The sequence below is a fragment of the Quercus robur genome, chromosome 8 (assembly GCF_932294415.1).
Source record: "Quercus robur chromosome 8, dhQueRobu3.1, whole genome shotgun sequence".
NCBI classification, from domain to species: domain Eukaryota; kingdom Viridiplantae; phylum Streptophyta; class Magnoliopsida; order Fagales; family Fagaceae; genus Quercus; species Quercus robur.
Window position 1 is genome coordinate 65,601,623 of NC_065541.1, and position 72,089 is coordinate 65,673,711.

General features: G+C 34.8%; 4 protein-coding genes across 5 annotated transcripts; 2 read left to right on the forward strand and 2 right to left on the reverse strand.

Annotated features, from left to right (window-relative positions):
* Window positions 1–9,737: 9,737 nt before the first annotated feature.
* LOC126697745 (xylan O-acetyltransferase 1) lies at window positions 9,738–14,019 on the forward strand. 2 transcript variants are annotated; one of them, XM_050394841.1, is made up of 6 exons: window positions 9,738–10,187; window positions 10,392–10,981; window positions 11,123–11,294; window positions 11,928–12,127; window positions 12,228–12,386; window positions 13,258–14,019. In XM_050394841.1, exons 2-6 carry the CDS (start codon window positions 10,422–10,424, stop codon window positions 13,604–13,606), a joined length of 1,440 nt encoding a protein of 479 aa, XP_050250798.1. In that variant the 5' UTR covers window positions 9,738–10,187; window positions 10,392–10,421; the 3' UTR covers window positions 13,607–14,019. The 2 variants fall into 2 exon arrangements, with proteins under 2 accessions (XP_050250798.1, XP_050250797.1); XM_050394840.1 differs by lacking the exon at window positions 9,738–10,187 and having other exon boundaries at window positions 10,248–10,981.
* A 1,124-nt stretch (window positions 14,020–15,143) lies between these two features.
* LOC126697747 (anaphase-promoting complex subunit 1) lies at window positions 15,144–40,482 on the reverse strand. Its single transcript, XM_050394842.1, has 37 exons — window positions 40,133–40,482; window positions 39,772–39,835; window positions 38,568–38,652; window positions 37,466–37,752; window positions 37,174–37,279; window positions 36,899–37,059; window positions 34,792–34,979; window positions 34,627–34,696; window positions 33,690–33,860; window positions 32,951–33,432; window positions 32,020–32,479; window positions 31,276–31,614; window positions 30,427–30,510; window positions 28,926–29,018; window positions 28,749–28,808; window positions 28,173–28,271; window positions 27,696–27,836; window positions 26,424–26,504; window positions 26,278–26,349; window positions 25,846–25,917; window positions 24,736–24,829; window positions 24,569–24,651; window positions 24,348–24,404; window positions 24,132–24,209; window positions 23,877–23,998; window positions 23,627–23,787; window positions 23,021–23,097; window positions 22,823–22,936; window positions 22,575–22,676; window positions 20,995–21,135; window positions 20,481–20,654; window positions 19,998–20,061; window positions 19,773–19,912; window positions 19,536–19,693; window positions 17,177–17,255; window positions 16,738–16,836; window positions 15,144–15,927 (listed from the first exon to the last, which is right to left on the reverse strand). Exons 1-37 carry the CDS (start codon window positions 40,357–40,359, stop codon window positions 15,544–15,546), a joined length of 5,469 nt encoding a protein of 1,822 aa, XP_050250799.1. The 5' UTR covers window positions 40,360–40,482; the 3' UTR covers window positions 15,144–15,543.
* Window positions 40,483–56,477: 15,995 nt separating this feature from the next.
* Window positions 56,478–57,522, reverse strand: LOC126694225 (protein EMB-1). The gene is made up of 2 exons (XM_050390311.1): window positions 57,293–57,522; window positions 56,478–57,014 (listed from the first exon to the last, which is right to left on the reverse strand). Exons 1-2 carry the CDS (start codon window positions 57,405–57,407, stop codon window positions 56,851–56,853), a joined length of 279 nt encoding a protein of 92 aa, XP_050246268.1. The 5' UTR covers window positions 57,408–57,522; the 3' UTR covers window positions 56,478–56,850.
* Window positions 57,523–60,364: 2,842 nt separating this feature from the next.
* Window positions 60,365–63,558, forward strand: LOC126697748 (probable protein phosphatase 2C 25). The gene is made up of 4 exons (XM_050394843.1): window positions 60,365–60,918; window positions 62,302–62,640; window positions 62,817–62,996; window positions 63,133–63,558. The coding sequence occupies exons 1-4, from the start codon at window positions 60,472–60,474 to the stop codon at window positions 63,295–63,297; spliced, it is 1,131 nt and encodes a 376-aa protein (XP_050250800.1). The 5' UTR covers window positions 60,365–60,471; the 3' UTR covers window positions 63,298–63,558.
* Window positions 63,559–72,089: the final 8,531 nt, after the last annotated feature.

Here is a 72,089-nt window from a genome sequence, read left to right on the forward strand (position 1 = left end):
AAGAAACATTTGAGCCATGAAAATTGAAACCTTCGTCAACCCTCAAAAGGTTGAAGGGCTCTCACATACATTTTTAGATGGGCCATCATATTTTTTTAAGCGGCATCTTCAAAATTTGGGTGGCCCTTGGGCCTCAGGAAGTAACTGTCTCTCCTTACCAATTGTTCCATTTTGTCAAGCCTGTCCTTTAATTTCTTCCCACTATCAGACAATATCGGCTTTGTTCCTCGCCCCCTAGTCTTTTGGGCCTTCCATCTGGGATCCTCATGCTTGTTCAAAGTCTTTGCCTTGTATATAAGTGTTGGCATAAGGCATTCGTTTCTAGATTATGACTATAGTATTTAGGGGCTCCTTGAGCTTAGTCATGGGCTTGGTTGCAATCCCTAGTTGTGTTGGATTTGTATAATGGAAAAATAGGTTGGAGTATTAGAGCAATTGTATCAGTCTGTGCAAAATTTTCTGTCTATTTTAGCATAAGAACCCACTTTTTCTATTTTACATAACCACTTATCCAAAACTCTCACATCAGTTCAGTGGCAACTCCAGAAAATTTTATCAGGGTATTCCTCAACAAGCATGAATTGCACAATTTAATAAAAAGAAAATTTTATATATTGACAACAACAACAATAAAAAAAAACACGCAAATACATAAAATTTACAATTGTCTTCTATGAGTTTTCATATTTCGAAATCGTTGCATGATAGTCTCATTATCAATGCTACAAGCTACATCTTTTTCAATATACACAATCAAGCAATCATTCATCCACTGATCTCCCATTCGATTGCGCAGTTCATTTTTTATATATTTCATTACTGAAAAACTTCTTTCTGCTGTTGCAATAGAAATTGGAAGGGTCAAAGCTAATTTCACAAGCAAATAGACTAAGGGATAAGTCTCATGCTTCCTTGTGCTCACTAACTTTTTAGCAAGTTCACTAACTCCTTGAAACTCTAAAAAGAAGTCGTTGCTACGCATATCAAAAATGTAATTCTACAATTGAGAGTCAAGTGCCAAAATATCTGTCCCAAGAAAATCAGAGGGATAGAACTTAGCTAGACGTATCAATTTTTCCTTATCGAAAGCCACAAATGAATTACTTGGATTCAAGCAAGCCAAACAAAGTAGCAAATCGGTATTCGCCTAAAAAAAACAGTTGTTAAGCTCTTGAAGTTGCATATCTATGGCTAAGTAAAATAGCTCAACACGATAATGGTGTAAATTTGCATTTTGTTGAGTGTTGCGTCGCGGCCTCCCACTAACTACAAATATTTCATCCATATTCAAGATAAAAATATCATGTGTGATACAAAATGAAGACACTTCAATTAATAAAGATTTCCATTCATTATCTCTCATTACTTGCAATCGTTACTTAAACACTTTAACAAGATCCATAGCATTTACTATATCCTGATTTTTTTTTTTTTTTTTTGCAATGCTATTAACAATTCATTTGTGATCCCTAAAATGTTTTTCATCAAGTGTAGAGCAAAGACAAATTCAAAAGATAGAATTGACCTCATAATAGAGCGAGCTTCAACTTTTTGGTCGGAGAGACCATCTTCTTCAATAATCTCAAGTACATCAATAACAGCAGAGAATATCAAAATCAAGTTGAAAATAATCCCATAATATGATCCCCAACGTGTATCACCAAGGCGTTTAAGATTTGTCTTTTGATTCAAACATTGCCCACTTCTACGTACACCATTCTTTAAATATTCTTTAATTTTGCCAAATTGTGCATCTCGAAGAGCATCACGTCTCTTACAAGAGCCTCTAACAATAGTTACTAAATTACTAACCACATAAAAAAATTCAGCAATGTTAATGTGATTTTTAGCAACGGCAACAAGTGTCAATTGAAGTTGATGAGCAAAACAATAAACATAAAATGTTGATTTATTCTCTTTCATAATTAAAGTTTTGAGATCATTGATATCACCTTGCATATTACTAGCCTCGTCATAACCTTGCCCACGTAGGTTCAACAAACTCAAATTATGTTCACAAAGTAAACATTCAATAGCACATTTGAGTGACAAAGCGGTGGTACTTGCAACATGTACAATACTAAGGAACCGCTCTATAATAATTCATTTTTTGTTCACATAACGAAGAACGATGGACATTTGTTCTTTCACTGAGATATCATGTGACTCATCAATTAATATTGAAAAGAACCCATTGTCAAGATCCTTGATGATGGCTTTGGATATTTCATGTGCAATTGCATTCATAATGTCTTTTTGAATATCCGAGTGGGTAAGCTTGCAATTTTTCGGAGCTATTTGCAACACTTCATTGATAGATTCATTGTGATCCCCCCAAAATTGTAGAAGCTCATGAAAATTTCCTTTATCACTTGAACCTTGAGATTCATTGTGACCACGAAAAGCTAATTCCCGGCATAAAAGGAATCTTATGCAATCAACTATTGCATTTAATTGAACCTGATAATCAAGTTTATCTTTATTTGATTGCTTAACCAAAACACTTTGAATGTGTTGCTTTTCCTTCAGTAGATCTTCACTCTTCTTGACAGCTTAGTTATAAGCACTATTAACTCCTCTAACATGGAAATCTAACTTCACAAGCTGATTCCAAAGTTTGAATCCCTTCGTTACAAAAGTCTCATCTCCTCCTTGTTTACCAACATCTTGCCGCCCAAATAGGTAGCAATAAAAACAAAATGTCGCATCCTTGTCTATACTATATTCCAACCACTTTCTATTTACATTCCATTCGGATCTAAATCGACGGGGCTTTCCAGAAAAATATGATACAGGGTAATCATGAACAACAGGTTGACAAGGGTCTTCTGTTAAATAATATCTTCTTATTTCATCATGATTATTAGGATGATAAGATGATATCTTTTGTCGTAGCCCAGGATCTGAAGGAATATTTTCTAAGTTAAAGTCAACACGAATTCGCTTAGAAGATGAAGATGAATCTTGCACAAGAAATGAATCTTGCACAGGAGATGAATCTTGCATAGGAGATGAATCTTGGGTACGTGGTTTTCTTATCAAATATTTGTCCATAATTCTAGCAAAAGAATAAATAATAAACTATAAGTTCATTTGAAATATTAATAAAATTATTAATTATTGTTGTTTAATTGTTTCATTAATTTGTTTTTCTTTTATAGACTATAATTTGTTATATTGTTGTTTCATTAATTATAAAATTATTAATTATTACTTAGCCAAACATAATTTAATTTATTTGTCTTTTATAATGTATTGGTTAATTATACAGCTTTAATTATTATTGTTTAGCGTAACAATAAACTATATTACTTTAATTTGTTTGTCACTAATTATACTGTTTTAATTTTATATTGTTTAGCCCCTTGTGCACATTACACTAAAAGAGCCGGACATTACACATCCCATGTGCAGCACAATAATTAAAGCAGTGTAATGTGCAGCACATTACACTGCTTTAATTATTTTTTACTCTGCCCCATGTGCCCATCAACCCATCTACCCCCACCCCACTCAATAAACAAGCACAAGCCTCATGCCTCATGCCCTAATCACAATAACCAGCTACCAATCAGAAAATTTCACAATACTCATTACACTAAAAGACAATTAATATCTCACTAACACCAACATCAACACCAACACACACTAACCAACACCAACGGATAAGATAAAGCCAAATTCAAAAAGACAAAAAACAAGCAAAAAGCAAAATATAAATAAAGCTCATTCATTCGGCCAGCCAATCATAGAGAGAGAGAGAGAGAGAGAGAGAGTTACTGAGTTAGACTCCTAAAGAATAAAGAGAGAGAGACATTCATTAATTTAGTTTTCATTTCAGTGAGATAAAGAGAGAGAGACTGAGAGACTAAGAGAGAGTTAGAGAGAAAAAGAGAGAGAAATACCTTGAAGGAGGGAGCACCGAGCACCGAAGCAGAGTGATCTGCAATGAGGGGCGAGCGACAAGCGACGACGATGAGGGGCGAGCGAGCGAGCGACGACAACAACGAGGAGCAAGGTACGGCGACGACAAGCGAGTATTAGGGTTTTTTTGGTTTGCTCTGTATTGGGTTTTTTTTTTTTTTTTTTTTTTTTTTGATAAACACCTCTGTATTGGAGTTTGTTTTGCTTTTACTCTGTATAGACTGTATTGGGGTTTGGTTTTCTCTGCTTTCTCTACCAACAACGTGACCGTGGGTTTGAGTTCTGATTCTCTGTGTTGGTTTTTTTTTTTTTTTTTTTTTTTTTTTTTGAGAATCCGTGGGTGGGTTTGCTACCTCTGAAATCTATTAGACTCGTCATAGGCTTGGCTCTGTTACAATTTTTTTTCCTTCAAATTTTAGTTCAATTTTTTTTTTTTTTTTTTTTGCTTGAAAGTTGAACAGATATATATATATATATATATATATTTTTTTTTTTTTTTTTTAATTTGAGGGTGTTCCTAATACAGATTAAATATAATTTTTTTTTAAAAAAAATTCAGGTCAGGGTATTCCTGGGAACACCCTGAGCTATACGTGGCATCGCCACTGCATCAGTTTGTCTATTCTACCATCTATTTTACTTAAATAATCATTTTCCTCACTTTTTTTATTATTTCTCTTAACTCCCTTTTAACCAATCTGAAAACACTCTTTCTCCATTCTTGAAGACACTGCCGCCTCCATGGACGAAAACTCACCTCTCCTTCTCCCCCTCTTGGTTGAAATCACCTCTCACTCTCTCCCTCATGGTCAGACATCTTTCCCTCTACTTAAATCCTTAAGCCACCACAAGCATCCTTCTCCGCCACAAGCACCGATCCACAGGCATAGAGATTTGTCCCAGTCGACCCAAAAACTCCGATCTCCTCCACAAGCATTGAGACTCGTTCCAGTTGACTTCCAAGCACCAACCCAAAGCCACAAGTTCGCAACAATGCTCTCTCTGTCTCTATTCGTGTGTCCGTGTGTGGGTGTGTTTGATTTTTGGTTGATTTTGTGGTCAAATTGTTATGTATTGTAATGTTGTGGTAGTGGTGGTTGGCAGTGCTGGCTTGCGTTAATCAATTGTAGAGATTATGGGTTGAAGAGAGAGAGTCAAGGGAAGAGAGAGAATGTGAGGGGAGAGAAAAAAATATTAAAACAATATATAGAAAGCTACAGTAACCATGCAGATATGCACGATTACTGTAGCACTTTTGGATATATACAAAGTTATGCAAGCACTAATGTGGGTGTTTTTTGGGGGTAAAATGTGTAAAACTAACCCCTTTTTCTATTTTGGAATGACTAATGCGGTTGCTCTTATATAGTGGAAAAGTGTTTGGGCTTGTGTTTGATTCAAGACTTCAAGGACTATGTTCAAATTTAGAACCTTGTAATGATCCTTGACATGTTGGACATGAGCTTCTAGGAGTTTGACTGTCTTCAAGATACCGACATATCTAAAAGATTACATCTATTTATTAATATTATTTTATTTTATTTCTTTGTTACTCCTATTTGACTTGGATTGAGTAGAGAGTATGAGGGGAAAGTAGAGGAGATAGGAGACGGATGGTTTCACCAGGGGCGGCTTAATATATTTGGGGGCTTAAGGCAAAAACTGAAATTGAGGCCTTTTATTTATTTAAATATGATTTTTAAAAATTTAAATTCAACTATCTTATTTTAGATGCAAAATTACTACTAAGTAACATAAACCATGTAGATTTTTTTTTGAAAGTCTATAGACAAAAAATTTGACAAAACTTTTCACACCTATTAATGTGACAGATTGATAATTTGATAGTGATAAGTAAAAAAGTAATGTTAGTGGTGAACTTAGATAAAAACTAGTAAAAGTTTGTCAACTCAATTTGTGAAAAATGTTGTATTTTTTTTTTTTTTGTATTGCTTTTTTTTTTAGAAGTGCTATATTCATAATATTTTCATAACAAATCTTAGGTGTTAATTTGTTATTGGTTCTAATTTGAACTCATCACTGAAATTAATTTTTTATCATTCATAATACCCTGTAACAACCTGTCTCTTAGGATTTATTTTGAAAGTGTTGTGAAAAATGATGTGAACGTAACATTTTTTTTCTTTTTTTTTTCATTTGATAAAAAAATATTATTTTATTCATTGGTTAATACTTGGACTTAATTAATACTATTATAATATTTTTTTTTAAACCCTAATGATTAAAATTTGGGGGCCTTTTTTCTATTTGGGGCCTTAGGCGACCGCATCAATTGCTTTATATATAGAGCCGACACTGGGTTTCACCTTATTTGGATGTTTTAAAAAACAAGTAGGGGAAGGAAATAGATATCCTTCTACCTTTTATTTGAATATTTTATAAACTAAGTAGGGGAAAGAAATGAGAGGGGAGTGATCATATAAATTGATAATTATGACCCTCATTTGTTAATTTTAAAGAAATAGATATAAATTGACATCATAAAAGCAAAATTAACAATTTTTTCTTTTCTTTTTTAAGATAAGTGGAATCCCTCCCCTTCCATTTTTCTCCAATTCTCCTTTTAAAAAAACATCAAATAAGTTTTATTAATTAACCATTCCCCTCTCTTTCCTCTACTCTCATCCTTTCCCTCTATCCAAACTTTTTTTTTTCTATGAAACAGAAGAAATGGCATTGCAAATAGAAAAGATAGGGTAACCAATGGCAAATCACCACCACAAATAACTCACATCATCCTAATCAGAATCCAATTGCAAAAGTTGTAAAAAAAATATATAAATCCCAATACAAATTTAAATAACCAACTGATATTTGTAGTCCTAACAAAAATGCCTCATTACTCTCAAAACTGTCATAGCAAGGAAGGACAGAGTCACTTTGCTCAAGACACTGGATACAAAGTTATATCTTAGATGATGCCAATCTTGGTTGCCACGTCCAAGGCATCATAGTCTGGTGTCAACCTAACATACGCCTTCTTAGTTCCATCGGGACTGATCAAAGTGTTCACTCTAGGCTAATAAAGAAATCGAAGAAATCGAAGAACTAACTCTTGCACATAAAATTGTTCAATTTGGGTTTGTTTCACAAAAGTGGAATGCAATAAGGGCTAAACTCTTGTTGTCCAATGTAGAGAGAGAGGGGAATATAAAAACAGAATCCTTAATGATAAGTAAAAATTAATGAAATTTAATGAAAGGTATTGAGTAAAAATTAATTTCTTTTTTGAAGCTCTCACTCTCTTTCTCTAGGCTTTTTCCGTTGTTGCCTTAACTTGGAAAAAAAGCGATGTTCCAACCAATAATCTAACTCACAACAAAAGAGAGCGAAGCCAGCAAGTACACACAAACAAAGATGTTGGTGTACTCACTACAGAAAGAGAGAGGTTTTCCTTAGTCTTTACTTTTCTCCAACATAAAGTTACTGGTTATAACTTATTTCAGGTTTGTTTTGGGTCTCAAACAAATCATTTTTGCTAATTCGGAGCCTCAATGATGCATAAACAGCGGTTGGGATAGTTGTTGGGACAGAGATATGTCACATGGGTCTGATTAAAGAGTAAAAAGATGGTTTGGCCATTTAATATTTATGATAAAACAATTAATTTAGCACCATATAGAACATTGACATACAAAAAATATTAGGTGGGTTTGACAAAACTGATTTGTACTTCTTCTCAAAAACAAAAAGATAAGATTTGTACTATAATCTACCTTCTGGATGGGGCCTACCTAGTGATAAAATCAAGAAGAAAAACTTACATATTGATCGCCCACAATATATTAATCTTTTCAACTCAGGAATAAAATAATTAATAAAGGGGGAAGAGAGTAAGGCTTACGATCTCAAGTTTGCTTCGGTTAAGTTTTTTGCTAGGCAGATGGTGTGATATCAGAAAAAATTAATTTTCTATGCACACGTGATATGAATTTTATTCATTTTGTTTCAACGTTAATATTTTCTGATAATAAATTATTTTTCAAAAAATAATTAAAATTTTCTTTTTTTTTAATGTTTGAAAGTAACCTTAAAATGATTAAAAAAAAAAGAACTCTATTTTGACTATTTTTATTTAGCTTAGCCTGTGAGATAAAGTTTTTTTTTCCTTTGATCAATTTTTTTCTTCCAATATAAATTAATACAAGAAAACGCAAAAAACTATTTTCACATAAAGTTTTTCATTGAAACAAATGAAACATAGACTAATAAAGAAATCGAAGAAAAAAAAGTGTGTTAGTCAAGATTCTAAAGTCCAAATCCCATTCTCATTGTAACTAGTATATATTCAATTTTATAGAATCTACTTTTATTGCAAATAAAGTAATCATAATCCAATAATTCCTAGTTATAATCAATTTAATTATAGTGCAAATAAATTAATAATAGGGTAAATTTATGGTTAGCATAGCCTAATCTACTCGTTGGACTTTTTGGGCTTTGGCTATAAACGTAAACTATAAGATCGAATCATTATTGATTCTAAAAAAAAAGAAAAGGAAAAAGAAAAAGAGAAGAAGATCGAATCATTATTAATTTTATGTGTATTAATTCTGTGTACTTATGATTTCCCTTTCTGTCACTTTTAAGTGCCAACATATATTATAATATATTAGCAGAGTTCTATGTTCCAATTTCAATGATAAGATAGTGGAAATATATACATCCCTTGTTTGAACCAAACAAGATAAAATAGATGCTTATTTTGGGGGGAAAAAAAGATTTAACTAATTCGATTATATGGTCACAGCAAATTACCTAATATTTCTCTGCATATAATCTTTACTTAGCATCCATTTGAGAATAGCTTATTTAGCCGAAACTGAAAACTTTTTGTTGAAAGTGTAGAAAATAAGTTAAAAAAATAAGTTAAATAGTACAGTAAAACTCATTAATAGTATCAAAAAGTGCAGTGGGATCCATTAATAGATGCTTATTTTGGGGAAAAAAAATTTAACTCATTCGATTATATGGTCACAACAAATTACCTGATATTTTTCTGCATTTAATCTTTACTTAGCGTCTATTTAGAAACAGCTTATTTAGTTGAAATTGAAAAGTTTTTGTTGAAAGTATAAAAAATAAGTTAAAAAATAAGCTGAATAGTATAGTAGAAATCATAAATAGTATCAAAAAGTATTGTGAAATCAATCAATAGTAGCAAAAATAAGCTAAAAATATAGATAGTTGAATTTTTTAGCTCATCCAAACGGATGCTTAATGATAGTTTTTGGTTTGGTTGACACATACAATTGTTTTCTATATCTTATCTACGTGTTAATCTAGTGGTGGTTCTGTCTCATGGGATTCTAAATATTTTTTAGAATTTTCTTTCCTAGGAATCTATTGAGCAACCCCACCCGATAACTAATTAGTATGAAATGTATCTGCAAACTTATGTCATAAGGTCTGTTTTGCAGAGATGCGTCAATTTGAACAGTAAAGTCTCAATGAAAAGATTCTCCCAAAAAAAAAAAATGAAAAGATTCTCCAAAAAAAAAGTCTCAATGAAATGAAATTAGGTATAAGTACTAGTCACAAGATTATAAAAGAAAATCATTTACAAATTTATTTTATTTAAAATTTTTAATGAAGTGGAAGCATAAAATGGATTCATTTTAAATTTTAAATAAAATATAATTTTTTTTCTCCAAAAAAAAATGTATTCCTTGTTTCGATTACTCCATATAAAAAAAAATAATAAAAAAAAAAAAAAAACTTGATACATAAATTCATAAAAAGAGAAAACAGGAAAGGTATCTGTGTTTTTTATTTGGTTTTTCCTTTTTGATAAACACAAGAAAGGTATCTGCTAACACATCTGGAACCCCTATATTATGATGATGATGATTCATTCACATACCATAAGGTATTAAAGGGAAACTCTCAAATGAGTTTGACTGTTTGTCTCCATAGACATCTGCTCTGCAGAAATCTCAAAATCCATCACTGTTCGATCTTCCACTTCCAGTTTCATAGATAGTAACACACTGGCTAACATTTGAGCCATAACACCGACATGCCCTTCATCTGACTGAGATTGGGACCAACTTCCAAAAGCTTGGAACTCACTCTTCTCTCTCTCTCTCTCTCTCTCTCCAAGAAGATGAAAGTAGTTAGTAAAGGATTATAAGATAACTGAGAAAGACAACTCTCCCTCCACCTAAAGCCAAACCAGTTTCTTGAAGACAAAAACATCTCACCAAACCCCAACTAAACAAAGCAAGCTCAGCACAACTACTGTAAGTTTTCTCTTTGTCTTCTACGTTTGATTATTTTTATTTCTTTCTTTCTCTATATTTCCATCTATCTCTCTCTCTCTCTCTCTATTCATCTCTCAGTCTCTCACCAATCTCTCTCTCTCTGTCTCTCTCTCTCTCTCTCTCTCTCTCTCTCTCTCTCTCTCTCTTAAATTCTTTCTTTCTTTCTTTCTTTCTCTCATGCAGCCATCAAGAAGGAAAGGATTCTCGTCGGAAATGGGAGCAATGAAAGGCCGAAAAAACAACAACCTTTCAATATTCGTGGTGGTTTTTTCGGTATTCCTTTTTGGGGTCTTCATGTACAATGAAGATGTGAAGTCTATAGCCGAGTTTCCATTCTCAAGGTCCAAAGCGCAAGAAATCCAAGAAGAATCATCATCTACGCCAATTATTACCAAGACCAACCCTCTTCAAGAAACTAGCGAAAAGGACGTTGAGAATAAGAATAATGTAGTTTCGGTTTCGGTTTCGGTTAAATCAAGAACTCAATTGGGAGCAGAATCCCATGTAGAAAATTCCGAGGAAAAACAAGAAAAGGAAGAGGAACCAAAGATCGAATTGCCGGTTGAGGAAGAAGATGATGAAGACGTTGAATTGCCACCAGAAGACTGTGATTTGTTCACAGGGGACTGGGTTTTTGATAACGAGACACACCCTTTGTATAAAGAAGATGAGTGTGAGTTTTTGACAGCGCAAGTGACTTGCTTGAGGAATGGGAGAAAGGATTCTTTGTACCAGAATTGGAAGTGGCAGCCCAGAGATTGTTCTTTGCCAAAGTAAGAATTAGATTTTTTTTTTTTTTTTTTTTTTTTTTTCATTTTAGTTGTTTGATGTTCTTTCTTGTTTTGGCATATAAATTCATATATTCATTTATATGTTAGTACTTATATGGTTTTTGTATGTATGTTTGTTCAAAGATTCAAAGCCAGGCTGTTGCTTGAGAAGCTTAGAAATAAGAGGCTTATGTTTGTTGGAGACTCATTGAATAGGAATCAGTGGGAGTCCATGGTTTGTTTGGTTCAATCTGTTGTTCCTCCAGGCAGGAAGAGCTTGAACAAAACTGGCTCTCTTTCTGTTTTCAGAATTGAGGTACCTTCTCTCTCTCTCTCTCTCTCTCTCTCTCTCTAGGGAAGATGTTTAGTCATTTTCTTCTTTACCTTTTTTTGCTAAACTTTTCTTCTTTACCTTCTCTAATCTTTATCAAAAAAAATTTATTGAATGACTTTTCCTCTATCTTAAGAGTTCTTATCAATTTATTTCAAAATAAATTGATAAAATTTTAGAAATTTTATTGTAAAATTATTCTAATGAACATTAGAGGATCCTAATTCAGCCAAAATTTTAGAGCTACAACTTGATTATTATTATTTCTGCTATATAATGGAGCATAAATGCACCTTCGTCCTTAGAGAAAAACCTTTTATTCCTTTTGTCTATACTATATAGTTGATAAATATTATTTTTTGTTTCCTAATTGACGTAAGACTTACTTTATGCATGGGCCACCTTGTTGGTTTAGCCATGTCAACAGTACACTATGGCATTTTCAAATCATTATGAGGTTAGGAACAATACACTATGGCATTTTCAATCATTATGAGGTTAGGAGGGGGGTCTCATTCTCATTATTCAAGGAGAAAATATAAAAATGAGTTGAGACTTTGCTTTCGAATTTCGCTATGAATAATTAGTACCTAACTCAATTTTATGCGCATTTTGTAGGATTATAATGCTACGGTGGAGTTTTATTGGGCCCCGTTTATAGTTGAGTCAAATTCAGATGATCCAAATATGCACAGCATATTAAATCGTATTATCATGCCTGAATCAATCAAGAAGCATGGAAAAAACTGGAAGAGTGTAGACTACCTCATCTTTAACACCTACATTTGGTGGATGAACACTTTCAGCATGAAAGTTCTGTAAGTACTTAATTGACCAATTGCTTTCTCTTCTTCTACATGATGTATTTTAAATAAAATCATGAGGTTGATTTCTTTTATTTGTGACTTGATGTAATAGACGAGGATCATTCGATAAGGGGGACACTGAGTACGAGGAGATCTCACGGCCAATAGCATACGGGAGAGTTTTGAAAACATGGTCTAAGTGGGTGAATCGTAATATAGATCCTAAACGAACCACTGTCTTCTTTAGTAGCATGTCTCCTCTACATATCAAGTAATATTCCAGTCTTTTAATATTTCCTAATGAACTTGTTTTTATAGAATTTACATAATGCTTACAATTAAATTAAATAATTTGTTATGGTCATACCATGTAGATATAAAAATTAATTGTTTATTAGAATTTTCAAATTTGTTACCATCATACCATGTAGATGATACTTTTCCATTCAAAATTTTCAAATTAATGTAGATGATACTTTTCCATTTAGAATTTTCAAATTCAAAGCACACATATATCCCATATGGACTAATTCTGCGCCTAGAAGATTTGTAAAGAATTTGAAGCAAACCTCAGCTTGTTTTACCTTCTCTAATTTTCTTATTAGGTGACCTTTGGTAGTTTTTACTGTGGGCCCTTGACCTCTAGTCATGATTTTGACCTAGGTGTTCTTTACTCTTTAACCTTAACAATTATACATTGGTTTCTAAAAAAAAAAAACCAAAAACAAAACAAAACAATTATACATTAAGAAATCATGAATACCTTGTAGATATATAAAATTAATTAGAACCCATATAGATTAATTCTAGGGCTAGTAGACGTAGAGAAATTGAATTTTTTTTTTTTTTTTTTTTTTTTTGAGATAGAATCGAAGTAAAGCTCAGCTGCTTTATCTTTTCTATTTATACAATTAGGTGTTTGTCATTAATTATACCATTAGGTGAGCCTCAATAGTTGATACTGTGGACCCTTGACCTCTAGGCATGATGTGACATAGGTGTTCATTTAATTTTTGGTTGGCTAACCACTATATTCCTTAACAATCATATTATATTTGTTTTCAAAAAAAAAAATCACATTGTGTTTGAAATTGTGTCTTTGGGACCTCCATTATATTCCTTAACGTATGCAATTGTTATAGGAGTGAGGATTGGAACAACCCAGATGGTATAAAGTGTGCTAAGGAAACCACCCCAATTCTAAACATGTCCACCCCATTGGAAGTAGGCACAGACCGAAGGCTTTTTGTTATTGCAAGCAATGTGACAAAATCAATGAAAGTACCTGTTCACTTCATAAACATCACTACTCTCTCTGAGTTACGGAAAGATGCACATACCTCAGTCTACACCATCCGTCAAGGCAAAATGCTGACACCGGAACAAAAGGCTGATCCGGCCACCTATGCCGATTGTATCCATTGGTGTCTTCCCGGGTTGCCCGACACGTGGAATGAGTTCCTCTACACGCGTATCATAGCAAAATCTTGACAAGTGGAAGTTCACAATTGTTACCAATTTCATTCGTGATTTGTTAGTGTCACTTTTTTTGTTCTTTCTTGGAGGGGGGTGGTATGCTTTACCACCTCAGTTATTTGTTTCTCTTGTAACTTCATGTAATTTTCCTTTGATTTCCTCCTTTAGCTTTTCCTTATAGCTTCTATTCTAGGTTGAACCGCTGAAATTTTTTGGGTTCTGCCTATTTGAGGGAGGTGAGACTTAAGCATGCCAAATTTCTGTCAAGTAGGCAAAACTTGCCTAAGCCAAAAAAAAAAAAGGAGGCAGGTATAGATTTATCGGAATTGTCAATGGATACTTTGAAAAGAGAATAAAATAACCATAAATTGTATGTAAAACACAATTGCCTTTCATTGGCAAATGACCCCGTGCTTTTTAAGTGATTATCAGTTGTTTTTAATTTTTCTCCAAGATTATAGCCATCCTTCTTCACTATAAGTAATCACGAAACTAGTAAAAATATTTATTGAATTATTAAGAGGGTGTTTGGTTCGTTGTGTTATATTACATTGTAATATTACATTAATATAATCTCAATACAAGAATACAACATTACATAATTATGGAAGGTAATGCGATTAAGGTGATATGATATATTTTGTAATCTTAATGTCACATCATCATAGTGTGCATCACATCAATAGTACATCACAACATACCAAACGCCCCCTAAGAGTGTTGAGTTGAAAGGAGAGGAGAATAAAGGGCACTAGTAATTGAGAGGATTTAATGAGTCCAGTTCGAATTTGTTTGAATATTTTTTTAGGGGGAAGGGAGTAGAGTTTGGGATAATCTGGAGGGAGATAATAAAAAATTCAAATTATCAATTTTGTCATTACAATATCAATTTTATATCTGTCAAAAAAAATAAATATATATATCAATTTTATATTTACAAATCGATCCCATATGATACACACTGCGTTTTGAAACATATGGTAAGAAATAATATTATGTCCCATATATGATACTTATTTATATAATATAATATTAGGGAATAGAATTCAATTGTATCAATGTAAAGCTGAAATTGCCGAACCAAATTAACTCACACTAGCATGATATTGTTACGAACTAACTCGTGGAATTCCATCCAGAACCACATGAAATTTGCCTCCCCCTATCTTGTAGCATGATCATGCTTTCAACCACCCAATTTTGGCTACCACACTTCTCTTTAACTAGGGTAGTTGAATTCTAGAAAAGACTTTAATATTTTACAGCACGACTTTGAGAGCCCTGATGTAATCAGATTACGGCAATGATTCATGTGCACCGCACAGCAAGACTTGGGAAATCGAATTCTAGGAAAGATATTACACAACAAGACTTTAGACCCAAGAGTCATGATGTAATCAAATTAGAAAGATGATTCACGTACACTGCAAAGCTTCCTTGAGCTCTTCAACAGTTCCTTTCTGCTTTTTTGTTTTTTAAAAATAATGATAATAATAATTTTCCTAGTTCCTCAATGTGAAGTATTCCGTTCCATCTCACACACACACACATATCTATAAAACTGAGATAAATTAAGTACTCATTTTCATGGTAATACAAAATTTAACCGGGCCTTAACACATATATATATATACCTTTTACACTAAACGTCTACACTTGGGTGCCATTGCCATAGCTTTTAAATAAATCTTCTGCAGCCTGCGGGTTGTAGTTTGTTCACCAATCCTTCACTTCATCCGAGGAAAATCAAAATGTACAGTTCCATCCCATGCAGACACAATTTGCTGGTAACATACCGATACACTGCCTGTTTTTCCCCTTTCTTCCTTTTTGTAAAACCCAACTTGCAAAATTCTTAAAAGAACTATTATAACTCACCAAGATATCAATAGAGTCCAAATACAGCAATGCCCTTTCTTCAATGAAACATAATGTAAGACTCATGCAACCGACTAACAAGACAAGAACTTATCTATCTCACCAATAGCATTGATGTGAGTGCTTGGAAATAACAAACGCAAGAAGGGAGTTAAAGATGATGACATGAGCTTAGGTTTGATTCTCTCCGCTGCTGTCTTAATCACAAATGGAGCCGGTACTCCAAACCACTGAAGGTACCATGAAAGAAGTATTGCACTTTTCTCTCTCTCAAATTCCATAATAGGCCATTTCCCAGAGTTCAAATAATTACAAAAATCATCCTTCAATCCTGGCGAAAAATTTAGGAGCTCATCCACCCTCTTCCTAAGAGACCCTATAAATTTAGATTGAACAATGCCACCTCTAGAAGTGGTCAATCTTCCACTCAACAGAGCCTCAGTGTAGGTTAGTGCAAGCTACAAGCAAAAATGGGTAGTACAAAAATTATTCTCCCAAAAACATTGCGAATAAAACTAAACATAATAAAGACTGGGCAAACTGTGGATAGTAATTGAGGTTTTGGATCTGGTCATGACTGATTTCTAATTATTGGGTAGTTGTGAGTGACTTCTGTAATAGAGGAAAGGGAGACCTTTTTTTTGTGACTGTTAAGTTAAACAAAGCACCCATTGGGTTATGAACCCACAACCTAACCCTTCACCTTATTATTATGGGGGAGAGATGTCATGACAAAGTAATTGTGTGTGTGTGTGTGTGTGTATGCAGATATGGTAGAGTCCAAATTGTAATCATAAACAGTATTATTATCTGCACTGATCCAAACATTTAGGTTCAATTTGAATCCAAGTATTAATTTTACATGCAAGAGTTGCTTAAAAATTTAAAGTTTCAAAAGGATAATTAATATAAGATCTTACATATAGCAGAAGTTTTCTATATTTATTATTTTCAATTGGATTAGGATATTAATTGGGATTAATCACCTAAATGCTAAATCTGAATCCAGTCTGATTATGACCAAATCTTAAGAATTTGATTAAAATTTGAATCTTCTAAACTGGTTCCATGTGATAAATAGAATCTTAGATGATCCAATTTAGTTGGAGCCTCCCAACAGCTAGTCCAAAATTAGTTGCACATCAACTTAAAGCAGAAATCCAGTTGTTTCAGCACATAATCAGTGGAATGATCTACAAAATCATGATTCCAGTAGAAATGACTTGGTACAATTAATAGATCAAAGAGCTAGAATTTCAGTAACTTACCTTTAGACTAGAGATAAAGATTGAGTCACTTAAAACAACAGTACCACTCATAACCTGATCAGCCATAGACGCAATTGTTGTATAAAGTGACAAATACACCTGCACAATATCAAAAAATAAAAAACTGAGAAGTTCCCACTAAATAAGAATGCAACATTGGAGCATTGAATATTTGAAGTTTATCATGAGAGGATTCCAAAAAGTAAGGAATGCAACATCAGATAAGCATTCAGTAGAGCAAAGCAATCATAAAACAGCTGCCAGTGTTCCATCAGGGAAAACTTGTATAAGACATGTAAATTCACACACTTCAACACACATAATTATATGATAACAAAAGTATTGATGCTACCATTATCAGGAAACCTAACTTAGGTTGTTCATGTTACACTGCATTAAAAAGCACAGAAAAGCCAGTCCTTGCCAAATTTATAGTTACCTGTAGAAGAGCTGGTCTGTCCTTACTCACACACTCAAATAATACTTGCAAGCAAAATTCCTGGAAATCAACATCGGATCTGCAGAGATGTTTAATGAGTAGAGTATAATAAAGAATAAAAGAATTGAATCCCCTGCTAAGGGTAACAAAAAGCAAAAGTAGCCGCATCATAGGTAATTGATTTAACACTATTCTTATGATTCTTCATGTGTTCAATTAGGTCACTAACGCAAGCACAAATTTTAGCAATACCTTTGGTAACAAATTGACCATATTTAAGAAAACTTAAGTGTGGTGTATCTATCAAAAAAAAAAACCTTAAGTGTAGTGTTGCAAACATGAACCCTTTTGCACCAATCCACTCTATCATGAGCAAATATACTCCACTGAGTCCTTAGACATTGATGCTGAATTGTTCATAGTAAGTATTTATTTAGCCATCTGCCCTGCAATTGCTTTAAATTTCATGTAGGTATTTATGTACATCTGGACATGTTTCATATAACCACCAAAGGACTACAACTTACAGCAATCTCTGTTTGTTTTTATGCATTGTTGGACACCAATATCCATCTGCTTTATAGGTTTCCAGTTGAAAAACAGGCTGAATTGATTATTTTGGGGGCTTACATTTGTATCAAATAAGTTATTATCTCGAATGATCCTCTCATTCTAAGCCAATTAAAATGCAGCCCCAAATGTTCTCACTAGGAATAAACAATTACCAATAAAATGCAGTTTTAAACCACTGTATAGCAATTTTTTTTTTTTTATATAAGTGATGCAATTTTATTAGACAAAAGAAAAAAGAGGCAATGAGTTCATGATAATGAACACAAAGGATCAAAAAATACAAAAGATACAAAGAAATCAAGAGGGAGGTCTAAGGGAAATTAGAAAATCAAAAGTGGAAGAACAATCTGTGAAACCCCAACCTAGACCAATCAAAGAGAGTGCAGTTAAACACAGATTTTAATTGATCCAAGGAGCTCTCAGAGTTATCGAACGAGCGGTGATTCTGTTCCTTCCAAACAATCCACATCAAGCATCCCGGAATTAAGTTCCAACTTCCAAGTATCCGAACCATGCTTCCCAAGCCAATTTCTCCAGCAAAATAATGAATTCATAATCAATTCTAGCATGACCCAATGAATCCCAAATAACGGAAGCACATCACCCGCCCCCCAACCCCCTCCCCCCCCCCCACAGCACATGGGCAACAACACTGCAGAAAGAGATGATCTACTGATTCTCCCTCCCTTCAGCACATACAGCACTGCTTTGCTAATAGCAATCCCAAATCCGATTCCAAGCTGCTGTCCACAAAAAGAACACAACCCCCCTAGGAATCTTAGGACTCCAAATACCCTTCCAAGGAAATGGGAAGCTGTTAACACCCCTAATTGCATGATAGAAAGATCGAGTATCAATTTTATCGCTTCCTTTAAGACACCAGTGCAGCTTGTCATTCCCCTCACCCGTTGGAGTCTTGAGTATAAATATAATCAAGAAAAGAGCCTATCGCCTCTATTTCCCAATCATGAAAGGTTCAGTGAAACCTCAAATTCTAACTTCTACCCTCCCAAACCGCCTAAAGGCCTAAGACGTCAGAGATAAAAACCTCCTTATCAGCTGAGCAAGCGCAAAGATCAGGGTAAAGGAGCCTAAGAGGAGTGTCCTCTGCCCACTGATCATGCCAAAAAAGAATATGATTGCCTAAAACTTCAAAAGCTACATGAGGAGAAAAAGTATCCCAGCCATCTCGAATACTATGCCATAGATCACACCCATGACCATGAGCTCCCCTACTAACTTTAGTACTCCATCCCCCCGTCCTCCCCATATTTGGTGGCAATAACCTGTCTCCAAATCCAAAGGTGAGAGACTTTGTCATCAAACCTCCAAAGCCATTTCCCCAACAAAGCTTGATTGAAATGCACAATCCTCCCGATCCCCAGTCCACCCACCTCAATAGGTGAACAAACTTTATCCCATGCCACCAAAGGGTATTTAAACCACCCATCTAACATCCCCCACAAGAAATTTATTTGAATTCTAAACCACTGTATAGCATTAAATATTCTTTAAAATAAGGCTATGCTCAAACACAGTACCTAAACAAAATCCATTGCCTAGAAATCCATACAGCTTTATATTTATATAGTTGATCATCACATAAGGAAAAAGGAAAATATACAAGTAACCTTAACCCTAAAAGCAGCTAAAGTATGACAGGATCACAAATTTAAAAATCAGGAATGAGAGTGAATTACACACAACACCAAAACTATATGGTTCTTAAATCTGAGAAATCAAAAGCAACAAGGCAAGTCAAGAAAAAGAATACATAGATACTTGCCTGCTATTCCAGGAAGGGTCACAGCAGAGCTGTGCAAAAGCAATTAAGCTAGGATCAGATGAGAAGGTACTGACCAACTGATCAACTGTAATGGAACCAGGTCCACTGCCACTGCTAATACTTGGATCAAATGCTGTTGAACTTGTCAAGCCAAATACCTGGATCAAAGAAAAATTGATATTGAATTAGTGATCTTAGATAAAGCAACACAGTCTCAATATATGATAAAATACTAACCTTGTGCATTGCTCGTGACAGAAGAGACTGACAGCCTACAGGATCATCAACATATGAACAAGCTCCAACCTTTCGTTTGATATACAGAACACCAGAATTGAATGGGTTATTCTTGTCCCTGAAAGTCCACCAAGGTTTATCTGTTGAAAGAATAAAATCTTAATTTTATCTCAAGCTGCTTGAATTAAAACAAAAAATGGAAGCATAATAGTGCTTTATCTGTACCTTCAGGGCAAAGATCTATTACTTGAGACCAGTACCGAGGGCCACAAACACGTATTGTCTTCAGCTGCAAGCAACATATCAAATAATTTATTATCCACAAACTAAATGTCTCAAGTACAGTGAATCTAAGCTGAGCAGACAGATTCTATCCAAATCCAAGGTCAATTAACCATGGGTAATGCAAGGAAATTAGTAGACAAACAACCGCACTTGCATTAAAGTAGCAACAAGAAGTGTTTGGAAACCAGCAAGTTTATGGCTTCCAGATAAGAAGAGATTATCATATTGAAAGCTCATTATAATAGCTCCAGTAAATGTAAATATGCCTTGCGACAGAAACTGTGCTCCATATAGTGGCTCAGTCATGCAAGCCCATAGACTTGCCACATAAGATTTCAATTTTATTTTGAGAGAGAGTGCAATGGAGGAAGATGAGGAATTATGTATATCCGACAGATTTCATTATGAGGATAGGAAACTTACAACAGCACGTTCTGGCAGAAGGCAAGGGGTAACCTCACAAAAACTTGTTTCTGCATAAAGTTCGGTTTCCCTAGTTGTAACTTCAAGAGGAGCATACACTGGTAGACCAGTATCAACATCAACTGTCTGGATCCAGCGAGCCTCCGTTGCAAGGACATACAAATGCCGGAATGCCTGAAAACAAACTTCCTTCAGAAAAACAAAAAACAGTGACAATTGAACACAGGAGGAAGGGGAAAAGCATGTGCCTAGCCTTCCATCATAAATAATAATTGCTAAGACTTTGGACCTCGGCGTCAGATTAATTTCAAAGAATAGCTCTTGTTCTATAATCTTAAAGGCTAGTAGTCATTTCCTTCTACAAAATCAGTAGGACATGTTTCGCATGATAACTCATGATTCTTGGTCATGAGTATATTAATACAAAATGATAGCTATTTAATGCACCATTCAAAACCAATTGAAAGTTATGCATTCCTTATTTGTAACTCAATGGTTCCATGCTTAGTTATACCTGAAGGTGGCATCGATTGTCATTTGGTCCAGTAGGCAAGCGCGGATAAAGAGTGATCAGTAAAGCAGCAACAGAACTGTTGCTTGTTGAAAATGTCCGCATTCCTCCCCCAAGAAACAAGAAGCCGATTGCTAAGCTTACCTAGTACATTTAGAAGAAGAATAGCAATCAACATAGTTTTTCTTCTTTTTTTTGTTTTATTATTATTGATAAATTACACAGCCACCCAATGGATCTTGAACCCACCTCACCCTTCTCCTAGAACTTATAAGGGGAGGATGTACCAGTTAAACTAGAGCTCATTGGTGCCAATCAACATAGTTTCTCTCTCAACTTAAACGAAAACATTTGAACATGCTGAATGCAAAATTTAATATGAAATACCAAAGTAATGTAATTAGATATATCTTTACGTCAACAACAACCAAACATGTTTCTAATGCATACTGAAGGTTGCATATAGAAATGTTGAGCCATGCATGAGATGATAAAAGATTTGACAAGATTTTCATATTACATTAGGCTCTAAAGGTAATATTCCCTCCATCCCAAATTATAGGTCCTCTATTTCATTTTAGAATGACACAAAATATGGTCCATCTTTTAAATGTCAATGAACACACTATTGATAACTTTCCTAACTTATCATGTATTTTATTTGAAAAGTCAATTCACTAGTTCATTTGGTTTTAAATTTAAAGAGGGTAGCTTCATAAACTCAGGGCATGTTTGGTATGAGGTAATAGGTCCTATATTGGAATAGTTATTCAAATGTAATAGTTATTCGGTTATTCGGTTGCATCTTCAGTACAAGGATAGTTATTTCTTTTTTTTTCTTTTTTTTTTTGATAAGTAAGAATGTTATATATACGAATGGCTACTCTATGCATAAAAAACATAGAGCAAACCCAGAAAGTACAAGGAGGAAACAACGAAAAAGCAAAAAAGATAACCAAACCACAAATTAATTACAAAGAGAGAGAGAGATTAATTATTTCTTAGGATTAACTATTCCTTAAATTGACGAATAGCTATTCCTCTTTGTTATAATAGCTATCTTTAGTGCATATAACGGCTTTTTGAAATTAATATATTTCTGAAAATACAAACTTTCTATATGCATATAACAATTATAAAAATAAAAAAATCATCAAAAAATAATCTCTCTCTCTCTCTCTCTCTCTCTCTCTCTATATATATATATATATGTGTTGTTATACAATAAGGATGTGAAGATGTTTTCCAGGTATTTTTTTTAATAAAAAAAATTATATCCATTTGATGTTTTCTTACTATTTTTTTTAAAAAAAAATTATATCCATACTATTTTCTTGTAATAAACATTTATGAGTATATGACTTTAGAGTTTGAGTTCACGAAACAAATCAAATACAAATTTTTGAACCCAAAAGGTATGCAAGTTTTTCTAAATGCTCCAGAACAACCATGAAAGGCCCATAATAAATCCATTACTGGGTTTCAGGCCTCAGAATATGATAAAAACAATGAATATGAATTATGAGCAGTTCTAGAGGCAATATGAGGTCTGATGCAATAAAATAAATAAATAAATAACTTACTGCCATCTGAATACCATAATTGGCATGCCCATCAGCAGAATTTCTGCTGCGGAGAAATCTCAACAATCGAAAGGTTTGTAGATGTCCAGAACCAGCCATAATCTGCTCCCTCAAAACATTCATACCAGGATTTAGCCACGACAATTATTTTCAGGACAGAAAAAAGCAAATAATAATAATAATAACAACGATGATGATGATGATGGTAATGGTAAAAATTTAAAACCAAACAAAGTAATCAAATTTACCACAGAGAGGGAGAGAACAATTAGGTGAAGGCATATCTCTAATGTGCCCCGATCAATGTAATGAGACAATCCCTTTGGGAAGGTGTTTCCACTTGTAGCAGAAACAGGCTTGATCTATACACACAAAATTAATATTTACTTCTAAATAGACACATAAATTTAAGCTGAAATTGAGGAGCATCATGCCTAATGTCAGACCTCATTAAGGAAGTAGACAGCATATTCATAGAGTAATTCCTGTGCATTTCCATTCTTTGTACCAGCAAACCTTAACCCTGCCCACAATTAAAGATAACAAGCATCAACTTTAACCTCTACTAATTGCTGCAATTAATAAATACACAAGTAAGGCAGCAATAAAGTGTAAAAATTTTGCCAAAGACAACAGTTAAAATAAATTAAATAATACTATCTACCAACATCATAATGATCAAACAATTTAAACCAGAAGTCAATGTCATTAAGAAGGAATTGTTACTTAGATTACCAAAAAATGTACCCCCACTGTATTGTTGGTCTTCAATTCCATTTTGGGATGCCCTAAAATATTCCTTATTTGAAAAGTCAATCAACACGATTTTAACAACTTTCCAAACTTACCCTTTAATTTATTTGAAAAGTCAGTTGCCCTTTTTCATTTGCTTTATTTGAGTTTATATTAAAGTTAGTATAGAAAACTCCTACCTTTTTATTTGAAAGCCAATGCAATGAATGAGAATCCCATAAAAAGTCAAAAGCTAAACCAAGTACCAACATGGTGACGAAAAGAGTACATTTCATGTTATATGAAACATAACAACTTACCAAGAGAAATACATGCTCCAGCCACTATATTAACATAAGCCTGGACAAACGCTTCTGCATCCATATCATCAATATCACCGGAATCATCCCTAAGGCCTTTGACACCATTTTGGATAATTTCAGGAATCTGGGACTGAATCCAATCTTTAGAAGGATGAATCCTACAACAAATAGCTAATCATCTTAGATCTGAAGAGTAACTAATAGTAACAAATTAAGTTGTTGGAATAGTTCATAAGATCAGCACTACCTGCTCCACATTATCAAATTCCGAGCAATGACACGAAGCATTATGAAGTCAGGCCTCACATATTGCAAGTCAAAACGCGTATTAGGTATAGAAAGCTTTGACATAATTGCCTCTGATTCAGTCTGTTAGGAACAAGCGGCAAAGTGAGAAAATCTTGTTAATAAGGCGTTTGGTGATTGGAATGGTCAGAGACTGATGCACTTGTTAATGAAAGTTCACTCAAATCAACTCAGAAGGTCCTTTACTGGAAGTTACCTTTAAAAACATTAAAGCAAGAGCAATTGTAGCTCCTGGTGCTGTAACATCAACATTTACTGATGTTCCATCCATCATCTACAAGACAACATCATCATTAAAAGAAATGTCAACATCAGTTACTCAGGAAAAAGGAGGAAAAAATCCACAATATGTTTTGGACACAAGTTTTAAATTATGGACAGTGAACAGTCGAAGCTATGTAAATCACACAACCTGAGCAGTTCCACGATTTTGTTCCTCTGTTAATAGGGACAAGAAAAGAGATCGTTCCTGATGAAGAATAAAACCAAAAAGAGAAAAAAAAAATTAATAATCTAAGTTATGAGTACAATATTTCAGATACACTAAAAGCAACCAAATAAAACTCAAGATTCAAGAGTACTAATCCAGATTTCAGCCCAAAAAAGAAATAATATATTAATTCAACAGCATACATTACGAGCTTCTTTGCCACCAATATAGTGGAACAATCGATCAACCATTGAGTCTATGCAACCAAGTGTGTCTCCACCCCGACCTTCAGTTAACATAGCATGGTTAGCTAAGACCAAAATTCACAAGATTTGATTAATGGTGGTGTCTTGTTAGTTATTATTCATACCCAATGCAACAAGACCCAATGAAAATCCTGCTGAAACTGCATAACCCTCCCTTTCAAGTACGTTATCACCTCCACTTCTACGACCAATTTCACCCTGTAAAAAAAGAAATAATATAAGGTCAACTAGAGAGCAACTGATGACAGAAAATAAATAAATCTCAAGAGGACAATTTTATAATCAATAGTCACTTGTTGCTTGTTAGACTTATGGTTAAGTGATTAAATTCACCATTTCCTAACAGCTTAAGCTTTTGGGACAATCGGTAATTTAACATTGCTAATGTCTACTTGGCTAGAGCATGACACAATCATATATGTAATAGTATACAAAGGAATGATGTGTAAGCATATTTGGTATTTGATGTACTATTAACTAAATATTCAAGCCAAAATTCTTTTGAAATTATCTTGATCATACACTATCCATATCATATCACCATTTAAAAAAGAGGGAGGCAATCACATTGTTTGATACAAAACCTTGTGGTTTTAATCAAAAAGTCTAGGGACACAAATTTTGCCACAACTTGCACGTGTCAAATGGTGATTGGATTATTTTTTACCAAATACCAGTAGTGGTCCCATGTGTAAGTAATGCAATCCAATCACAAATTGGCAAAGGTGTGAGTTGTGGCAAAGTGTGTCCCTAGAAGAATTGGGTTTTAATGACTACATCATACAGGTTCTTGTAATGCAAAATACAGACTTGTTAAATGCCTTTAATGGTTTAACCAAAGTGAAACTAAGTACAACATACTCAGAGTGATAAAAAGATTTTAAAGACACTATCTAAGTGTACTGGACAGTTTTCAAAAAGATAAGTTTACATCCAATAAGAATAGATCATATACACGCACAAGGAGGAAGGACAAAAGGGGGACAAAAAATATCAACTTAAGATAGTCCCAGCAGAATTGAAAGAGAAAATCCAGCTTCAACCAAAGAATAGGTTCATTTACACTTCTTTAACAGATATGCATAAGCATCAAATAGAGGTCATACTTATTCTCATGAAAAACGAATAATTAACATGCTCTTTAACAAAATATATAGAAGTTACCAACAATTATAAGATTTCTACTAACAAAGAAATGAGAGAAAATTACATACCAATAAAATCTGCATTGTTTGTGGATGTGCTGACCCTTCATAAAGAAGTCCAACTGACATTAATGCTGCTGACTGGACCATCAACAAGAAAGAGTGCATAGAAAAAATCAACATTTGGAGAGTAACCAAATAACCCTTCAAATAATACTGACTAAAACAAAGCATCAAGTGCACCATGTAAAACTAGATTGGAAGTTGTAGGTAACAATATTAGCAAATGAGGAAACATATTGGACGAAGAAAGTTATAATATAGACACATCCGATTCATTCATGTGTCTGTATAGAAAGTAAGTTTTAGCATAAATGCAAATTTTGGTTTTCTTATGCTGGAAATGAACACAAATCGAAATTAGGAGAAAACAATATCTGCAAAGATAACTTATAGGCAAATTTAGTTGGTAATACAAAGACAACAGCTTATATTGCATACCTGCAGAAGGGTGGGTAACTCCAACTCTGGAAAGGAAGATGGATGACGAGAAGGTATATGAAGATAAAGAGACTGCAACAGGATGATGCAATAAGTTCAGTGCACTCTATATATATATATAATTTCAAAAGAGTATCTGTTTTTACTTTTGATATCCCCGGTTGCATTGTTCCCCTATAAGAAGCAGCCAGGCCAAGCATTATTCCTGCAGTTGTGCTCTCATGTTCCTACAAAAGCAAAGTGTTACAGAGCAAAATGAGACACTAATTGTAGAAAGAATAGAAGAGAATACAAAAAGATGCCGATGGTAAATAAGGAGCAGAAGAAGAAAACAAAAAGGGCCAGACATCAAACACATATAACACAATAATAAAAAACATATGGCATGCCTTTTATGTAAACAGTACACAATTTAACAAAAATCACAAAACAATTATAGAAAAAATCCATTTATGCCAATCAAACCATTATTCCAAAGAAAAATCAGTGATCAAACATCTTTGGAGAATGTCTCTCTACAAGTAATGTCCAATCTATTGCACCATGGTGCTTGTGGGAACAAATAAGTGAAATTGAATGGAGAGTGGTACTGATAGCAATAAACTGGTAATGATGACAACATCTCTATATGGAGTGGTAGCAATTATTTGGGGCAGGGATTAGGGAAGAACACAGTGCCAAGGTTGTTGTAACAACTTGGCTGCATTTTAAGTGCGTTTGTGTAGGTTCTTAGAAGTATAAGTGCACATGGACACCAACTCTTTGGTTTCACTTTCACAACACTGTCTTATCCAGTAGGTGTTGATATACATTGTTGACCCAATCCCATCAACCGAAGTTCATGGACAGTCGCTCAACCAACAAGGTATTAGAGCCTATTTTATCTCTAGGTTTTTTAATAACTTCTTCAATTCTACATACACAAGGCCCGCATGTTTAAGGTTGTGAGCAAGACTACAAAAGAAGGGGAGTGTTAACTTTTTGGGTGTCTCAACCAAGGTTAGGTTGGAACACAGGTTTCAAATATACTTGACCAAAAAAAAAAAACAACTAACTTAGATTTCATCTAGCTAGCAGCAACTGTAAATTAGCATTAAAATGGAACTTTAAATAGCTTCACTAAAATAGCGATGCAGTATATCTAATTGCACCATAAGCCACATCTGGCTAAAAGCATCAAACAGGAGTGAAAAATGGACTTTAACGACCCAAAAGATTCCTGCAGAAGCCATGCAAATATTACTGAAAAACCTCAGATTTATGGAGACTAATTTAAGCAAATATGAATTCCCTGGAACAGAACAATGTATAACATCAATATCAGCAAAATAAAATATTTCAAAATTTAACCTCTCAAAAATAATACCCAAGGAACTGAAGCCAATGATGATAAATAACAAAGATCATAGAAACTACACCTGCTGATAATACTGGTATATGTCAGTAAGATTCAAAACACGCAAATATCCATGTAATCCTAATGCAAGAAGAAGCCCAGCATGAACAGCATTTGGTTCCTCAGGTTTGTTATATATTATCCAAGTTCTTGACATTTTCCCCTGCAAATGAAAGGCATACACATTTCACATAAAATTCATACAAGTTATAAGATAACACATGTAACATAAGAAAACCAAGTTGGGTGGGGAGCCAAAATGAACAGAAACATAAACTTGCTTTCAGCCTTTCACTGTACTTAAAATAGACTGCACTAGAATATTTCAAAAATTCAATGTGCCACAGAAAAAAAAATCTATTAAACTATTTTGCAAGGTAAGGATGAAACAACCAACTACAACAACATCCTCCACAAAATAACAAACAAATATCACCCGCATAAATTAACATATCATAAGAATCTATGCACTATATGATGTTAACAGATAAAAATAAACCTGAAGGGGGGCCAGCCTTAGTCCAGCAGCAACAGCATTGTGAAACTCAGGCCAAGATTTAATTTCTTGAATATTTCGTAAGTTCGGGTCTAGATTAACCTATCAAGCAAGAAAAAAAAAAGGGAAAAGGTAAGAGCTTTTGAAGGTAAATGCTTTTGAAAATGATGATAAAGGGTAAATATGGGAAAAAAATTTATATGTCAAAACAGCAAAAACAACACACTAACATGCCAACAAACGCTTTCCAGGAACAGAATTAAAAACAAATTAAAGAAGGGCAATACCTTCTTCTCAAACCAAAATTCCTAGGTTACTTATAAAAATAAAAATAAAAGCAGAATTCCTAGGGTGAAACGATATTAGAATGGAACTATAAATTTGTTTTTTTTTTAAATAAAAAATAAATCAATATCTCACTGAAAGAGATCTCTGTTGTCAGTTCATGATAATAGATGTAGTAAAAAATCAGTCAAGGCAACAAAGAATTCTAAAGAACATGGCACATCAGATAACCATGCATGGACAGACAAGAGAACAACACCAGTTTACTAATAGCAGAACTTAATATGAACATACAGTTGCATTTTGTTGGGCAGGCAACCGACCTGCTAAAACAAGCTTTGGAACTGTAAAGGCCTACAAAACATTGAAAGACAACCTATCAGGAAATGAAAGAGTATCGACAAGAAACACAGTTTACAAAAGAGCTTTCCCATTAAGGTGTGAGAGAGAGATTTGCTAATAAGGGAGTACCTCTGTTAACAGAGTATATATGGTTGCAAGAGTAAATGCCCCCCGACCAAAAGGAAGAGCAGTGGTCCTCTGAGCAAGGTTCCATAGCTGAGCCTATAAAAACAAAAGGAGGCAATCTGCATTGAGAACTATTATGTCCATTAAGCAGGAGAAACAAGAAGGGCATCAATACATCAATCACAAAATACAGAAAATCAGCAGAATTATTGTCCAGTCCATTAAGCTGCTACATAAGTCATGTATGTCCACAATGAAGAACATTCAATTATTATAATGTAAAATGTCTGCTCTTCTTAAATGTTATACAACAGTCTAGGAGGGTTTCCCAATTCAATTAGCTCCAATCTGCAATTAGTTTTGGTTTTGATTCCATTCAAGACCAAATATTTTTAAAACAAGGAACACAATACCAAAGAGAATTTGTTCTGTGGGCCTCTTGTTATTACAAGTTAGTACAAACACTGTAACTTCATTAATGAAACTATATAGCATTGTCTTGCTTTCAAGAATTAGCCCGTGCTGGAATTGTAATCAGGAGGAAGCGTAATAGTTCGAGTCTAGGGCCCTGTCTCACATTCTCAAGTCACAAACTTTACCAATTCAGTTAGCAGTTTCTTATTGGGAAAAACTTTGTGATCACTACTGCAACGTTACATATTGTATTATCCCGATCTTCTAAAGACTTACCTATCGCGTAGAATATCAACTGTGGACATATATACATTGAGTTGTCAACTGTTCCATAAATAAGTTCATGAAGCTCTCATAATTTTTGAGAATTACAAAACTGATCAATAACAAAATAGTTGTGAATCCCATGATTGATTATCATAAGCCTGAGATTCCAAGTAAAGCAAACATTGTATGTTCTGTTACCCACATCAAAATAATACTTAAGTAGGTATGACACATGCAGAATACTAAATGCACCAAGCATTTTTTTTTTTACTTAAAACTGTTAAAAAATGCATTAATTAAGCATTTATTCTAACTACTGAGTTGCCCAGGGCAAGGAATTTTGATATGGTGTGTCATGAAGTATAAGTGATGCCCAGACAGATTTGTCATAGCATCACCTTTTTTACAGCATATATGTCAAGAACCTTCGTATTGGGTTGTAGAAGGCTCATATTCATTAAAAAGTACAAGATCATTTTGTGTTCTATAATTCTTCATCCTTACAGTATCAGACACTTGAATTCAAGAACCAGATGCCATTATGTTAACCAATGCTGAAGCCTGAAGTAAACTAAGCAATAAGAAATTTTATATTGGTGCCTGGGTAACAAACATAAAAAGGATATTTTTTCCATTTTTCCCCCCTAAAGATAACAGAGTCCTTGAACCATATCAGGATGTGGCAAATTCCTATCATGGTACATATTCAGTTATTCTTCTTCGCTAAAGATCATGCAATTTCAACCAAGAATTCAATTTACTTTGGTGGGAGAGAGAGCTATGATATATCATTGAGAAGAATGAATAACTTGTTAAAGCATACCTGTTGGAGGTCCTGATCAGAGGCACTAGGGTTAACAGCTGTTTGAATCGCCACAGGTCTTGTAGAGCACAAAAGGCGTCGAACCTAGTGAAAATATAGTAGCTATCAAACACAAAGAATACAATTGAACTTAAAATTTAACAACCATCACCACAAAAGGTACAATTTAAGGAAACGCAATTTGAAAAAAAATACTGTCAAACAATAATGGAACTGAAAATAAAATAATAACGAGGTGAGATGTTGATTGACAATCATCACCTAAAGGGAATCACAATAAGGGTAAGAAAAATTAAATAAGATCCTGGAGTTTAAGGGACAATAGAACAGGCTTAATAACACATACAAACAGCCCAAGGAGTCACGGGCCTAATAACATAAACAGAGCTTTACTCTCACCATATATGGTAAAATTAAAATAAAACAAGTTTATTTAGAAAAGGTAAAATCAAGGGCCCAATAACCACAATCTATTTCATTTGACCCCCACCCATCACAATTCACAAGCCTGTGGACCAATATACATGAAGAAGGTGACTGAATCTAGGAACAAGAATATGGATTATTCTTTGCATTGTTGGGAACACATGGTTACAACACCTTGACAATGTTAAACCACAAGCAAAACTAGATTACACAGCACAAATCTGAGCGGAAGGGTGCCAAAGAGTCAGGTAGGTGGAGTAAAGGACTACTGCATGCCTTATCAAGAGTGTCATTAGGAAAGTGATCCATTTGCACCATTTTAGTTTTAATCTGCTCACAAACTCTATTTTTTAATATAGGTACCTGAGGCATTAATTGGATCCATTTGAATATATCAGTTCAAAGTAAAGGCCCTAGACTGACCTCATTCAATCGCAGATCACGACCATATCTCAACTGTGTGCTAGAGTTGAAGATATGCTCCATACCATCTGTCATAGACCCATCAACAGAATCGGTATCTTCAAATTTGGTACTTTCCAACCCAATTGTATCAGAAACTGCAGAAGGAATTGTAACTGGATGCAAATGTAGCATGTAAGGTGTAGACATAGAGATCAAATTCACATTGGTTTGCGTCTCAAGTTCCCTTGATTTGCATGAGCATGCCAAGCAAGACAAAGCCAAATCTTCTCGACCAAGAAGAACATATGCAGCTGCAGGCCAGTCGGAGGGAGGAGATTCCCGACACTTATCCAATGCCTAATTTGTGCAGAAACAAACAAATATTGCTTAATGTGAGGAAATAGATGACGGCTAAAACATAAAAACCCATCAGAAAGGTCAACAAAACTACTTTAAAGGTGCAGCAATATAAACTGCATATTTCCAGAGAAAAGAATATGACAGCAACATCATCTGATATGTTTTCCAACACATTGTTGATAGTGGGATAGAATAGGCAATTATCAACAACTCAAGATCAGCATCACATCTGGCTGAGTTCAGCATCACATCTGGCAGTATGCTGTCATAATCATAAAAATAAACCTATGGGCACCTTCAACTTTATAATACCAATCACCTTCATGCTACTGTTTCAGTTTTTTTAGATAATTCACACCCGAAGTTCATATATATTTGACGCACTATTGTTACACAACTTACATGTCGCAGAGGAAGGGATACACCAGATGGCAGTAAGTCTAGCTGTTGCAGTCCAAAATTTTCCCCAACCATTGCCAAAACTGTGAGCTCCTCATGTGTGCAATGTGATCCCATGGCAATGTTACAGTAAACACCAGTTGAAAGCTTTTTCCCAATCCGTTTAGCACCAGATAATAAGCTATAAAAGGAAACTATCTTCCGGGCCCAACTTACAACAGGACTCCCATCTTTACAAATTAAATATGGTAGATCATCAATATTAGCAACACTACTTCCATGTTGCAAACAGTTTTCAAGCCATCGGAATAAACTGGGAGGAATTTTCCGGGAGCAGGAAGTCATGTCCATCCCAAATTTCTTAGAAAGACTAGGAAAATCACGAACATAATGATCTAAATAGCTTTCCTCACCCAGGAAATTGGCAATATTACACAATAGAACCGCCAGAAGCTCCAAGTCCCTATAATCAACAACTAAGTATTAAATTGCATTATTTAAATACAAGAACAAAAAAACTCGAAAAAGAATGTATCACAAATCATTGTTGCAATCCAATGAAGACAAGAAATCATATGTAGTACAGCTCAACCCAATTACATAGACCAGGCAGTAAAACTGCAATGATTAATAATAGAAGTACAAAGGAGTCACTTCAGCCAATGCAATCCACCAGTAAATTTTTCAGCAGAAAGTAAAGCAAACACTTATGTGAATCCCTTATCATTTTATTAAATCTTGATTAGGCCTGTAAATTAGACAAAGAACCATTCAATTTCAAACATTATAGGTGCAGACTGTATATGCTTTCAGTTATCATGCAACTTAGTTCAATGGTTATTGCAAGTCATTCTGCTTGAAGTATATAACTTAGGTCCATTCAAAATCCTAATGATAAGAACCAACATGAATCTACACAAGAAACAAAGACTACCTTTTGCGAAGAATATCCAGTTTTAGACTCTCATAAACTGCATGCAGAGAATCCAAACACTCCATCAATACTTCAGAGTAAAATGATTTTTGCAAACTTTGTGTAGCATCCGAATGTGACCTAGGTAAAAATCCCAGCACATCAAGTGACATCTCACAAGAAGTTCCAGTAATCAAGTTAAGTTCGTAGTTCTTGTGAAATTTGCTGCTAATAAGAAACTCCCAAGATGACTGTGGCACCGAATTTACAGAATCTTGAGTGCCAACAGAGCTTTTACACATTTGAGTAATAATAGTACAGAATGAGTCCCATTCTAAATTAACACTAGAATCAGCATTTGATAAATAGGCAGAGTCGCCATCTTTCCAAAGAAGACCCAGAAAATGACCGTAGAAACTGGAACTGAGCCCTTCAGCCATTGCTGTGATGCAGTCATCTGCCAACAAAGATGACGGGCTTCTTCGAAATACACATCGAAACATCTGGAAAACAGAATCAAAATAGAAAGAGAAAAATGTCAAGGCCATGACAAGTACTATCAAAGGAAGTCACTTAAATGCATTGAAACATCCATGGTTGAATACAAGTACAAGAACAAACTCAGGTAATTTGTTTATCAAGAAAAAGCAGAGTAATATACAAAATGACAATGCTACATATGTGTGTGTGTGTGTGTACATGTATTATTTATATATACGTATAAAGGGAAACACAATGATAGTCTGATAAACAAGCATACCTGCCCATTATTTACTATTACATTGATACGTCCCTCAACAGCATCAGCCAATCCGATAATCTTTAAGTCATGGGACACAGATGATGTGTCCGGAAAATCCAAATTAAGCGAAGCTTGACTTTTACTCAAACACGAAGGTAACATATACCTACACAGGCATTGCTTTCCTGACTGCAATTGAAACATATATGTCAATTATACACATCACAAAGTGATACTGAGAAAAAGACAAATCAAAAATTAAGCAAGGAACCCTTTCTGTCTCATAAAAAAATTCTTGCATAACAAAATTATAAAAGATGTTCTACAGAATAGGCCTTCAATTTTTGTGAACAATAATTTCTTTTCTTTATGGTTGGACAAAACATAAGACAAAATGCATATGGCAAACCAAATCAACACCAAAAAAAAAAGATAACACCGATCACTTGGGATTGGCCATGTGAATCCCTTTTCAGCAACGAGTTCTTATCTAGGACATCCAATTGCATTCATGCATATGCATTACAAAACTAGAAAATTCAAGGGAAGCAAGTAGTCAAACTTCCTACTGTGGGTCAGACCTCGTTGAGTGCAACTATGATATCAAAACAATTACTGTTTAAGACAGAAACAATTCCAGTAAAGTAAATTAGAATACCATCAGTCTGAAAGGCAAACTGCCTTTGCAAACACTCAAATAGCACCATGTACCAGTAGAAGAACTAAGCTTATACTTGACACTTAGCATGTGTAAGCAGATGTAAGAACAATATTAGTACTGAGAGACAAACTTTCTCTAAAAATGACATAATCAGTTCCTGTTAAGACATGGTATTCTCAGTAATGATAGTGAAAAAGATAGCATGCAAAATGCACAAATAGAAAATCAATTAGACAGAAAAAAGGTTAACAGAATTAATGTAAGCCATGTTATCATCATATGCGTATAGCTTACATAAAGAAGAAGGGCATTTTCTGGATTCAGGACAAAGATGTCTGCATACGGTAGCTGTCCCACTTTAACCCTGGAAAAAGAGGAGGGAGTGGGGGGGATTGTCCCTAAGATTATAAAACAATTGGTCAAGATGAAAACCAAAAAGAGAGAGAAATGCAACTCTACCTAGGGCGCGTGACAATCACAGGTTCAGCTGCAACCGCAGGTATGCTCCAGCTCATGTCAGGTTTTATATCAAAGAGAATCTCATTATTAATTTCAACACTTTGTAGCCGTACAGACAACAACTTCTTTTGCTCTTGGTGAAGAAAACAAATTACAGGAGCTGCGTCATTATCAGTTGCCAGAAAAACCTGGAAAACATTACAGAACAGTAAAAATCAAAAGAAAAGGAAGAACAATTTATAAATATGAAAATATTAGCATCAATTGCTCAAAGGAAAGGCAGCATATCAAGATGAATTAAATACAGATCACAAGCAACCAAACAACAACGACAACAACCAAGCCTTAGTCCCAAAATTTTGAGGTCAACTATGAACCCTCAACAAACCAATAAGAATTGACGTCATGTATTCTTTTTCACTATAACACAAAAACATGTAGCCAAATCATACAACTAAGGGGCCCTTTTTGGAGGTTGGGATTAGTTTGTGCAATATGTAAAATTTTCAATGGGGGCTGGTACTCGAATCTATTTATGGAACAATTGGTGGCATGGGGACTCTCGTTTAAATGATGTATTTCTGGAAGAGCGTTGATTATTACACACCGGTGAGTGTAGAGTGTGTGAGCCACGTCAATTGAAATCATGTTTTCAAAACACAATTTCAAAATTATAACTGAAATCATGTTTTCCAAGACCATGTGTACAGCTATGTGCAACAAACATTAACGTTTCAATTGCAGTTGATAAAAATGCATCAATTGTGTTGTCTTTGAATGAAAAACACAGTTGGAATACTCAATTCAACCAGTATCCTTTTTTTCTATTGCTGCATTTACACATGCACCAAGTGGGTTTCGAAATGTAGATAATCTTGGGAATCATAAATTAATACTCATTGATTGGTGTTGTAAGTTCAAGAGTAGTGAGGAATCAATTGATCATCTTTACTTCATTGTATGGTAGCACAGGATATTTGGTGATTCATCTTTACTTTATTTGGAGTTGCCTAAGTAATGCCAAAGACAATGTCTCAGCCGCTAAGCTGTTGGAAAGGGAGATTTCATCGTCATTGAAGTTCTAAGCTTGGAATGTGGCACCACTGTGTTTTGTGGACAATTTGGGGTGACATAAAAGTCAAAACTTTTGATGGTGTTGAAAATACAATCCTCATCGGCAAGCAAAGAATGTCAAGATTTTTGTATGATCAGATCACTGTTTTAGATATTCCTTCGTGTACTTTCTTAGAATTCCTAAGCATCTTATATTTGACACTGTAAGCTTCATGTAAACTTCATCTGCATTTGCCTTCCTTAATAAGATAATTTACTATCTATCAAAACAGGAGTGTTCCCAACCCCTGAAAAGCAAGGAATCACGAAAGAAATTAAAATTGAAGAAAGGAAGAGAAAAACAACAAATAAAGCAACAGATTGGCAAGGGCAATTATGATCTTAGGACACAGGAAAACATCAAAACAATAGTCAAAAGATGTTTGAGGTGAGGTACTGCCACAAAAATCTGCAAATTTTGTAATTGTTATTGAAACAGCATGCACCAAAAATGTCAAGAGCCTATCAGCTAAGTTGATCCAAATCCATGGAAATCTTTAAAAATTTCTTCAAATTTGAAATCCACTTTGCGTACTACTCTTACCAGAAATCGTGTAAATTAATGTTACAATGAAATGAAAGCCATAATGAATATCAAAAAGGTCAAGATACTAGTGGCAGTGGCTATATCCTTAACTCTATTTAAGAAGAAGCTAAGTACCAAACCCATGTCAGCAACGACACTTAGGTTGATCTAATCCAACAGACCCAAACAGTCATTGCCTCATTGGACCTTGAACCATTTGGAAGTAAGTTTCATGTTTGGCCTTTAATCCACTGCATGGTCAAAGATGCCAATTCAGCTTCTCCCTTTTAGTGCAATCGCTTAATGAGAAAAATTCTCGTTAAGCCTTCATCCAGTTTTACACTGCTCTATAGGTATATAATTAACTTAGAAAACAAGATGAAGCAAAACAATAATTAAATATAAATAAGAGATTGCCTGATAAAATATTCATTCAAAAGACACAAAGATCAGTAAGTACATTGACACCTTACTAGCAGCTGTCTGGGCACCCTTCCCCTGCCATATTCTACGGAAAGAGAATTGTTTTTGTAATACACCAGCAGGAACTACATCAGCTGAACTACTATTTGCCAATTCAAGGTTCGAATTAACTGCTTCTGCAACCCAGACCGAGTGTTGCATCTTTCCTGCATAAACATGACTATATCAGAAATGATGCATGTGGGATGCCATTAAAAGTTTTTCTTTGTACAAAGGGAGTTCCCAATTTAAAATTTGACTACAAGAGAGGCATAAGAAACCTTTGTTGTATGATGCCATAAGAGGAATCTGATCACTAGTCCATATTGTTCTTTCATCAAATTCCTTCATTATGTTCAACTTTCCTCTCTCTTCAATAAAAGTCAACTGACATTTTCAATAACAAAATTTATTAATCAAGAAGAAACATAGAACTGGAAAAGCCAAGTGTACATTAGCAAAAACAAGGGACCATGGGCACAAGTTATGAACATGGGACTTAGCACATAATATATATATATGACTTATCAAAGTGAATATCTGAGTAACAAGAGTAAAACAGAAATCGCATACCTGTGGTTCCTCCAGTGGATCTTTCAGAATTAGATGTGAAGATATTGAACCAGTGTCTCCCTTACAATTATAATCAGATCCACTCAGAAAATTGAGATTATGTTGTGGGCTATGACTGGTCTCTCTCCTACGACGGTGTACATCACGTACACCTAATAAAGGACTTGAACATGAAAAAGGAATATGTGTTGGTGAATGCACTTCAGCTGCCTGCTGAAGTAATAAACCAAATGGAAGAGGCCATATCGATGCAATGGTACGAGGAAGCGTAATAGATACTACCTCACCTATCCAACAAAAAAAGAACTCAGTTTCAACATACTATGAAATGAATAAGGTGCTTACTAATATTATTAACAATTATTCTTATTATTAAATACCAAAAAAAAAAGGCTTGAAATAATCACGCATTATGATTTACAAATAAAACAAATCAGTAGCATTCCCCTTTGTTGTGGCAAATTGTTAGTATGATAGAATGATCTTGGCAAGGAGTTCAGAACTTTCACATACTGACTCTAGTCCTGACACATCAACAAGAAAAAGAATGAACTGCAACCCACCATTTGATGGGTTTTAACTAAAGCACCAACCAGACAAGTCATGAGCCTGATTAAATAAATTTCACAAATCCAATCTAATTTATTCTTCTCAAAAATCATCATTCATCTTTTCAAATTCTGATTTGAATTTCAAAGAGCAACAAATAGTGGATTTTTTGAGCACACTGGGACAATTAAACAGGATTCATGAAATAGTCCATCCATGCATGTCTATTTTTTTCTTGCCTATCTGGTAGAACATCACTGAGTTCCCATCTTGTTATTGATGCTGAAGTGGCAAGAGTGCTAATAATTTTTCTTTTTCTTTTTCTTTTTAAGAAAGAGTGCTAGTAATATTTATAAGAAACTTTGTAATTCTTTTAGGCTACAGAGAGCTGCTCATCGTGACCTGGTCATGACCTTTTTCATTAATAAATTATTTTACTTATCAAAAATATATATATTTATAAGAAAGTTTTTTCTTTTTACTGCAGAAGAGCAATGTCCTGAGAATATTATCAAGTAATTGAATTACCACTGAACAGTTCCTGCCTGCTCACCTGATGTGTTGTAGATTGTTAAAGACTCAATTTGTAGGACACAGAGAAGAGCTTCAGCCATATTACCCAGACGACACCAGCACACCTAGAATTTTGATAAAATTATAGCCAAGACTAAAAATTCAGTCAAGTGAATCAAAATTAAACAAATACCATGCTATCTAAAAGACAAACAAAATGACAGATATAACAAAGTATGTTTAGTTTTTATACAGTACTAAAAAGAAGCTCTAATGAACAAATAGGCAAAAGAACCATAGCATTACTGCTTTAACCGGATGTAAAAGGCAAATATAAAAATCATAGGATAAAAAACAAAAACAAATGCCTGAATATATTAGCTCTAATGGCATCTGCCTCAAAACAACTCAAGCAATATAATTTACGGCAAAGGAATTCCATTCATTTTCTTATAATATAATATTTAGCATCCACATGGAGACATGCTAGCAATCATATTTAAGCCACTAAGGGAACATTGAATGCCACTAACCAATCTATGAGAATGTACACATTATTTTATGCCTTGTATCGAATTTTTGAAGCAGATTTTTCCATATATGGAGTAGAAAAGCAAAATAATATAAAGAAAGGAAAGAATAAAAAGAATTCAAAAAGGGAAGGCGGGTCTAAATAGCCTGCACTATGACGTATACCTCAATTCTGGACAGATAGATGAAAGATCAAATCAAAATAGATATTAACAAAAAAACAAACAAATTGACTCAGGTTTACAATGTGCATGAAGAAATGTGCCCCAAAAAAAAAAAAAAATCTATAAGCAACCATAAGAAAACCCATGTTGAAATAACAGCAACAAAATATCTCTGCAGAGTCTAAAGAACAACAATACACATGGCATTTACTCCGAGGTGTTTAACTTAGCTTAATACTGTGATTTACACAAAAACGAAGTAAAGAATATCATTTTAGAGAAGTACTTACCACAAAACTTTACCATTACAACAAAAGATATATACTCGTGGCTATACATATGGGAAAAACTTATGCACAATCCGTTAGATGCAATATATAATGTTCCCCAATTAAATACAAACACATGGTTGCGTTAACTAATGAATCACAAACAGTGTTATCTATTCCTAAGACAATTATATTCAATGCAGCAATGACTGTACCTAAGTTTTTCCCTGTATTATATATATCATCGATCTATATACTGTGCCCCATAGAAAACAAGTACCTTGATAATTGGGGAGGGTAAGGTGAATCTCTTAAATACTCTTGAACCTATTGTCCATATTATCCTGTTACAAAAAAAGTGGAACACAGTACAATTCAATCGTTAAGATAAAATACCACATCCAAAACTTGATTCTAAATATAATAATGATAAAAATCAAATAAGCAAGTTGTTAAGTTGTTCATGGCACAATGTGATTATTACAAATTAACTAAGCTAGGAATTAATTTGAAAAAATATTTGGTTACCGAGAAAATGCAAAGACAAAATTCAAATTTCTGAGTAATGATTTAAACTCAAAACCCTAGAAATCATAATCTAAACTTCGTTTTCTCAGTGAAACCGCACATAAAGAATTTACCGGCTCCCTCTGATGAAAAGCTCGTGATCGCTCCGATCGCTAAACGCGGAGCCCGAAGCGTGTTGTTCGCCAGATTCGTCTCTTTCCCGAGCGACTTCGGGGTCGAAGAGAAAGTAATCGTACTTGTCGGTGACATTATCGGCGGGCTTTCCGTCCAGGGCTTCGGCGATTAAGCCAAAGGGCTTGAACTCGCCGAGCACTGTGAGGCGGCGAACCCCGACGGACATTGTGGGAGCTGGAAAGAGTGAATGAGAGAAATGGAGCAAAGTGCAGTGGAAGTTTGTGTGAGAGTGAGAGAGTTTCTCCCGCTCTTTTTTTTTTTTTTTCTTTTTCACTTTTGTGTTTGTGGAATTAGCCGGGTAGGGGATTTGGGATGATGGGTTTAAAGTTTTTAACTATTAAACTTTAAACTCATTTCACTCACGTGTGTTTGTATCTAAAAAAATAAAAAAATAACTATTAGACACTAAGGGCCTATTTGATACATATGTTTAAAAACTGAAAATTGTTATTTAAAAAATTTTGTGAAAATATGTGTAGGTGAAAAAGTGTATAGAAATACGTGAAATGTTGTTTAAAAACTGAAAATTGTTGTTTAGAAAGACTTACCAAACACCCCCTAAAGTTGTGCTCTATTTGGCTGCATGCATTCGTTAATGAAGCATTCACAATAAATGTTGTAAAACCGACAAAAAAAACTATTTTTGGTGAGTTTGGTTCAGTATTTTTAAATTGTGTTTTTTGAAAAAGTGGTGATTTTAAAAAGTGAGGTATGAAATTAAGTTTTTATAAAAAATAGAGTGTTTAGAAAAAACTATCAAAAAGTGCTTTTAAAAAAAACAAAGTGTTTAGCTAATACTTATAAAAGTAGTTGTTTTAGTTATAAATTATCAAAAATGACAAGATATATATAAAGAGAATTCTTTCTTTTAATTATCTTTCTTAATGCAAGTTATGGACACAAAATTTTCACAATCACAATAAAGTTTATATGACAGGTGGTTAATGGTAGGAAAAAAAAAATAATGTCACTAGTAGGTCTAAATGAGAATCAAAAACAATTTACTACGTAAACTTTATTATGAAATTATTATAAAAATATTCTGTCAATAGCACTATTTTTTTTCTAAAGAAAAATAGTACTGATTTAAAAAGTTTAGAAGCATAATAAAATATCACAATATTTTTACAATACTCTTTGTTTTTAGTTGTGGTCAATCCTAATCTAATATTTTATTAATTTATTTAATTTTATTTTGACATATGAAAATATTTGATACCTCAACTGTTGTGAAAATTTGTTGTGTTTTAACACAATTGTAATATTTATTTAGTAAATTTCCTTACATCATATCCAAGTGTCCCACTCACTACCTTTTTTTTTTTTTTTTTTTCCTTCACTTTTTTCTCCCATTCCCTTTAAATATCTTTTCTTTTCCTCCACTCACTATCTTGTCTCTTCTTCAAGTCTTCTTCCTCACCCAAAATACAGTTCTTCTTCTTCACCCAAAAGACAAGAAGAAAGAAATATATTACACAAAAAAAATTGAGAGAAGAAGCCACAATTGCAGAAGAAGAATCACACAGTAGAAGAAGAAGCCTGTAGCAGTAGTGGGTTTATAGGTTTATGTTGGAATTGAATAAGAAGCCTGCAGCAGTAGAAGAAGAATCACAGTATTTTTTTTTTTTAAGAGATCTTGGTAAAATTGGGATTTCAAAATAAAAATAAGGGTAGTTTAGGGATAATGTTGAAAATAACCAACGATAACATTTCAAACTTATTTGCTTTTTCGAGAAAGCAACTCCAAGGTCTGTTTTCAAAATGCGATACTCCCTCATATTTGGAAAAGTTGTTTTTTGATAATGCATGGTAGCAATAATTTACCAAACACACATTTTAAATTTTGGGCTTAGAAACGCACATTCTGGGCTCTAAAAGTGTAAACAAACGCACACTTTACCAACTCTATAACCAAGATATCAGGTCATTGTGCACCCTTAGCGCAATGGTTACTTCACAAGTATAGATGCTTGTGGGCTGTGAGGGGTAAAGGTCGGGGTTCAAGTTTTCAGGAGGGAGTTTCACACGTATATACACTTATATTATATTATAATATAATTATATTTATCTCAAGAAACCAAAAAAAAAAAAAAAAAAAAAAAGCAAACAAAACAACCAAGATACATGGTATATCTTTTCTAAAAAAAAAGAAATGATACATGGTGTAAGGACTCAATTCGTAACGACCCCAAAATGATGTTGGGTTCGTACGTTAAAAGGCACAAACAATAAAATTTGTAGAGCGTGGGCTTGAAAGGCTAGGCCTTAGTCACCGGACGGTGGTTGGTCGTAGTGTTCATACGGAAATAAATTATATTCGCTCAAGAAGCCTCTCTCCTCGGTACGGCCTGGGATGCTCTGGTTCTTAGCCCTTTTTTTTCCCAGCCCCCCTCTTTTGGATTGCTTACTTTTCTTTTTATATTAGCCTGTACCCCTCATCCAACGTTCACATGTAGGTTCGACTTTCCAGGACTAATACTTGTCCCATCAACCCATACCCAAAGTGGTTAGGGATGGTTGTAAAAACTGAAGAGCATGGTCCTGTCAGGTCCAGAGTGCTTTATTGCAGTATTGGCAGCCTTTTACTTAGGCCGCTCCTGCATTGTGCTCGCTCTTTCTTTTAGGGGCACTATAGGATGCCGAGCACAAGATCGTCCTTGGCCATATCCTTAGGCCGTTCTGGACTTCCATTGTGCGTCATCGACAATATCTCTCCTTGGCCTAGGTCTTGGGCCTTAATATAAAATGGGACGGGGTCATAAATTCTCTGACCCCACAATAGCCCCTCAAAATCCTGTTGTCTGACTTCTTGGTCGGAGAGGAAGGTTTTGGTGATACTAAGCCTTTATCACAGTTTGTCTAGCTTTGCCCTTCATTAATGTCGGTGTCTCTTTATCTGCCTAGGAAATGCGCCGGGTTACGAGACATTCTTTTAGATTTATTCACGATGCACTTCTACCGTTTCAGTGTACGAGGCGCGTTTTTAATAAGTTCCCTTCACGAGGCCACTCAAATTCGACGGTTATAAACGGCGTTGGGAGTTGAGTAGATACTATCTCGTTTGCAGCTCCTCTTGGAAATCTGTATAGATTAAATGCCACCAAACCTGCCTTCCATATAAGAAGCAAGGCAGGAGGTCACTTCCTTTACGCACAGACCCTTCAGTCTTTCTAAAGTCCTAAACCTTCAACTACGCTCAAAGTTTTCCTTATCAGCATAATCAAACCTTAGAGTGTGATATGTTTGAGGTAAAAGTAAGGGTGAAGAAACCACATCCTCTCCAGAAGCACCGGGTCCCTCCGAAACTTAAGATGGCTCGGTCAGGGCAGGGTAGGCAGAGACTCAAGATATTTTTCCCCTTACTTCAGCCATCGAAGCAGGTGTTAATCGCATCAAATTTTTGGTGCAACGGAGCTGGGGTTGCTCATGATCAGTACCATCCGCTCTCTTTCGAGCATAGCTAATATGGCACCTGCGTGGTAGGAGTCAGGGCTGACGCAGGGATTAAGTATCCCTGCTTCTTCCTCTCTTTCTTCACTAGTGCCTTCTTTTGCCTCCCCTTCTTCTTCTTTCCCATCACTGGATCCATCCTGGTGCTTTTACTTCTTCCTCTTCTTCTCCTCTTCTATCAAAGGGGGTCACCCTCTCATACATAACCGCTACCGGAGCAGAGTTTAGAAAGATTTGTTGTTTCCTTGTATCTTTTTATTTTTGCTTTTGTAATTAATTTCTTGTATAGGCTTGTTTAAGCCCTTCATTGTACGCTGTACTACTTCTTTAAATTAATAAAAGTCGACATTATTTTATTCTATGTATTCTTTCTTTTCTGCAATAATTATGCTGTGAATGGATGGGCTATTATATGACCTCCTTTTTTTTTTTTTTTTTTTTTTTTTTTTTTGACCGATACTTAGGGTCGAAACCCTTGTTAAGAAAAAAATATTATTCTGAGCTTGTTGAAACTATTCGACACAATAATGCCGACCTGAAAAAGATTACATACCCTAGACTAACCGAGATGACAGCTGAATGCACAATACTGTGTAGGAGGTAATCATCCGAGAATGGGTAACCCAAAATGAACTACCCATGCGGGTCGCCAAGTACTAGGGTGCTTTGCCACCTTCCTACTAACCTTCATAGCCTTAGCCATTTTTGGCATCCAGTCCGAGGACCGAGATACGACCATACCGAACTTAAACGCTCGTTTGCCTCAGTTCCCTTAGAACTGAAGATCTGAGGACAGGTCGGGATCTTCATTCCATCTAGGACTTAATCCGACTTTTAGTAAATAATCTTCCCGTAGGTCTAAGCAATCTAGAATTCTCCTTAAGTGGTTGGCTTCCCCATAGGTTTAAGTCCGAGGACCATGCAATACCTTAGTTCTGTCCAAAACTTGGCTTTTTTAGTAGTTGGTTTCCCCATAGGTTTGAGTCCGAGGACCATACAATACCTTGGTTCTGTCCAAAACTTGGCTTTTTTAGTAGTTGGTTTTCTCATAGGTTTGAGTCCGAGGACCATGCAATACCTTGGTTCTGTCCAAAACTTAGCTTTTTTAGTAGTTGGTTTCCCCATAGGTTTGAGTCCGAGGACCATGCAATACCTTGGTTCCGTTCAAAACTTAGCTTTTTTAGTAGTTGGTTTTCCCATAGGTTTGAGTCTAAGGACCATGCAATACCTTGGTTCTGTCCAAAACTTAACTTTTTTAAGTAATTGGTTTCCCCATAGGTTTGAGTCCGAGGATCATGCAATACCTTGGTTCTGTCTAAACCTTAACTTTTTTAAGTAGTTGGTTTCCCCATAGGTTTGAGTCCGAGGACCATACAAGTCGTTTTGTCCAAAACTTAGCTTTTTTAAATAGTTGGTTTTTCCATAAGTTTGAGTCCGAGGACTATACAATACCTTGGTTCTATCAAAAACTTAACTTTTTTAAGTAGTTGATTTTTCCATAGGTTTGAGTCCGAGGACCATACAATACCTTGGTTCTGTCCAAAACTTACCTTTTTTAAGTAGTTGGTTTTCCCATAGGTTTGAGTCCGAGGACCATGCAATACCTTGGTTCTGTCCAAAACTTAGCTTTTTTAAGTAGTTGGTTTCCCCATAGGTTTGAGTCTGAGGACCATGCAATACCTTGGTTCTGTCCAAAACTTAGCTTTTTTAAGTAGTTGGTTTCCCCATAGGTTTGAGTCTGAGGACCATACAATACCTTGGTTCTGTCCAAAACTTAGCCTTTTAAGTAGTTGGGGGGATTAGCCCCTCGGCCAAGGCGTGGGACACTGGTTTGGGGGGATTAGCACCTCGGCCAAGCCCCTAGAACCATCCGGGCTACTAACGCTTTGAAGCAGCCCCTAATGGAAAAGCGTAGCCCCTAATGGAACTTTATGTTAGGGCACTACAACGGGCTGTTGGAAGTGATGGGGGGACTTTCTCGACCCACCGCTTGTGCCAACACACAAGCCACCCCACAGACAGCGCTAATTGTAAGGACTCAATTCGTAACGACCCCAAAATGATGTTGGGTTCATACGTTAAAAGACCCAAACAATAAAATTTGTAGAGCGTGGGCTTAAAAGGCTAGGCCTTGGTCACCGGACGGTGGTTGGTCGTGGTGTTCATACGAAAATAAATTATGTTCGCTCGAGAAGTCTCTCTCCTTGGTACGGCCTGGGAGGCTCTGGTTCTTAGCCCTTTTTTTTCCCAGCCCCCCTCTTTTGGATTGCTTACTTCTCCATTTATATTAGCCTGTACCCCTCATCCAACGTCTACATGTAGGTTCGACTTTCCAGGACTGATACTTGTCCCATCAGCCTATACCCAAAGTGGTTAGGGGTAGTTGTAAAAGCTGAAGAGCATGGTCTTGTCAGGTGCAGAGTGCTTTATTGCAGTATTGGCAACCTTTTACTTAGGTTGCTCCTGCATTGTGCTCGCCCTTTCTTTTAGGGGCACTATGGGATGCCGAGCACAAGATTGTCCTCGGCCATATCCTTAGGCCGTTCTAGACTTCCATTGTGCGTCCTCGACAATATCTCTCCTTGGCCCAGGCCTTGGGCCTTAATATAAAATGGGTCGGGGTCATAAATTATCTGACCCCACACATGGTATATCAAAAAAATTTAACATGCTATAGTGGTTTGCTAGTAGTTGCTACTATCATTTAATTATTTTCTCTTTCTCTTTCTCGTGCTCCTCTCTTTCTTCTTCCTCTCACCACCTCCTCACCATCGCGAACCACCAAGGCCATCTTCGATCAAAACATCTCTCCATTCAAGAATGGAGCTACTCTTTGACTAGGGGGGGCCATGGCCCCCCTTGGATTTTGGGGAAATTTTTTTTTTTCTATAGGTATAGTTATATTTAATGTTAATGTTCAATTAGCCCAAAAAAAATTAATCTCAAAGCTATGTTATGACTAGGGCCCTCACAACACCCCATGTATATGTTGTTTGCTATTTCATATAAGAAGATAAACTTAGAGATGAAGATGAGAGAGAAATTTCTCATTGAATGAATAAGGAAAGTGCAGTTTTGCTTATATATACAAAGAACAGAGCACTTGAATGAAACAAAATAAAAGCAATTAAAAACAAGCTTTTTAATTCTAACAAAAATCAAGTTCTGGTACTGCACCTTTTGGATTCTCAATATCAAAATTAGCCTAAATTCTCTCTCTTAATGACCAAAATATTGCAATTATTTTATATATATATATATATTTTAAGTCCAAACTTTGCCCCCCCCCACCCCCACCCCCCCCCCCCCCCCCACCCCCCAAACTTTCGGCTCTAGCTCTGTCTTTGTCTCCATTGCACCGAATTCCTTCTACCTCGTATTCAAAACATGAAATTATTTTTAGCAAGAAACAAAAAAGAAAACCAAAGCAAATCATCAAGCTTCATACTCAACAAGGAAACTCAGCCACTAATCAAATCAAAACTGAGACAAAATGAGAGCAGGGAAACAAAGGGAGACCCAGCGGCCACCAATGGTGGTGACATCGACAATGGTATTGTGGGTGCAAGAAGAAGCTCAGCCAAATATGAGCTTTAAAGAACAAAAACTCAAAGAGAGAGACATAGCAACCTCACCAAAACCACCATCGGCAGTGGTGGTGTGAGGCATAGTGTCTGCTAGCTATAGCCCACAGAGATATAACAATGGTGTTCTAGAGAAAGCTCTAATGAAGGAGAGAGATAGTTTTTTGAAATTTGGGGAAGCTGAAGGGTGAACCGGTGAAGAGAAAAGAGTAAAAAAATTTGGAGAAAGTGGTCTTACACGGATCACTGACATGTCTTTATGATGTGTCAATTTTATTTGCACAAGATCTCATTTCTACCAGTAAGTTAATAACTACCAATTTTGTCAATACTCCATATAAATAGACTCCCGATCATATAAGAGAAAATGGAGGAAGCCTATCGAATGCCCACAATACTGATTATGAGCTTGCCAAGTACATCATTAAGAATGCTATGGCACTTGAACAAATTATATTTTGAAATGGATTAACATTGGAGGAGATTGTAATTTGTTCACATTAATGGATTCTGAATTAGGATAAAGTTGTAAATTGAGTTTAGAGTTTAAAAGGCTGTGCATGCGACTTCAGTGGTGTTGACCAAGTTAAATACTTGTTCTTCTTCTCCCCCTCTTTTTTTAGTAAACAATATTTTATAAGTACGAATATAATAATCATGCTGCAGTCATTAGAGTTGATGACAACACTAGCTGCGGATAATCCAAACTCCAAAGAACTTGAGCAAACTCCCTTGCGATTAACCCAACCCTAAAATATAGGGCTATAAACGAGCCGAGCTTTGTTGAGTAATGCATATTCAAGCTTAATTCGTCAAGAAAAATCAAAAGTTCGAGCTTCGCTTGAATTTGTGACAAACCTAAAAATAGTGTTTGAGCTTAAGCTCATGGTGATAGGTCAAGAATGTATTGATCCCTTGTAATGAATTAACCAATTAATTAGCCAAGTTAATTAATTAATTAAATTCAATTACATGCAATAAGCATGGTAATACAAACAAATCACCAATTAAACTAAATGCAGTAAAAATTAAATTGACACGGTGATTTGTTTACGAATGGGGAAAACCTATACGACAAAAACCCCACCTAGTGATTTTAAGGTCACCACTCTCGATAATCCACTATTATCAAAACAAGCAGTTATAAGTAAATGAATCCTAGTACCTTATACCAACCTACAGTTGAACCTTTACCCCAATATTCAATTGGACTTGTTCTGTAGTGACATTCTCTCATTTTCAATGCACGGCTCCCAGTATGTGACTAACTAATAGATATGCGGATCCCAGTACGCGACTTAATCACTAACTTGAGAAAAATGTTGGCTGCAAAGTTTTTCAGTTCATCACACGATGAAGATCAATAAGCTCCTTGGTCACAAAACCCTACGGTGTACAAACACAGCAACTTCTTAAAGAGAAAGATGAATTAGGGCACATGTCTCTGGTTCACAATATGCTTGTGAAAAACTTTTGCATTAAGTTGCATCAGCTATGACAGCCTTTAAAACAATCCTTATATATATTTAGGATTGTGAGAAAAGAAAGCCTAAATACATACTCAAGGATTGGATGAAAAACTGAGTTTCATAAACCTCAATAGATAATCATCTATTGAGCCAATTGTCAAGCCACAAGCTTCAACAGCTTTAAAACCTCGATAGATGCTAGCTGTCGAGATAGCTGTCGAGCTTTAAAATCCAGCACTTTCTCACTTGATTCTTGGACAGACTTGCATGGTTTTAACACTTGAACTTGAAACCTTATTCCTTGAAGTATTAAACATATCCTAAATCTACCCAAATACAAATAAAGTGTGTTTTGTCAAAAGATTAGTCAATTACATAAAATAGTGACATATGTTCCTAACATTGAACCACATATGTCCTAACACATGGGAAAGCCAAAAAGTTGAACTTGACTTGGCTTGACTTGATTAATTAGTCAAGCCAAACTCAAATTTAATATCAAGCTCAAGTCAAGTTTTTGAGCTTGAGTTCTAAAAAAATTACATTATTAAATGCTTAAATCTCTAAAATTAAGAAAAAAAAAATAGTATACTCATTTTATTATGCATTTAGTCTTACTTATGATTAGCTATTATTCAAATTAATAATTTACATAATTAAATTCACTCATTCATCATTTCTTGTCTACAGCTTCAACAATTGTTCGAAATACAATTTTTACATTCACGTTAGATGGTGAAGGACTAGAAAATTACCTGTTTGTAACTATTATGAATGAGAAAATACTAACATATTTCATAACTTTACTTTAGATGATTGATAGAGAAGGATCATATGTGGCCTTCTTAATTATTTTTAAAATGAAACTATAGTCTAAAGTGGTTCTTGATCAGTTTAAAAGGAAGGAACAAATTAAGGTAATATAGGTAGTAGTCTCATGTTTGCCATATCATTATTAAGATATGTGTAATGAGTATATTTTGCTAACACATATAAACTTATAAATGAGTCTATGCTTGAATTGTTGTGTATTAAGCCTAATAACTCACGAGCTTATTTGTGAACAATTTTTTTTGCTCGAGCTCAGCTTGTTTATTAAACAAGCCTAAAACTAAGGCTCAAGTTTGGCTTATTTATGAACAAACAAACATGAACAAACCTTTTATCGAGCCGAACCCGAGTTGTTCATGGTCGACTTAGTTCATTTACAACCCTACTAAAATAGATCGAGCTCTATCTGATCAAAGAATGCAAATATCTCTTTTTCTTTTTTCTTCTTTTTGATGAGAAATGTGGTAACTTTATTAAGAAGAAGATAAATACATAACATCTTGAATTACTAGGGATTCAATTATGGATGGATTTTCCTCTATCCAAATTACAAAAGAATCAGTTCTTTTAGCATATTTTGTCAAAGTATGTGCTAGTTTATTTCCTAGGCGCTTCATATGCCCCATCTAAAGAGATTTGAACTCCTGCATTTTATGGTGAGTGTTTGAGATGATGTTGGCAATAGAGATTGGTGGGGAGGCAGAGCGAGAGAGAGCATGGGACATAATACATGAATCACCTTCGAAGATGACATCACAGACCACTATATCCCATGCAAAAAAACACAAATTCATCCATAATTTTCGACTCAGCCTCTAATGGACCTAGGGGCAATGGTAGGTGCTTACTCATAGTTGCTATCACTGAGTCTTCATGATCACATATCACTACACCAATACTTTTGACTGAGAGAAAACAGTGGCATCAGTGTTCATCTTTTACCACAGAGTTCGGGGGGACCCAGTGGTTGTCTGATGCATCGTTACATTGGGATCGTCTGAGGTGTGCGAGCTGGAATTCCTCAAGAATGAATCGGGCCTTTGTTATGATCTCACGAGCTCGCAAGCTGGAATTCCTCTTTGTTTTCTTTTGTTGTTGATGGAGACTAATTAGCCAAAAAAAAAAAAAATGGGAAAAGAAGAAGAATATTGAGATTCTACTAATTTCCATTTTAGTACATTCTTTTTTATTTTTTTCACTTTTAGTCCCCAAAATCGAAAAAAAAAAATGTTATATGACACACAGAGTGCAGTAGGCATGTTAGACGCTAATGTGACTAATAAAATAAGAATATAAAATTCCATGTCAGCATTTAATTAAAAAATAATAATTTATCAATTTTAACAAAAAATAAAATAATTAAAAACCAAAACACACTAGAATTACAATGTACCAAACGTGGCCTAAGATCTGAATACATCTTGAACATGAACACACAAGAGCACTGTAAGGACTGAAGTCGGATTGGACCCAAAATAGGATTGGGTTCTAGCCCAAGCGGCCCAAACAATAAATTTGTAGAGCGTGGATGAAAGAACTAGATCTATTCCAAAAGAAAAACAATAAAAATTGGCAATTTACGACTGTTAGACACAAGTAGGATCAGAAAATCTATCCTTGGAGTAACTCAAGGAGTTTATATTATATGGTCTTGTTGAACAATAAAATTATACAAGAGTTCACAGTCTTGTTCTCAAATTACTTATTTTTTCCGATCCCCCTTTTTAGTACATCTTCTCATGTTGTATACTACAATCTTGGTATCATCCCTACCACATACGTGTAGATTAGATTTGGGGAACTCCTTCCTGTCCCATCCAGCACCTCCCAGAACCATCAACAAGTAGCTGTAAGGCTACTTGATCACTGATCAGACATCACTTCCACATTAATGTGGCCAGAGAGTTGGTTGAGAGGCATTTAATGCGGAGGTAGCAGTTTTTGAAGATATTTATTTGCCCTTTTCTTTTCTTATCCCTTATCCAATGTCCAACCCTTAGTTGTGATGTAACTTCGAAGAAGGTCCACGATGATATGGCTCTCTTACTGACCTTGGACACTTTTTACTGAGATGACTTTTCTCATCGGACATTCATTGGACTTATCTCTTATTATATCTACTCTTCTCTTTACTTCGTTCCCCTTATAATTTCATCTGAACATCCTCGAATGATCCAATGTCCTCGGATTGGGCCATAGATCCAATTAGTACTGCCTTAACAGCAACTCTTGATTAAATGGCCCCCACAAGCACAAACCCACAAAATTCAAATATAAGAACACACAAACCAGATTAACTAGTTTTTGGATTATCAATATTCAAACCAATACACAGTTATCTTTTCATTTTAGTTAAACCATACAATAAAACAACAAACCCAAGAACTAATAACTGTTTGAGCTCTTAAAATCCAATAGTTTCCTCCCATAAACTTAAGAGAAAGAAGATGAAGAGATTGGGTCAAGGCTATGAGGTCCAACTTCTAACACCACTACTGGAGATTGGTTTGGTTGCCTGGATTCCTAGGTTTGTAGTTTATTTTCTTTCCTTTATTTTTGCTCTATTTTTTATTTATGGCCAAAGCTCCCTACTTATTTTGTTTGGATTTGTTGTATTTTGGTTTGATTTGGTACTTTTGGGTTATGAGATTTGATGATTTTGCTTGGGTTTGAGAAAATGGGGTTTTTGGTTTATTTTTCGATGGGTATTCTAATTTGGGTTTTAGGGTTTGGATATGTGTTCAGCTAGGTTGAGAGAGAGAGAGAGCTCCTCAAGTGAATGTTCACGATGGAGTTGGCGGCTCTAACTAGGTCCAATCATGGGAGCTTAAATGATAAGGGTGAGATAAAGGAGAGAGGCACGGTGATTTTAGTTGTTTAGCAGTCAAGAAACTTAAAGAAATAGAAATGCAAGTTGATTTTTTTATTCAATTTTTCTACAAATTCTAATTTCAAATCTGGGTTTTGTTCAGTATAGTAGGCTGATTGTTGTGTTTGGTTGTGAAGAAAATGCTGCTGGAGGTTTCAGGTTTCTGTTTGTGTTATGGAGGTTCTTGTGTTTGTGTTATAGGTTTTTGTTATTATGTATTCATGTTCAAGATATATTAAGTGTATTTTTGTTTTTAATTATTTTTGTGTTAAAATTGATAAATTATTATATTTTTTAAATTAAAAGCTGACATGGATGCCTGATGTGGAATTTTTTTTTAACTATTGTGGTGGTTACAGAGAGTTGGTGTTTATGGTGGAAAATGGAGATCTAAAACTGTGGGTTTTTTCTTTCATTTAGTTTCATGTCATTTTTCTTTCATTTATGTTACTGTTTGTTTTAATTTCATCTTCCTTTTTATTTTTTCTATATATTTGGATCATATATATATATCAACTGAGTTGACTTGGTGAAAATGGTGATTGAGTTGGCTCGGTGAATGGGTCTCTCTATCTCTCTATATCTCTCTTTGTTTCTCTCTCGACTTTTAATTTGACATAAAGGAAGTTTTCAAAGGCCATATTTGAATGAACTAAAAGAGAAATTGATATAAAAAAAAATGTCAATACCTAGGAAGCGCAGTGTGGATTTGGGTTCGAGTGCAGATGTGGGGCAGTGACACGAAATTTTTTGACAAAGTAGGATACAGGTGCGGCAGGATACATTAATTAATTAATTATCAAATATATTTTTATTTATATATTCTATATATTACTAAGCATTTTTTTTTCATATAATAGTAAACATACTTCAATTTAAGAAAAATAGTAAATAACAAAGTGAATATATGGATTACATGATGTTTAGAAATTAAGGCTGCGTTTGTTTCACTTGAAAACACTTTCAGGAAATTATTTACACACTTGCGGTGTCTGGCAGCTACGGAAAATACGGTTAACGTAAAATCATTTACACTTTGATCGGAAAATAAGCCACTTTGAGCGTAAAATCATTTACACTTTGATTTTACCTTCAATGAATTTCCAGAAAACACACCCGAAGAGAGAGAGTGAGGGAGAGCTCATGCACACACCCGAAGACAGAGAGAGAGTTAGAAGGGAAGTGAAGAAGACAACCCAACCTTTGCCGATATCAAACCCACCCACTGATCTCGTCGCCGTCGTCTCCTTTAGACCCACTCTCTGATCTCGTTGCCGTCCACGTCGCCTCCTTCAAACCCACCCACCAATCTCACCGCCATCAGACCCATGTCACCGATCTTGCCTCCGCCGCCTCTAGATCGAACCCCCTGTGATCCTTGTTGACGAGCGACCCACCGTGACCCAATCACGGTGACCCAGTCGACGAGCGACCCACCGTGACCCAGTTGCCTCCGCCGCCTCTAGATTAAACCCAGTCGCCTCTCTGTCTCTTCCTTCTTCTCTCAATTTGACCGGATTTGATGAATTTTTTGGTTTGATTTGATATTATATATTTGTTTGGAAGCTGAGAAAATGTGAGCGTCAAGTAGAAAATGTGTTTTCTATAGTATTTTCAAGAACACAACCAAACACTAAAAAAATATTTGTCAAAGTATTTTTTAAAATGCCACCAAACACTTGAAAATATTTTATTTTCCTGAAAATATATTCACCTGAAAATATTTTACACTTAGAAAATATTTTACATTAAACCAGTCTAAAATACAAAAGAAAACTGTAGGAGTAAAAAAAAAAAAAATGAGCATTTTAAATGTAGAAATAGATTTAATGTAATAAAAAAATAACATTTATGGTGGTGGCCGGCAATTGTTTTTTTTTTTTTTTTTTTAGTTGAGAAACCAGACAACAAGTCTGGGCTATTATTGAATAGAAGAAAACAAGAGTTCAGTGGACATCAAACAAAAGAAGGGAAACTATGTACTTAGGAGGAGTGTTCAACCAGACCTAAGCACTCCTAAGTGCCCGTTTGTTTGGGCGTTTTGAGCCCAAAAGTTGGCTTTTTAAAAAAGCCAGCCCAAGTTTAGTGTTTGGTGAGTATAAAACGCAACTTTTTGTTTAAAGTTGCGTTTTATATTTGTGAAGAAACGCGCGTTTGAAAAATGGACGTGTTTCGGTCCATAATTGTAAAAGCTGGTGTGGCCGTTTGATATATATCCGTTGGGTGACTTCAATTACCAAAATTACCCTTCAATAAAGGGCAAGGTGTCTTCTTTAGATCACACACAACCTCAACAAATTCATCTCACTCAGCTCACTCACGCAATAAAATTAATCAAACCACAACAATAAAAACAAAAACAAAAATTTGCTCTCATAAAACTGATATAATTTAAACAACAAATCTAAAATCAAAACAAATAGAAAGAGTGAGGAGCTTCTGAAGAAAAAAAAAAAAAAAAAAGCTGATAGAAGAAAAAAAAAAAAGTGAGGAGTCGATAGAAAAACAATAGAAGCCAACAGAAGAAAAAAAAAAAGAGAGTAGAAAAACCTCAGAGAGCTGGAGAAAGAAAGAGTGAGGAGCTTCTGGAATCAAGTGAAAGTAAAGGAAAAAAAAAAGGAGAGGATGTACTAATATGGGTATACATGTGTGGTTGACAAAATGCAAGAGAAAAAGAAGAAGGAAAAAAAAAAAAAAAAAAAGGAAACGTATGGATGAAATAAAAGGCAAAGAAGAAGAAATCACAATTTAAAAATAATATCATAATATTTTTACAATAAATTTTAAGTAATTAATTAATACTGGTGAGTAAAAATATAATTTCAGTAATGAGTTCAAATTAGAACTAGAAACAACTTTTTATATAAGATTTTGTTATGATTCTTGTGAAAGTATTGTAAAAAATATTATGGATATAACATTTTTTGTTGAAAAATATAATTGTTGAGAATGAATAGAAAAAGAATAAATAAAAATTAAAAAAGAATAAATTTAATTAAAAAAAAAATGGGTAGGCAAAAGATAAATGTCATTGTTGATTGTCCAAACAGTACAAAAATTTGTCTAACCTGCTGAAGATGCTCTTTTATATACATTGTCCTTTTTAGTAATTTATCCCTCAAACTGCCACTTTTATAAGTGCTAGCCAAACACTCAGTTTTTTAAAAAAAACACTTTTTAATAGTTTTTACCAAACACTCAACTTTTTGAAAATGCACATTTTCATTATGCACTTTTTGAAAACTCAAAAACTCAACTTTTTCATTATGTACTTTTACAAAAAGCTGAACCAAACTCTCCTTAAGTCTTAATAGCTTTAGCTTTTTTTGCAATAGCATCAGCCACACAATTACAAACTCGACTAGTATGAGCAAAAGCACAAGACTCAAACACCAAAGCTTGACTGCGGATGTCTTCAATGACGACACCGCAAGATAAGAGACCAGCAACCTTTGTGCATATATTGTTTATTTGTGGTTCGCAAAGGCTGAAATCAGTTGCATTTTATTTTTAAATTTTAGTGGGTGCCATCTCATACCCCATTATCTCACTAAAAGACAAAATTGAGATATAAACCACAACCATATCTCACTTTATTTTTAACGATACCATCACTTTGTTATCATCGGAACCAAGTATTAACACCAAAAAAAATAAAAAAAATAAAAAAATTGGAAGGGGCGGGCGGTATCAAACCGCATTAGAGACGGAGAGAGAACAGTGCATTGGACCAGGTCTAAAAAAAAAAAATAAAATAAAATAAAATTCGTTTGGGATGCACGTGCATCCGCATCCTGTGTCTGACATGGGTGTGGCAACCAAAACGCCGCACCCATGCTTCGCCCCCATAATTTAGAAAAATTCTATTGTCACAAATTAATGCATAATTTTATTCACAATTTGTTTATGTAGTGAGTTATGATTGGTGGAAGGATGATTCATTATCACCCTTTCATCAATCATAACTCGTCACATAGATAAGTTGTAGACAAAATTATACACTAGTTTGTGGCACCAAACATCTCCATAATTTAAGCCAAGGCATCCATATAACATTTTCAAAATTATAAAATATTGTTCACTGAAAAAAGAGAGGGAGAAGAACAAGTATTTAAGCCGAGTCTTCCATGTGCCATTTTCAAAAAAAGTTAGCAAATTAACACAATGGCATAATACCTTCAACTACGTAAACACTATACCACCTCCATATATGAGAAGCTAGCACCAACTTCTACGTATACGCAAAATGCAATGCCAGCTACATAAGACAAAGTCACAAGAAGCACCAAAGCCCCATCGGCCCACCACAAACACCAGAAACAAAACTAACAAGTAATAATTAGTAATACTACTAGTCTACTACTATAGCATTCAACTAAAAAGTCTAATCCCACACGGCTACAGTCATATCAGATCCAACTTCATTAACATAACAAATGCTTGGAAACGACACACTAGCTCTTGGTCCTGAACTTGGACTCGTCAATGGGGATACCCTCTTCCTTTGCACGTTCTTCTCCGGACATATCCCCAGTGCTTAGACCACCCTTGCGACCCATCTCCTGGTACCCTTCTGTTCCCAGCTGCTTCCTCCTAGTCTGCCCTCCTCGGCTCCTCCCTTTCATTACGCAAAACCAACAAAATTAGCAAAATTAATATTATATATTAACCAAGCCTATACCAAAGTAATTATCTAAACAACACCATCCAAAAAGTTTTTGGGTTCAATCCACCAAACTATCAATTATACAATTTCTGGGAGTTTTTATGAACAGAGAGTTAAATAGTTGACTAAAAATTTGAAACACCAATTCCTTATATATCAAACCAGCAATGAAATAGGCACATTCATTGCTTACATGCATGTATAAAGAGCTAAATTGCTAGTTAATTAACCTTCAGCGAGGTGTTCCTGGGCTTCAAGGCTTTTGCCACCGGTTCCACCAGGGACTACAGTCTCTCCTTGCCTAGCCCTGGCGTCAAGTTCCTGTCTTTTCTGCTGAGAAGACATATTGCTCGATCTCTATTTTGCTTTTTTGCTAAGTAAAGCTGATTACGTGCAATAAAAGTATAAAATCAATGAAATCTTTGTGAGAGACTGATAGTACTGGTCTCAATGCGACGCTTGGGATTAGGATAAGTGAATTTATACGTCAAGTTGTGAGGGAAAAGCATGTTCAAGTGGAAGACACGTGGGGTAGTGATTCGGCAAATTGAGGAAAAAGACCATAGGACACGGAACAAATAGAATGACACGAGTCATGGTTTTGTGACAACACCGTGTGAGAGAGCCCCGTTTCTGTGACACGTATGCATGTCTTTCTTCAGTTGGAGATAGGAGAGTCACTTACCAAGCTAGCTATCTCAAACATCATTAGTAGATGCTTAGCCCATGGTTGATTTAATCATTTTCATCACTCAATTTCCGTCACTCATCACTTAAAATACTTTACCCGTTTGACACTATCACTTACTTTTCATCACTCAATAATTTTCACACTATTTGTGGGTCCCATACTTATCATCCGGTGCAGCATTTTTTTTTTTTTTAGTACCCAAACTCATCGAACTTAGTGAAAAAAAAAAAAAAAAAGAAACCCATAATAGACTGAACCAATGAAAGAAGAAGAAAAAAAAAGAACTGAACAGCCAACCCAAAAGAAGAAAGGAAAAAAAAAAAAGAGTCAAAAGGTGGTTAAAAGGTGCAGTTGAGTACTGTTTGTGGGTCTCCTATGTGTGTTTAATTACAATATTATCATTGAGTTATGAATTATGGAAACAAAGTTATGAACTTCTCAAACAACCTTTTTGCTATGGGTCCCACCATTTTTGAGTTATGAGTTATGGAAATAAAGTTATAAGTTATGGAAATTGATGAACCAAACACCCCCTTAATTTCACTGTCTGAAATGTTCTGATTGGATACCCGAGCCAAAAAAAAAAAGTGTTAAGCAAGTAATCAAAACTTCACAGATAACATTTTTCCAAGAAAACAAATTAATGAATTTATTATAATATGATAAATCCATTTTTCTAAACAGATTTTATTTTTGCTAATCATCTATATAAACAGATTTTATATTATCGAACTTGATTCAACAATAAAGACCCATCTCTATATGCTCCTGTGTGATTGCATTATTTGTAGGGAGATGATTTATTGGAATCTTGTTTGCAGCAATTGTTGCATATATATAGGTGACAATCAAAAAGAAATAATAAGTGTCCAATTAGAATTATGTGCAATATTCATGACAAGTTTGACTCATGCCACTTTATTATATATGCAATAATTGATACAAACGAAGTTGCAGCAAATACTCTCCCTTATTTGTATATATGTGGTGACATGGAGGGAGCGTGGTCTACAAGCTACAGCCTACAGCTAGGACACTGTAAATGGAGTATAGTAGTGGACATTTCATGATGCTAATTAATAATAAGTGTGAAACAGTGGAATACACATTAATTATTAAGTCAAAGAATCGGTATTGAAGCATTTACTCATACAAAGCCTGATTGTTTCAAATTGTTCTCGAAGCTGCCATGCAAAAATTGAATGTGACCAACACCAATTGCGTGCAGCTTGCTCTCACCTTTCACTCAAATCAATTTGTAAAGTAATACTTTAGCTGCGGAGGATAAAGAAATGCACCATTTATATAGGGAAATGTTAAGGTGCTTGTTAAGATTCCTTAATGTAGATCCAACGTAATAAAAAAATGAAATAAGAAGACATAAAAGTATTTATAAAATTAAAAAAAAATTGACAAAAAATTGCAAAAAAAACAAAAAATTTATCAAATAAAAGTTATTGTTAACAAACAACTTATAGAGTTATAGTGTCAGTTAACACAACCCATTTATATATTTTTCTCCTCATTATCATATCTTCTTCTTCTAAATTCTAATAGTTAAAAAACAAAAGATTTCAATTCAAACTATTACTTCTCTTCTTTCGGGTAGCTTACTAACTTTACTTCTCAAATTTGGTTGGTCATTACAGTCTGCATTGAAATGTTGAATTACCTGCATGTGATGTTATTGTAGTTTTTTATTTTCCAGTGGCCTGTTCCATGCAATTCGGTTACCAAATACCAAATACACATTAAAATAACACAAAAGGAGAGACTTTTATGTTTAATGAGATACTAAAAGAGAAGAGTATATGAATTTTTCTCACCCAATATCACATGCCACCTAATTTAGTCTTATCAAACAAGTGGCTAATATATTTTTTTTTTTTTGCACTAAAGTGGCTAATATTCATGTAACAGGAAACCGGCAAATCAATGCCAAATTTAATAACTCTGACCACCGACTCTAGCTAGACCAACCCCAATTTGCTTCATGTCCAGGGCAACAATTTGAACCAGGTACAATGAAAGGAACAAAATATAGTATCCAAAGTAGGGGAATAATATCCAATTAGAGAGAGAGAGAGAGAGAGAGAGAGAGAGACACAATGTATAAAGAACAAGATAAAAAAACCAAACTACGAAAGGCCAAAGATAGACTCAGTCTCACAACTAAAATCCGGAAGAAGAATAACGTGTTTGACCGTTGAAACATTTTAGTCATAAAAAACACACCACCCACTGGGCCACTACTGTTATTTTCTTCTCTCTCTTTTATGGTACGTTGAATTTTAATTACACACTCACATTTAGAGCGCGTTTAATTTACTACTAGTACAAGTAAAGGCCGTCAGGGCATTTTTAGCTTTTAGCCCAGTCAACGCACCCAAGTAAACTGGGCTGACCTTCCACGCTCCTAAAAAAGAGCGTTCAGATTCTCTGAATTTAGAACCACAGAAAAGAAAGAAAAAAAAAAAAAAAAAGAAGAATTTGAATTACGGATCAAACGGAAAATTTCCAAAACTCAGACTTAGTCAATAACCAGTCAATTCCATCATACGACATCGCTTACCGATTCTTCCATGACAATATATATTCATACGGCCGGATCCTCTCACAACTCATTCATAAGCTGTGTTTTGCTTTGCATTCCAAAGAGAAAAAAAGAAAGAAAAACATTAACAAACACACAACCAAGAACAAACAAAGTTAAACAACATGTCTGTGGCAATCTTAAACTCTCCAATATTTTCTCCTAGAGTTTCGTCAAGCTTGTGTAAATCCTCAGTTTCTATTTCTAAATCTCCTAGAGTTTTTCATGGCTTACCACCAACCCCATCACGATCATCATCTTCGTCATCATCGCCACTGCCGCCTTCTCCATCGACACCCTCAACGGTTAGGTTTAACAAACAGATAAGTACTATCAAGGAGGTTTCGTGTTCGCTTAATGGGACGGTTTTGAAGAGGAAGAGGCCGGCGAGGATTGATATTCCGGTGATGTCACTGAGTTTCGGCGTTGATACACCTAAAGCTGTGGAGAGAGTAGTGGACGTGGTGGAGGTTGAAGGGGATGGATATGCGCTTTATTGTAAGAGAGGAAGGAGAGGTCTAATGGAGGACCGGTACTCAGCTGTCGTTGATGTTCATGGAGATTCTAGACAGGTATGTACATGTTATGTTAATTAAGATTTTGTGTTTCGGTTATATAGTGAAGAAAATAGAGGAAAAGAAAGATGACTCTTTTTCTTTTTCTTTTTTGGTATCTTTTGGATGTAATTTATAGATGGATACTATAATACGTGGATTTAAAACGATTAAGGATGATATGTGTGTAATTTCTTTTTAACAAAAATGTTCATAACTCAAATTTATTGTTTATTTTGTTATATTCATATCAAACAATTTGTAATATATATCAATATTAAAATTGGTTTTTAAGCTCCTTGAATTAAATCCTCAAATCCAAAATAAAATAAAATATCGTGCATGAAAAATGGGTATGTTCTTCTGTGTAAATTAATTTTATCTCGGGTTTTTTTTTATCATTTAATTTTAGCAAATTGATCAAATTATTTAATCTTAATAAATATAGAGGTGTTAAGATCTTGTAATTAAGGCATTGGAATTTTTGCTGAAAGCCTAAGATTGGAGAATTTGAATTGCCAGATCAATTGGGGGAAATGTGGTTATAAATATTAGCCTTTAATTTCCTATTAACTAAAGATTAAATATTAGTGTGATAGTTCAAAACATGGCATGCTATGTGAAATGATGATATAGAAAATTGCTTGAATATGTTTGCACTTTCATAAAATTAAAAATTAAGTTATTTAGGAAGAAATGAGAACTTTTTTTTTTTTTGGTGCACTGAAACTGCTAGCCTCCACTTGCTGCATTATATATGCACTCTTCACCATGAAAGACCCTTTGACAATTCACCCTACTTGAGCTTACAAATCCACTAGCATCCAATGTAATAATTATGTTATAATTTGAAATTTGAATTATATCAAAATCCATAGACATTAATATTTTAGTCAGTAACGTGCTCACTGCCAGTTAATTATTTTGGAATTAGGATATTGACAGCAAAAATTGATAGTTTGAGAATTTGGCTAATATCTTCATAATATAATGATGGATATGTACAATTAATTACTATATTGTTGTACTTAAAATTATCCTCTTTGACACACTTTAAGGTGAGTTGGCCAAAGCTAATAAAATTGAGTAAGCAAAACATGGCACCGGTTCTCTTAGTAGCTCATTGGGTTTGATACTCATACCAAGTATCAGGTCCATGGGTTCGAGAACTGGTGACTGGTGAGACAGAGATAGAGAAACTAAATTGAGGTATTCTAAAATACCTCTCTTTTTATTTGGAAACTTCAAAGGACAATTAATATACATTTTTTTTTTTTGGCTCAAGCAACAACATTGTGTTTTGATGGGAAAAAGGAAAAATAAAAGTTTGCTTAAAATTAACGTGCTCAGCCTTTTTCTTTGCCTTTTAGAACCTGACGATATCATATTCTATGATTGCAGGCTTTCTTTGGTGTTTTTGATGGGCATGGGGGTGCAAAAGCTGCTCAATTTGCAGCCAACCATTTGGATAGGCATATAATGGACCAATCCAGGAAGAGATGTGCAGATGAAATTGTGGAAGCAGTTAGAGATGGTTACTTGACCACAGATGCCGAATTTTTGAAGGAGGGTGTTGAAGGTGGTACTTGCTGTGCGACTGCACTGATACAAGAAGGTAATCTTGTGGTCTCAAATGCTGGTGATTGTCGTGCTGTGATGAGCCGAGGAGGAATAGCTGAGGCCCTCACATCTGATCACCGGCCTTGCAGGGAAGATGAAAAACAACGAATTGAAACCCTGGTAAGTTAGCTATGTAATTCTCTGATATTAAGTCTTGTAAATCGACGTGTCACCAATTATTTAAAAAAAAAAAAAATTAATTCATAAGTTTATATTTTTATGTAGTTGGAAGTGACACTATCACATTTGTTGTTAGTATTTTTCTAATCAATTTTGCAATAATCATTATTTTGTAGGGTGGTTATGTGGATTCTCATCACAATGTATGGAGAGTACAAGGGTCCCTAGCTGTATCGAGAGGAATTGGAGATCGACATCTTAAACAATGGATTATAGCAGAACCGGAGACAAAAGTCTTAAGGATTGAGCATGACTGCGAGTTCGTAATTCTAGCCTCTGATGGTCTTTGGGACAAGGTAACTTCAAAACAAAAGTCATTGCTGTGACCCCTTAAATTGGAACATAGTATATATATATATATATAATGAAATTAAAATCATTTCACTCACTGAATTTTGCTGATAAATATTTTTTTTCCCTTCCTTCTTTTAGGTTAATAATCAAGAAGCAGCAGATATGGTTCGTCCTTTGTGCACCGGAATAGAAAAACCAAAACCATTTTTTGCTTGCAAAAAGCTCGTCGACTTAGCAGTAAAACGTGGCTCTACAGATGATACAAGTGTGATGATAGTTCAATTAGGCAATTTTCTTTCATAATTTGTAACTATAAGAAGATAGAAGAATTCCGACGTATATGGGGGAATTATAGTTGTCATGCAAGTGTTTTTTTTGGAGAAACTTGCAGCTTTAAGAAAGCTAGAAAGCAAGACCATCGTGTTTTTGGAATGTTATTAAACATTTCAAAGCTAGAAAGCCTCTCTAGGATTGTCCCTAGTAGAAGAGTTTTAAAACATATATATCGCATTTTGCATGTAACTCTATATATCCATCCCATTTAGAAGTTAATAGCTTTTATCACTTTATTCTAGTGAAATGTATTTATAATAGGGGTGCCAATTCGGGTTAGCATGTTGGATTCGTGTCAGCGTGTCGGGTTCGTGTCGTGTCAAGGTAGGGGTATTCGGCTAAATGGTTCAACCCTAACCTGACCCATTTAATAATCGTGTCATAATCTTCAACCCTAATCCGACCTGTTAATAAGGCGGGTTGACCTGACTCAACCTATTTGACACGCTTAATAAACGAGTCGTATTGGATTGACACGAATGTAACACAACCCATTTCAACTTGCATAATATTAAATATAACATCCATCTAGAAATAATTTTTTTTTACATCCCAAAAAACAGTGCATACACTTCAAGTCTTCAACTCACATTCAAAATAATATAGTTCAACAAAAATATAATATTCACCTAGAAAATAAGTTCTTTACACTCTAAAAGAAGTGCATACACTTCAACCCAAATTCAAAATAACTAAGTTTAACAAAAATAAAATAACATGGTTAAAAAATATATATATATAATATCCTTGGAATTCGTCAAATGCTAAGTATCAATATTTAAAGAATTTGAGTAAACAGTAGACTAATCCTGCATAATATTAAATATAACATCCATCTATAAATAATTTTTTTTACATCCCAAAAAACAGTGCATACACTTCAAATCTTCAACTCACATTCAAAATAATATAGTTCAACAAAAATATAATATTCATCTAGAAAATAAGTTCTTTACACTCTAAAAGAAGTGCATACACTTCAACCCAAATTCAAAATAACTAAGTTTAACAAAAATAAAATAACATGGTTAAAAAATATATATATAATATCCTTGGAATTCATCAAATGCTAAGTATCAATATTTAAAAAATTTGAGTAAACAGTAGACTAATCCTGCATAATATTAAATATAACATCCATCTAGAAATAATTTTTTTTACATCCCAAAAAACAGTGCATACACTTCAAGTCTTCAACTCACATTCAAAATAATATAGTTCAACAAAAATATAATATTCACCTAGAAAATAAGTTCTTTACACTCTAAAAGAAGTGCATACACTTCAACCCAAATTCAAAATAACTAAGTTTAACAAAAATAAAATAACATGGTTAAAAAATATATATATAATATCTTTGGAATTCGTCAAATGCTAAGTATCAATATTTAAAGAATTTGAGTAAACAGTAGACTAATCCTGCATAATATTAAATATAACATCCATCTAGAAATAATTTTTTTTACATCCCAAAAAACAGTGCATACACTTCAAGTCTTCAACTCACATTCAAAATAATATAGTTCAACAAAAATATAATATTCACCTAGAAAATAAGTTCTTTACACTCTAAAAGAAGTGCATACACTTCAACCCAAATTCAAAATAACTAAGTTTAACAAAAATAAAATAACATGGTTAAAAAATATATATATAATATCCTTGGAATTCGTCAAATGCTAAGTATCAATATTTAAAGAATTTGAGTAAACAGTAGACTAATCCTGCATAATATTAAATATAACATCCATCTATAAATAATTTTTTTTACATCCCAAAAAACAGTGCATACACTTCAAATCTTCAACTTACATTCAAAATAATATAATTCAACAAAAATATAATATTCATCTAGAAAATAAGTTCTTTACACTCTAAAAGAAGTGCATACACTTCAACCCAAATTCAAAATAACTAAGTTTAACAAAAATAAAATAACATGGTTAAAAAATATATATATAATATCCTTGGAATTCGTCAAATGCTAAGTATCAATATTTAAAGAATTTTAGTAAACAGTAGACTAATCCTGCATAATATTAAATATAACATCCATCTAGAAATAATTTTTTTACATCCCAAAAAACAGTGCATACACTTCAAGTCTTCAACTCACATTCAAAATAATATAGTACAACAAAAATATAATATTCATCTAGAAAATAAGTTCTTTACACTCTAAAAGAAGTGCATACACTTCAACCCAAATTCAAAATAACTAAGTTTAACAAAAATAAAATAACATAGTTAAAAAAAATATATATAATATCCTTGGAATTCGTCAAATACTAAGTATCAATATTTAAAGAATTTTAGTAAACAGTAAACTAATCCTGACTATGACCACGATTATCATCCATAGATTTTTTGTTGATGTTCAAATTCATAACATCTTCCACAAGCTCATCCAATTTTATTTGTGCAAGTTCTATGCCAAAAAAAACAAAAAAAAAAACAAAAGTATTAATAGTTCTAGGATCTGTAAAGTTTCAATTTCCAATTATATCTCTTGTAAATTTTTGTAATTACTCACTTTTCTTTTTAAATTTAAAATATATGTTGGATATAAAAGGTATTTGACAAATCTAAAATAAAATAAATATTTATTTATTAAATGAGTTAAACGAGTTGTGTTAAGTGGGTCATTTCGGGTTGACACAAATAAATTGGCGTGTCAAACATGTCTATTGCGGGTTATGCGGGTTGACCCACTTATGACACGTTTCTTATTGTGTCACTTTCGAATCGACCCGTTTATGAATCAAACTCATTAAGGTCCAACCCTAACCCGAAAAAATCCGTGTCGGGTTTGTGTCGTGTTCGCGGGTTGGGTCAAACATTGACACTGTTGGGGTTTATGCCCTAAAATCCAATTTATTGGCATGTCATAAATAATTAAATAGTTTAATTATATATGAGACTATCTATAAATAAACTAATGGGACATTATCTTAGTCCATGAGATGCATAGTATGTGATTTATGTGAAAAGTCACAGAAGATATAAATTACAAGTTCTTTGTAAACTCAAAATTTTAGTTCGTAGTCGGTGATGAAATTGGGCATTTCATCTGCGAAGACTATAACATATCAACTACGATGATTTGTCTTGATCATGGAAGTGGAGACTTCTAGTTGGTATGTTGATATGTTTTAAGAGTTAAGACAAATTGAACTGGACCGTTGTGAGATTTATTATTCTCGTAAAGACTGTCAAATGAATAATAAATCCCATGACTTCTATTTACATCAACTCTAAATCCTGAGAGAATAATGGACCTGATCATGAGATGTAGGTTGCTTTGATATATCAGGAGTGAGATCTATAAGATACGGTCAAAACCTCAGTATGTTGGGCAGCCGCATTTAGTGTTGATGGAACATATATTCTCAAGATGAAATTCATAATCTCTTAACGGAGATATAAAATATTCCCTTGAGATAAGTTTAATGGGTTTAGTTATTCAGAGTGTTGGGCCCAACCACTTTAGTAAGGTGTTACTAAAGTATATATTTATGAAATTGGATTTCATAAATATATGATGAATAACATAAAGGATTAAACCGGGTACTCAAGAATTAAGATGTAGTAATCTTCAAAGTGGCAGTCAATATTCATGACTTTGTATTACTACGAATATTTTAATGAAGGGGTTGCATGTACAATAAAGTCTTGAGATATAATTTATAGATAAGACCTAGAGTGCAACTATATTTATATAGTGGTATTAAATATAGTTAATGGTAACTTTGGACTTGTTAAGAGTTGACAGAAAAGTCCAAGGCCCATTGGAGCTAGTGTCTTATTGGTTCCTTTTGGTCCCACTTCAAGCCACACACTTAAGCCCAATTGGAAAGGTCCAAAAGGTCAGCCCAATTAGATAATTGGTTAGATACAAAGGGAAAAAACGTACAGAATTTTATGCATGAAAAACATTATTGTGAAATGGTGTATATAAGTGTATATCACTCTCAAATTCTTCCTTTGTAACCAATTGAGAGTCCACACTTCTTGGGCGTTAGTGGAATTGGAGTGAAGATTAAAAGTATTCCCAAGTGCTTCGATCTTTGGTTTTGAATTTCACTGCACCAAGGTACGCATTCTTGTTCTCTAATTCTGAAACTTACATAGAACATGTTATCATTTTCTAATGAAGTAGATCCGTTTAATTTTCCGCTGCGCACATCTATTTTTCCTACAGACACCCCTAATTTATAACTTACAGAAATCTCTCTCTCTCTCTCTCTCTCTCTCTCTCTCTCTCTCTCTCTCATATTTACTGCTAACAACAACTATCAACTAACAATAAACTGACCATTTTACAACTAACAACTAACAATAAACTAACCATCTAACGTTCCACCACTTTAATGCCCCCATACAAAGGTTACAAGTTTGCATTACTAAACTCAGCCGGTTTCATATTTACTGGAGATATGAATTGTAAGGACACGTTTTGCAATCCAAACTCAAGATGTATGAGATATTGGCTCAGTGAACCTAGTACAATAAATTTGTAGAGAGTGGGTCAAAAAACTAGGCCCTAATGAATTTGACAACGACTAGTATGTTGGGATGGCAATTTAGATTCGACCCGTGGATACCCGGCCTGGTCCGACCCTAATGGGCCGGATTTTACTCGGCCCGATAAATAATAGGGTCAGGTATGGGTTTTTAAAAAAAAACCCGAAGCGGGTTCGGGTTGGGTTCGGGTTTTATCAAAAAAACCCGAAACCTGACCCGGTTAAAACCCGGTTATATTATATATAAAATTACTAAATTACCCTCATATATATATATATATAGTTAAAACCCTAAACTCTTAATTCTGCTCCTCATTTCAGCCTTTCACGCCTCTTATCTCTTCAGCTCTCTCAGTCACTACCTCTCATCTCTCAGCGATCTCACACGCACGGCCACAAGCCGTATGTATAGCGTGATGAACATCATGAACTCATCAGACAAGAGCTAGCAGGACTCCCGTTTCCGACAGATGGAAGTACCGATACCAGAAGAGCTAACCATCCTTGCCGTTCCGACAGATTTAAGAAGGGAAGGAGGCAGTTTCGTCCTCATTGTTCCCATTTCTCTCAAGTCTCAACTCCATTTCATCCTCGCCGTCGCTAATCTCGCACTGTCTCCATTTTTTTTTCTTTTTTCTTTTTTTTTTTCTAGGTTCAGTTCGCCTCAATCATGTGAATTTGTGTTTGTGTTTGTGTTTGTGTATATGATTTCTGAAAGGGAAAAATGAAAATCATAGATCTGAAATTTGTGTTTGGATTGTGATTTTGAAAGGGAAAATGTAGATCTGAAATCTGTGTTTGTGATTTCTTTGTTTGTGTTTGTGATTGTGATTGTGATTGTGTTTGGACTTGTGTTTATGTTTGTGTTTGGATCTGAATTTTTTTTTTTTTTTGGTTGGGCCACGAATTGAGCCCAATCCTTTAACGGGGCCTGGGAAAAAAACTCGCTTAGTTAACGGGCCGAGTCCGGGCCATGGGTCTTGGCCCGCGGGTCGAGTTCGGGTATAGAAAAACCCGGCCCGAACCCGACCCGTTGCCATTCCTACTAGTATGAGTTTAGAGGATGATCAAGCAAAAACAAGGAACATAAAGTTGAACGAATTCCCTGTTCGAGGAGGGAAGTTTTTCATATAGATCAATAATGGTTGAGTGCAAATACAATTTTGATTGCTACATTATTCTTTCTCCATTTTTCTGATCCATTTCTCATGGAGGGTCTCTTACATTATATAGCTCCCTTTAGACCATCTTGATCCTACACTTATTGATTATTTGAGACCTTACTTGAGTACTTGTCCCATCAGACACCCTCTTTGGCTTTCTATGAGTTGTGATAGCCAAAGCAGCACTGTTCAGGGGTCTTCTCCATATAAATGCGGCCAGAAAAGTAGCTGTAGTGCATTCAATGTGGTGGTAGCAGCTTTCCCTTAGATATTTTTGGGTTCCCCTCCTTTTTGTATGTTTATGATGCACGTCCCTATCACTGGAGTTTTTTGGAAGGTTATCCTGATTGTAGGGATACATATTTGAGCTGTATCTATTATATCCGAGGAGGAATCCCTCCTCGGACCACCTTCCACTCCTTCCTTACTTATGAAACTCTGAACTAGAATCACCCATAACTATTTATTCCTCCTCGACCATTCATGTTCTGGGCCAAGGCCCAGGGCCCAATATACAATTTGGGCCCTTAACCCTACATGAACAATTCCATCAAATTATGAGCTAGCTTAACTAATTTAAGGGCATGACTTACAAGCCAAAAATCTGTAGGTTCTAAAAAAGTTCACATTTCATCATTAGTAATGGAACTGCAGATATATATATAAATAAATAAAAAACTACGAAAATCATAAACAAATTATATATTATGTTATGCAAGGTAGTATAAATTTATAAACATAATTCAATATGTAAATGAAAATTTTTCATAACCCAAAAGATCTATAACAAAAAATATCCACTAAACTTAATAAATATGTGCTAATACAAACAAAATTATTGAAGAATTGGATACCTTTTACCTATCTCTTATTAGTTATCATGCATGGTGGTGCTAAGTAATTACTTGAAAAAAAGAGAGAGTTTTTGCAGTGTTGTAAAAAATTGTAGGTTACACTTTTTCAAAAAACAAGAATCATCAAAGACCAAATTTGACTAAAGTTCTTAACAATTTTTCCTTCATTTATAGAAAATCCAATTATATGAAAAAGTATTCATGTTTAAAGATTTTTCAAACGCTCTTTGGGAATTGAAGTTTTAGTAAGAATAAAAAAGTGTATCACTTTCTAAATTGTAAACAACTTTTACTTTAAAGAATGTATTAGTAATTCTTAACTTGATTATGCCTATCCATATAGGAGGGCGAAAATCAAATTGAAATTGATTTTTTAAAGACATTTCATATATTTTCTTGTTTGGGAGTTCAATAAAAACAAATTAAAATCATTTCACTCACTGAATTTTGCTGATAAATATTTTTTTTTCCCTTCCTTCTTTTAGGTTAGTAATCAAGAAGCAGCAGATATGGTTCGTCCTTTGTGCACCGGAATAGAAAAACCAAAACCATTTTTTGCTTGCAAAAAGCTCGTCGACTTAGCAGTAAAACGTGGCTCTACAGATGATATAAGTGTGATGATAGTTCAATTAGGCAATTTTCTTTCATAATTTTAACTATAAGAAGATAGAAGAACTCCGACGTATATGGGTGAATTATAGTTGTCATGCAAGTGTTTTTTTTTTTGGAGAAACTTGCAGCTTTAAGAAAGCTAGAAAGCAAGACCATCATGTTTTTGGAATGTTATTAAACATTTCAAAGCTAGAAAGCCTCTCCTAGGATTGTCCCTAGTAGAAGAGTTATGAAACATATATATCGTGATGACGTCGAAAACCGTCACCAATGGGTCACACCGTACTCGCGACTCGAATCGAACCTGCACGACGAAACAAACAAAAGAATCCTTCAGAGAAGCACCGGTGTGGTGCCGGCCGAAGGCTCTCCGACGGTCAAGTTAGAATTCCTTTGTTTTACTTAGTGCGTTAGAGAGGGTTCATAAAAGCATACCTCGATTTCTGTGGGTATTACGCCTTTTATAGTGATAAGGGGTTGACTTTCCCTTTTTGGTTCCCACATCTTTTCAATGTGGGACTCTATTCCCAATTCTTCCAAACGTGGTGAGCAAGGATTCTCATTACCGGACCATGGGCCCTTGCTGCGTCAGTAGTGATGGGCCTTCAAAGCTGGGACCATACTTACGCAGGCCCAAGAGACCCAATCCGTCAGGCCCATTAAGGTAAGCCCATCATGCCCAATATTTTATCATCTTCAGTTGCCCCCTTCACCCCAATGATCCGTCACCTTTAAGGTCAAAGGATCAGTGGGGTGACGGTCCTTACATATGGCTATGACGGATTCATGCAAAATAGAACGACGGTCCCAGCTGGATCAACCCGTCAAAGGAAGAATCATCAAGTTGACGGATACATGGCGGGTACAAATCTGTTGGTACGTACTGACAGGTTGTCAGCATTTATTAAGCATGCCACGTGTCACTCTCTGAATGGTCGTTGTATAGGATCGAAGCGTCACTTCGTCTTCCGTGCACTTCCTATATATATAAGGCGCCTTACTCTTTCATTTTTCAATTTTCACTCAGAAAACACTTGTCAGAGCGAAGCCGTCAACCCTGTCAGAGCAAAGCCGTCAACCTTATCAGTGCAATCCGTCGAGGACGAATACTTGCTGATTACACCAACCGTCACCTATCCTCTGCTAAGTTCGGTAAGTGCTTCTAATTTACTATAGTCAAGTTACATTTTCGTCCATGCATTGTTGTTAGGCTTTCCATATCCGTCAACACTTTCAAACCCGTCGGTCTTAGGTTTTATTGTCAATTGTAGGAAATGTCTAGTGCGTCAAGTAACCAGTCGGTGGTTCGTGATGGGACGGAATACGAGGATGTATACCCGTCCGGTCATAAAGACCAAGAGAGCCCCGGCGAAGATAGGAGTCCGTCTGCCTCCTCTTCATCCTCAACAAATGAGGATGTGGAGATAGTCGAATTAGAGGGTTCCGATGATGACGGGGATCAACCACTGGAGTCCGTCGTAGGCGCTGATGGACTAAGGCAGTTCATCATGTTGCCAGAGTGGACTGTGCATAGGTTTACATCCGTCATCAGGGAGAAACATTTCAGCACCTTCAGGACCAACTTCCAAATCCCAGACTATGTCTCCATC

Excerpts from the sequence above, each read along its gene's own strand:
- LOC126697748 (XM_050394843.1), top strand. The coding sequence starts at position 60,472 with ATGTCTGTGGCAATCTTAAACTCTCCAATATTTTCTCCTAGAGTTTCG. Across the intron at positions 60,919-62,301 it reads TTCATGGAGATTCTAGACAG|GCTTTCTTTGGTGTTTTTGA; the intron begins GTATGTACATGT and ends CTATGATTGCAG. Across the intron at positions 62,641-62,816 it reads AACAACGAATTGAAACCCTG|GGTGGTTATGTGGATTCTCA; the intron begins GTAAGTTAGCTA and ends ATTATTTTGTAG.
- LOC126697745 (XM_050394840.1), top strand. The coding sequence starts at position 10,386 with ATGCAGCCATCAAGAAGGAAAGGATTCTCGTCGGAAATGGGAGCAATG. Across the intron at positions 12,128-12,227 it reads ACTTTCAGCATGAAAGTTCT|ACGAGGATCATTCGATAAGG; the intron begins GTAAGTACTTAA and ends TTGATGTAATAG. Across the intron at positions 12,387-13,257 it reads ATGTCTCCTCTACATATCAA|GAGTGAGGATTGGAACAACC; the intron begins GTAATATTCCAG and ends CAATTGTTATAG.
- LOC126697747 (XM_050394842.1), bottom strand. The coding sequence starts at position 40,359 with ATGTCCGTCGGGGTTCGCCGCCTCACAGTGCTCGGCGAGTTCAAGCCC. Across the intron at positions 29,019-30,426 it reads CTGATCAGGACCTCCAACAG|GCTCAGCTATGGAACCTTGC; the intron begins GTATGCTTTAAC and ends TTGTTTTTATAG. Across the intron at positions 17,256-19,535 it reads GACCCTTCCTGGAATAGCAG|ATCCGATGTTGATTTCCAGG; the intron begins GCAAGTATCTAT and ends ACATCTCTGCAG.
- LOC126694225 (XM_050390311.1), bottom strand. The coding sequence starts at position 57,407 with ATGTCTTCTCAGCAGAAAAGACAGGAACTTGACGCCAGGGCTAGGCAA. Across the intron at positions 57,015-57,292 it reads CCAGGAACACCTCGCTGAAG|GGAGGAGCCGAGGAGGGCAG; the intron begins GTTAATTAACTA and ends GCGTAATGAAAG.